The following is a 72,089-nucleotide window of genomic DNA, read 5'->3' on the forward strand; positions in this document are numbered from 1 at the left end:
AGTTGAATATGAGCCAGCAATGTGCCCTGGCAGCCAGGAGGGCCAATCGTGTCCTGGGGTGCATCAAGCACGGCATCGCTAGTAGGTCAAGGGAGGTGATTGTCCCGCTCTACTCTGCGCTGGTGCGGCCTCACCTCGAGTACTGTGTGCAGTTCTGGGCACCACAGTATAAAAAGGACATGAAACTGTTGGAAAGTGTCCAGAGGAGGGCTATGAAGATGGTGAAAGGCCTGGAGGGGAAGACGTACGAGGAACAGCTGAGGTCACTGGGCCTGTTCAGCCTGGAGAAGAGGAGGCTGAGGGGAGACCTCATCACAGTCTACAACTTCCTCGTAAGGGGGTGTCGAGAGGCAGGAGACCTTTTCTCCATTAACACTAGTGACAGGACCCGCGGGAACGGGGTTAAGCTGAGGCAGGGGAAATTTAGGCTGGACGTCAGGAGGGGGTTCTTCACAGAGAGGGTGGTTGCACACTGGAACAGGCTCCCCAGGGAAGTGGTCACTGCACCGAGCCTGTCTGAATTTAAGAAGAGATTGGACTGTGAACTTAGGCACATGGTCTGAACTTTTGGGTAGACCTGTGCGGTGTCAAGAGTTGGACTTGATGATCCTTAAGGGTCCCTTCCAACTCAGGATATTCTATGATTCTATGATTCTATGATTCTATGATTAAAACACTTTAAAGATTTTTTTTTTCCCCTTAAAGAATACAAAAATATTTTTACAAAGTTTTTAACATCTAGATTTCTTAATTAAAAAGTCATGGTTAACAGAAAGGTATAACTTGGCTAAGTATGTTACTCACTTCAATTCATTTTAGGAGGTTACAGTGATGAAGGTGTTGGTCTCTTCTTTCAGGTGACAAGTGACAGGACATGAGTAAATCATCTCAAGTTGTACCAGGGGAGGTTTAGTTGGGTATTAGGAATAATTTATTCATGGAGAGTGGTTGAGCATTGGAATAGGCTGCCCAGGGAGGTGGTTGAGTTGCCATCCCAGGAGGTATTTAAGAGATGTGTGGATGTGGCACTAAGGGACATGGTCCCTTAGTAATGGGACATGGTAGGTCAGGCTGAGTGTTGCACTTGATGGTCTGGAAGATCTTTTCCAACCTTGATTTTATGATTCTATGACAAAGAAAAAAAAAAAAAAAAATAAAAAAAAACTTTTGCCTTTTTTTAACTTAAGATACACTCTCAAAATTTTATTTCCCCTCTCCTGGTAGATACCTGTATGTGAAGTTTTAGGTAAGACCTTAGAAATTGAATACCAAATTTTCAGACCCAGTGAGTAGAAATATACTAAATAAATAATGTATTAGAAAATGCAGCTTATTTATCATGGGATTGTGAAGCAGGTTAATCTATAATATGAAAGATGGGTCTCTTGTCCAGTTCCAGTAAAGCCATACTAACAGTCCTCGCTTACAGTAACTGGTAAAGAGTAGGGTATAAATGGTTAGGCTACATCAGGATGATGTACGGTACAGCCATGCAGTGGCTTGTGGTATTGCAGTCTGTATCTCTGCTGCTTGCATTCTGACTTAAAAATTATGTTTAATATTAATATGACTTCCATAGGGAATAGAAATAAAATGCTCTAAGTAATGCAAATATATTTATGAACTCTTTTCCTTTCCAACGTGTCATATTAATAATTACCATATTTCTTTCATTTAATATTTAAAAGCCACACAGAAGTATGAATAGAATTTACAGCTATTAAAAATGACATTTAGCTTTACCTGAAAATAGTTGGGAGTGTTACTACATTGTTCTTTCTGTTGTAAAGAGAGAAATTGGAAACCTAGCAAGATGATTTCTTAACACTTTAACAGTGACTGAAAAGTCTTAAAAGGAGAAGTGGTCACAGACAGATGGGACAGTATTTACATTTCACATTAGCAACATAAAATCATACGTTTAATACATATCTGAGGTTTAGAATTTAAGTGTTGTTCTCATTAAGATAAAGGCACAGCATCGATGTCACACTTCATCTGTACCACCATGAACACCACTGACATGTAGTCCTGCTCTGCTTGGTCCTATGCTTGCCATTTGCTTTCAGAAGGATTAGCAAAAATGTAACAACCAGAGGACTTCAAGTTAACTTTAGTTCAACTTTATGAACTTGGTGGAAATCTATTTCCTTCTAAAAAAAATGGTAGGTTTGTGATGGATGGACAACACAGAGGAGGTGGGAAAAGCTGAGATGCCCTTGGTGTTTGACTGCTGTTGCAATAAGTTAGGTGAATGTGAAACCAAATTCTAAAATGAAAACAAAATGACCTGATGTTGTGAAAGCTTTGTTATAGAAAACACACTCATATATTTCACTTCAGAAAGTCTTTTAAACTCACTTGTGCCATAGAAATTCAAATTTAGATATGTCAGTATTAGGATCATATGCCAAGTGCATCCTGACAAACAGAAGCATGATATCTAAGAACAACAAAAAAAAAATGTTGGTGAAAAAAATAAATAAAGGAAATCACCGTAAAACATCTATAGGAATGTTTAATTTGGAACTGATCCTTAAAGGCAATTATAGTAATGACTGCTGTTAAATGCAGTGATGCTCATGTGTAATTTTGTTGTTATTGATGCCATTGTTCCTAATATTAACATTGATTGTATGAGTTTTTTGAAAGTGTTGAAGGGAATCAGAACTTTGTTTTGCAAGGTACTGACCAAGCATGTAGAGAATTTCCAACCTTGTGTAGCTGTTTTAACTATATAGATATGTATAGTTAAATATATTTTACATATTAAATATAAGTATATATAAAATTATGCATAATATATATATATTATATAATAAATATAAATATATATACGTATATAATATATAGGTTTATATTTTATACATATATATATAAAACAAACACAAAGCTTAATCTAATTGAATGTTTGTTATTGCATGTAATTTTTAGGACCTAGCTTTCACCTTTTACCTTTTTTTGAAGTGAACACAGAGTTCATTCACGTCTGTCTTCAGACCTATGGGGTGAAAAGTCTTGCAAAAACTGACGAGCTTACTGCTCATCAAGAGACCACTTCTTTTCTGTCCCCTGGAGTGTGAGACTGTGCTTAGAAGGTACCTACAGACATCCGTGTCACTTTGCTGGGATTGCTTGTATACTTAACTGATGGATGGAGTGAAATAAGAAAAATGCAGAAAGTAACTAGGAATATAGAGTAAGACTTCAGAAAGAACACCAGTTTGCAAGAATGTCACCATCTGTAAAAGGACAACAGTCAGCTTGGATGGGAGATTTCTCCCTCCTGCATTTCATGAAGTAGCAGCATGACCCTGCTTCTTCTTATGACCTTTTCCAGAAGTTAGCTTCTTCTTGTTTGGGGTATTGGATAGCTTGTTTCTGTTTGCTGTTTAGGAAATCCTATTTATTTATTACAGGTTGAAGAAAAAAGCAGTGACTACAAACCTAAGAGTAAATCATAATTCTGACAGTGAGCTTTCTTTGGAAAATAGCATATCATTTCATTTTTGAGTTGTTCCATCAAATAACATGGAAGATGGTAATACAAGGTGAAGTTTGTCACAGTACATCATCCTGGAGATTGACAAGAATCAAAAAGGAAAACAACAAAGCAAACTGAGTCCCTGAATTTATAAGGGGATCTGCATGGACAGAGAGATACTGATGTCAGAATACAAATAAATGGACAAAGGCAGAATTGATTCATTTGCAAGACGAGAACAAAGCATGCTGAAATGACATGAACCTAGGGAGCCAAATGTAAAAAGGAATGGTTACAGTGAGGTGTGAACTATTTCTACTGCTTGCACTGAAAACACTGAGTCCTTTGGAACTTACTTTATACAAATAACCTGCAAAAGAGGAAATAAATTCTAGTGATCTAGCTAATGCTATAAATATTCATATTCAGAATGAATTTCACAAGAGAGGGGGATAATACATTACAAAATATGAATATCAGTTTCATTTTTCCATGGTAATAATAGTTGAAAAATCCCATCATAAAAAAAGAGAATTGATCAATGCAAATCTTTGCATATTCTTGAGCAGAATTCTTTGGAGATGCACAGTCAATGAAGTAGCCCTTTATTTCTTTGTCTTTTAACTTCTTGTTGATTCCCGTTTTTTCAATGGGCATAGCAACATGCAGCTGTAGCAGATTTTTCACAGAAATAGCTGACTGTGAAGCAGACGCTTGGTGGGTGCCATATTCTCTGAGAGAGCTATTGTGCCTGGTAAGGCCATGTAGAAGCTGTTTATAGTGGTGAGAGGGTCCTAGTTTCTTATCTTACTTCTTTTTTTTAATCCATTTGTACTTTGGTTCTACACAGAGAATTATAGAATTGAAAACAAGTCTATTGCTTTAAGCTGGCAAGTCAGCCATTTCCTTTGAGTTGGATCTTGCACTGTGAGATAATTATCTGTATTTGATCTCTTCATGCCATACTGGCAACCTTTCTTTATTGTACACATTGATGGCTTGTTACTCTTGTTTACTGTCTTTTGCCAGCAATTATTTTGCTAGAGGACACTTCCTTCTACTCCATTATTGCCTATATGGGGGGATGTTGCCAGAAAATGCAAGGACACTGAACTGACTGCACCATCTTCATTCATATCTTTATGTGCTTTTTCAAAACGTGCAGTGGCTTCCTGAGCACTGATTTGCAGTAGATGAAAGAAAATCATATAGGCTGTTTTAATATGGGTTCACACAGGAATTTCTATTCTGAAGTTATTGCTGTTGTAATTTTTAACTGCAGCTTTTTTTTTTTTAAAAAAAAAACTAATCTGATATTTAAATAAGACTTCTTTCAATCTATAGTAGCTGTAGTAGTGTGGATTAGGACTGGACCCTTTTGCTTAGACCTCTCTCACAATTCCCCGCTGTTTTCATACCCAAATGTATTTTAATCAACAGGTTAGTAGATCAGCAATAGAGCTGCTGTTTGGTTACCTCCTGGCCATTTGTTCCTGTTCAGCTGCTGGGGCTCACAGCAAGCTCCAATGGGGTGCAAGTGCGTGGTGATGATGTGGTGGAGGGGACCCCAGTGCCTTCCTTACTCCCCACCTGCCTTAAAGCTCAGACCCTGACCCTCGCTCTTCACACCTTCCATCCCCTGATCCTCACCTGCTGACCTGGCTTCTCTATGTGACACCTACTGCAGGTGATGCCTGGGTTCCCAGCTGCCCTCCCCATCCCTACTCTGCTCTCCTCCTCCAGTGCTGCCTCCTTGCTAGGGAGAGTCCTGTGCAGTCAGCCAGACTCTAATGGTCAGCTCCTAGTGTGTCTTTTATTAAGCAGGCTTTTCCTTGAGTATTTATTATTATTATTATTATTATTATTATTATTATTATTACTTTTAGTAACACCCTGTTGACACATCCAGCATTTGAGGGGATGCTTTGTAGCCTCTGCTATGATTAGAGCTCTGTGATTACTTCTAGCTTTCATACAGCTGCCTTACTGGAGGCTTTAAAGTTAGACTAAAATGTTAGACACACACACTCATTTACTTATATATATAAATAAACCCTTGCTACTATATTTAACCTGTCCATATTAGCATAATTATTAATTTTGGTATTTTTAACTTAGATATCATAATAATTCCAGTATTATAATATAATGCATCTGTTAGATAGATTTGTAGGTTAACATTTGTAGTTATATGTACGTATACACAGATTCCTGCCACAGAGCTGGTTTATTGAGTTTCAATGGATCATACTATTTATGAGACTTTAAGGTGAATTTTGAGGAATGCCTCATTGCTTATCATTATTTGTCTAATAATTACATCTTTCCCACATTTTCTAGATCTAAGCAGAAATTCCTACTTGTTTCTTTTTTAAGACATTTGCTTGAGAAAAAGAATGTTGAAGACCATGAGTGGAATTGTCATAGTACCACAGAGCCAAATGTTCAGAGGTCTGTTCCTGCCATTTTCTGTCACAGGGACAGCAGAACAATCTGCAGGTTATTTATTTGTTTACTTTATGATGCTATAAATATTTTTAAACATTTATTAGTTTGTTATCTCATAAAACTTAAGTTTTGGTCATATTCACCTATAAGTATCCTTATAGGTAATTATAATAAACTTCCCATATTTATTTAACACCTTTTCTCCTAATGCAAAATACATTGACATGCAATGTTAATGATATATTTCACACTAATAAATGATATATCACCTGTCAATGATATATCACATTATTTATTACTGCTTGAATTTATTAATGTATTAACTGGGTAATTTGATTCAAAATCTAGTAGTGACTTATGGCATTTCAGAGTTAACACCTTTAAGTTCTTTTAAGAGTGTATCCATTTAATCATTTCTTTGCAATGTCTGGAGTGGAGAAAAACATCATCCCATTCTAGTCTGCTCTTTTGCAAAATCTTTGCATTTTGATTAAAGCTGAAATATGCTTCCTAACAAAATACCTGGACTCCTAGATTATTTGAAGTTGTAATGTGAAGAGGAAAAACAATTTTTTTAAAGTCAAATCATAATGAAGCAATGTGATCTGGCCACAAATTATATTTATTATTTCATAAAATAATATTAAATAAAATAAAATAGAAAAGACATTAAATATAAAAGTTCATCCAAAATGTGCTTTTCTAAGTGGCTTATACATTTTTTTCATTTATGTAGATTTAGACTTTCATTATGCTCTGTGGATCAGTGGCCGGGGCAGTTGCAGTCCCTTCCTGTGTGCCTTGGTGATTGAGGTGCAGCTGGCAGACTTATGAGGAGCTGATATCAGCAGACTCTAGAAACTGATTGTGCCAGCAAGGACCTCAGGGCAACATAGCTTTGGAAACTTGAATGCTATCAGCCTTGACAAGTAACATTCAGAGTTAAAACTATTAGGTTTTACTACCTGACAAATTCTGGCACATAGAGAGTGTAAGTGCTTTAAACATGGTTATGTGCAGGAAGATCTGCGTGTCTTTGGTGTGTTGTTCCTTATGGAAAGGGCCTAGACACCTCCATAATTTCAGAATACTTTTTGCGACTCATGATTTGGTGTGGATTCACTGGATTTTGGGACCTGAATGTATGTGTGCAGATGGTTCTGGAGGAAGGTGGTGACAAGCTTGAAAGCTGGTGCCAGGTTACATGGGAAATTCTGGTACAAATGCCATATGTACCCAGAAATTTGTGATTCAAGATGTGAATCTGTGATGTTTCATGTGGCATTCATAAGAGTGCTCCTTAGAAACAAACTGACCTTTCCTGAATGCCCTTCTGCTGTAATAAAACATCAGATCCATTGTGCACAACAAGGAGGCTGTCTGTTGGGTTTTATTTTTTTTATTATTATTTTTAAATAGATTTTCTCTTTAAAGCTGACTAAGATATGAAAAAAGGAAAAAAAAAAAAAAGGCATATTTTCCAGCTGCCCAAGGCCTACACACACACTGGTGACTTGCCTAAGAATAGAAGCAATCCGATAACTGAAAGAGATCAGATAATTATAGGATATACTCATAATATCGCATCCTCCTTTATTTCTTTCTTTCCCCAACAATATTTATTCTCTTCCAGATGTTCACACAGAATATGGTTATGCTTAAATCTGGTTGTGCGCTGGGCTAATCTCTTGTCTGTAGATTTTTATGATACATGGCACTGAGACAGAATTACCAGATGTGCATGTATCAGAGAACACAAATTAATATGTAATCTCTTTGATTAGAGTGTGGGGACAAGGGTTACCCAATAGTTCCATACTGCAGCTGGGTAGGAGCAAGTCTGGAAAACTGAAAGCTGCAGAACTTAAGTGAAAGAAAAAATATCATTGCTGGAGCATTGCAATAAACTTCAGTGTGCTTCTTGCACTGTCAAGACAGTTCAAGGCTGTCTGAATTTTGTGAAGAGGATAAATGAAAAGGTTAATTACTATGTCAAGAATTGTGATTTATATTGGGACATAAGACTGTGGAGTCATGCACTGTCCATCTGAAGAGCTATGCCTATTGGACATAGGGTTGCATGATAAATAATGCACAATTTGACTTAGGGAGAAAAACAAAAAAAGCAATGAGAGACTTACAGTACAGGTCATATGGAGTGCCAAACACCCTAATCATAGGGTTAACACAGTCAGAGGAATAAGCGTAACAATAAATAAAGTATAAATGAGAGGTTGCCCCTTTGGCCCAGAGCCGACCAGTAAGCTTTGAGCTGCTGGAAATATGGACATACATTTTTCCACTTTTAAGGACCGTGTCTTTTAACATTTTATCCAAGGCAGTTCTTGTCTGGACAGAGGAGTCTGCATATATTTTGGCTGTCATGGTAGAGGCGAAAATCCTGTAATGATGCATTCAGTGTAATTAAGAACCACAGATTCTTTCTGCAGAGCATGCTAATAAATGTGTTGTTACATATAGGATTATAAATAAAAGATGTGATTTGAGATTTAATCCTATAGCAATATTGATAACTCTTACCTGTGTAACAGTCACTGCAATGATGATCTTATTTCAAAGCAGAACACAATTTTTGCTCTGTGGCAGGGCACTGTGAAACTTTTTTCTTATTTTGAGTAATTAATAAAATATTACAGATGTAGAAATCCTAATTCTCAGGCTGTTTGCAGTTTAAACCAGGAAAGTGAACTCAGATAACCAACTGAATGTGGCACAGACAGTTGATTTCATATGTTAGAGGTCCTACAGTGTTAAAACAATTCAGAGAATGCATTAATGCTCCAGTCACATGGCCCTTTTGCACAGAAGTAATTCTATCTGTTTTTGATGCTGCATAAAGGCTAGATTTATTTATTCATTTTTCAACTGACAATGTATTCTGATCTTTGAATGCTGGACTTCAGCATGTGATAGTGGACTGAAAATTATTTTCAAACTGAAGAGGTCAAAATGCTTATGTGTATTATGATACTAGCTGCAAACCACAGATTTAAAAAAAAAAAAAGCTTTTGTCTTGGAATGAGTTGGTGTATTTTGCAAAGGAAGAACATTATACAATAACTGCTCATTTCAGAAGTAATTAACCTTCTTATGCCATTTGCATTATTAATATACTAGAATTATCATAATGTCCTAATGTATCTGAATTTCTATTAATGTTTTCTCTGCTAAATAAATAAAAGTGAATCAAGTAAAGAGATGACATTTGTTTTAATTGTTCATCAGGATTCTTTTTTTCCCCCCTCATTCAAAGCCCTGATAGTTTGTTAAATAGAAACTCTTAAATGGATGGCATTTCATGATAGGTTTTGAACCTAATTATATCAAATGTCATAGCATTATTTACTTAAAAGGCTTTTCAAGATTACTGAACAAAGGAAAACATGTGTTTTCCTTTTAAAATGTTTACATTTATCTGGTCTTTTAATTTCTGTTCAGCATGTTCACAAATGGCTTTGAACCAGCTTACTTCTAGAATGCTTGAAAGTGTGTCCTTTAAAGATGGTTAGTCTTGTAACTCTGTTTAGCTTCTTTGACAAAAAGATCTCCTAGACCTGAGTATCATTATACTTATTTTGAAAACTTTGGTATGGCTTGCAAGTCTTGATGAGAATGAATGTCACAAAAGAAGTGATGACCACAGTAGTATACGGAATTCAACAGGTTTGTCTTTAATTAGAAGACTTCAGCTGAACAGAAAAATCTAGACTTTATGTAAAGCATGTACACTGTGGAGGCAAGAAACACATTCTCAGTATATTAGTATGTTCATTGACTATAAGCTGGGACTTCTACAGCTTTGTGGAGTGTAGAGGGTGGGAGAAGACCCTAAGGATTTCTGAGCATCTAGAAATAGGAAGACTGCTGCATCAACAAAATTGTGTGACAGAAGCGAGTAGAAGTAGATCTGATTCAATTGTCTTTTGTTCCAAAGTATTTGAATTACTTTCTCAAGAATTGAGGTGTTCAACTATGATTTAAGAAAAACTGAAAAAATTAGAGAAATTATGACTCATTTTTTTAATCCATTTTCCAGAGTTTTTAACTGAAAACAGGAAGTATTTTGTTATCAGAAGCTAAAATTAATGATTGGAAAACTACTGAAAATACAATGCCAAAATTGTTTTAACAACAACAACAACAAAAAGCAAGCAATAATGATGTAAATTAATTTTTCTGTAGAAAATAACAATGGATTAGTGATATAATCACTGTCCTTTGAAGACAATGATAAAGACTTCACCTAGCTCTACTGGTACTACCTAATGTGTAATTTCCTATGAATCCCTGGGGTTTTCACAGGAGGTAAGCAAAGAGAATTCAGGTGTTTTTAATCATTCTATAATGTCTGGCTCTGAATTTCCCTCTGGAAAAGCTCAATTAACTCTAAAGCATAGAAGCACTGCTTTTAACTTTTTTTTTTTTTTTTCTTTTTCTTTTTCTTTTTCTTTTTTTATGTGGGTTTCTTGTACCATTATAGAAGCATTTTAATGCATGACCTGACTTCTCTTCTGGACACCATGTCATTTAATGAACCCTGGAAAATATGTCTGACTTAAACAAAAACCCCAACAAATTGTGAGACTTCCCTCTTCAGATCTATTAGACTATTAGAGTTCAATCCAGCTCATTTTTTATTTATTGTTTTATCCCCAGAGTGTCTTTGGAGAGCAAGTCACTAAATGATTTTTCTCAGATTCTTTGTCAAATTCACACATTAAAATTTGAGAAGCTTCACTGATTTATACTTAGTTAAGTCATCCTTTCAGAATGATATGTGTTATGCCACTGTAGACCAATGCAGTTGTGGTAAACTACAAACATTTAATGGTGACAGCTGGAGAAAATAATGCATTTTTTTCTTAATATTTTATGAGTCCTTGCTTGCTTTGAGATCTGAATATTTGCTTTATTTCTCAAACTAGAGATTGTAAAAAGCATGTTTAAGATCCTATTTTTCAGCATTTTTATTTTATGCAGAATATTTGACTTGCTAGTGAGAAATACAACTTGGACAGGCTCACAGCTGTAGGGAACCTAACAGAGAAATGGACGTGGAGGTGCATGTGTAACTTTTAGTTTTAACATTAATGATAAGAAGTAAGTCAAATAGAATTCAGATGTCCAAATCTGGTACATTGCTGAAAGTATTTTAACTGTAGTAGGTGTATGCATCAGAACATTTTATTTTTAAAATTCTGAGTATTTCCATTTTTAGTTGCCATGCTGCATAAAAGTTATTTTTTCTACAATTCTCTAGTCCTTCAAGTTTTGAGCAAATGTTACACCCCAAAAGATTTGAACAAGAAAAAATGATGTTCTTTGTTGCCAGGTTTGAGTGCTGGGAAAATGATGCCAGGATTCTTAAATAACCTCAGCTACCCTTTGCCTTTCAGCCCTAAACACTTGCGTACAAAAATGTTGAACTTTTTACCAGGGGAAAGGTTCTCTTTCCAGCTCTGTCTCATGACTCTGCTGTGATTGGGTGATAATAGGGCTGGCATATTTCTAAAATACAATTCAAAGCTACATATGTTGACAGCCATCATAACAATCATTGGTTTGTTCCTGGTTAGGAACAAACAAATTGTTGGGGGCTGAGGGAGATGTTATTTGAACTCTTGTTAATTATTGGTTAAAGGGTTCTGCAAAGATCAGTGACTCTTTCCCTGCTTTTCTTCCCAAACTTCTCCAGTAATCTTTTAATTTCATACCTTTACCCTTTTACAGATCACACCAGAACCAAATGTCTGCTCTATACTTAGAACAGCTGTTTTTATAGTATTTTTATCTCAGATATAACAAGATGACTGTTATCTTCTAAAACAATTATTAATTAGCCTGCATGTGTTGCAAGTAACCTACAGATCTGTTCTTCAATATACTGCTAGCTTTACAGGCAGACTTTAGAGTGTCCAGAGTTAAAGATAATTTATATATCATGGTAGTCTGAATGGATGTAAATTGAGTTTAGCCACTTACCGCTGCATTCTGTAGGTTAATATTGAGAGAACGTAGAGAAATAATGGCACTTTACACTTCCCCCTACTCTTCCTGAAGAAGAAATAATATCTGTAGGGAGAAAGAAGTGGTTGGGGTACCCTAAGGCCTGCTGATCTCAAAGGATATACCAAACATTTATTAAAGGATGCATGCTTTGCTAATTCATGAAGATGACCAGGGACCACTAAAAGGCACACTTAACTATGCATTGTTCCTGCTGCCTTGACCTCTTACCTGCAATTCTGGATCTAGCTTCGAGCTGCCTGTGACAATATGTCCAACCTTTTGTAGGGCTAGCTTTACGGTTTAAAGATGTCAACAGAGAAATATAGAGAGGCAGGAAATATATCTCTTTGTGAACAGGCCAGTAGTCAATATATCTGACTGATACACTTGTGACCATGGCATAATTCTGCAGAACATTTGATCTTGGGTTTGTTAGACCTCCAATGGAGAGAGCCAAAGGAAAAGAACTTGCAGGCTTTTTTTGCCTCCTGTGTTTGTGCCCTTTCTCCTTCAAAGCAGACTGGCAACTGGAGAAGAACATGAAGAACCTGAGATTTTTATTTTATATTTCTCCAGTCACGACTGCAATGGCAAATGCTTGCACTTAAATATTATTTTATATATTTTGATGGCAGCTATCTTAAGAACAAAAGACTAAAATATCAGATTGAAAGAGAGAACTGAAGAACTGTGTCCTAAACTTTAAAAGCACCCCAATTCTTTAGATTGCCTGAAAACATTTTAGACCCTTCCAACGCCATTCATAAATCCTGACATCTCCACTTATCTATAAAGTAAATGAAACTGCTTCTTAACTTACTATATCACATCATTTTCTTTCCCTGAAATCCAATTATTTTCAGATTAACAATGAGCAAAGTAACTGTGTAATATCTGAAGCATTACAAATATTTCTAAATAACAGTTTTCTAAGGGTTGTAGATAACAATGTTATTTCTGACTTAGCAGACCAGAGATGGGAGTTCTAAAAATTCATATCAGAATACTTTTAGATCAACATTTTTAATTCTGAACCTTATCTGCAGATAGTCTGTCTTTCAGAATCAGGACTTTTGAGAATTTTCGTAAAAGGGGTAACATGAATGATGACTAAAAGAAACGTTACAGAATAAAGCCAAAAAAATTTTGTTTGGTTGAATTCTTTTTCAATAATAAATAAAGTGAAATCTCTGTAAATGAAAGACCTGAGGTAGTTTATTTTTGAAGAACTTGAATAGCAGGACACTTGGTTAACACATACCACTTTAGGATTTAAATTATCAGGGATGAAACAATGAGGATTGTTTTCACACTGGAGTTTATCATCACACCAGGAGTATGAAATGTATACTTTAAAGGTAAAAGCACCACTAACGAAAGGTTGATTAATTAGGGTGACTACAGTTGTCACTAAGGAACCTTGCTTTTTTTTTTTTCTTTTTTTTTTTTTTTCCTGTTGCATACAGATCTGTTCATTACTCCTCAGTTTTCTCCCTACTCTAAATGCCATCCTCTTCCATTTTCACACATCCAAATAAGTTTTGTCAGAGACTGTAGCAGGGCAAACACAAAATCGAACTTCAGTTGAATCCCGGGTTTTGTCCATGAAGACTCAAATGAAAAAGCATTGCTTTAGGAGCATTATAAGTGTCTTTTAGTCAAATTGAGAAAAAAGACATACATGTATTATCTATCAATCTAATAGTATTTAGCCTAATCTAATTTAGGAATGGATACAATGCTGAAGAAAGAAAGGACATCTCCATTGATTCTGAATCTCCAGGAAGCATTGATTTAGAAAAATATGTAATTTTCTGTCATCGGATTTGGGGACAAAGGTCTGAACCATTCTTTGTAAATCACTGTAGGTGTATTACTTTATGAATTGCAATTGTTTGCTTAAAAACAGATGGTGCTCTGAGATTTCCAGAAGGTGTAACATGAATCTAAAATATTTATTTTCCTTGTACAGATAAACTAGGCTAGTATATCTGAAAGGCACTCTTTCTATTCCAGTTTCAAGACTGAGAACATCACATATTTTCTATGGGTTTTTGCAGGCTTACTGTTCAGTGACAGAGATGTTCTTGCTTCTCATCCTCAAAATAAAGATAATGAGGGTAGAAAACTGTAGAAGGATGATTCCTTTCTTTCACCCCCTGGCAGATCCATATATTTCAAGATATCTGCTTACTGAGACATGAAGATACCCCTCAGAATATGCAGAAAGGTTTGACAGTCTGTTTTTCCTAAGCAGAGCAGCAGAATAAAGAAAATGGCTAATTAAATGTAGATTTCTTGACCAGACCTCTCATCCCTTTTTGTCTTCAGGGAATGCCTGTAGAATTGGTAGATTTATCATGTTTATGCTGCAGGACTATGGAACCAGCATTTTCCTGTCAATAGCAATAAGTCAGTAACCTTGTCTGCCAGCTACTGTAGCAAAGCTGTACCAAAGGGGAAAGGACATGGGAAGTGTACTCTCCAGAGTCCGAATCACTCATATTATTTGTGTTGTTCTTGACCATCCTCAGGAGTCTTATTTCAGTCCCTAAAGAGGTGGGTTGGGATAACAAACAACCTCTCCTCCCCAGATAAAGCTTCTGGTCTACGAATAATGCGATTTAAAATATCAGGGAAAAAGAGGTTGGTTCTTTATTCACTTCATTTTTTGCATTATGGACATGAGCTGCATTTGGGAACATAGCTTTGAATTTATGGTAGTGAAATTAAAACTGTCATGTTTTAAATGTGTGCAGATCTCTGAGCTGATGGATTGCTAACATATTTGCATATAATGAATATGAGATTACATAGATAATGCTAAGTATTTCTAGTTCTACGCTGATAGTTCTTCCCACTCTATCCTTCAATTTTCTTGTCTCTCTTCCTATGGAGAGTAAAAACACCGTTCCCTTTATTTATTTATTTATTTATTTGTAGTGGTGTTTGTTTGACTGTTTATTTATTTTTTTTTTTAAATCAGACAAACAACAACAAACCCTCACAATTCCATGTGATGGTTCAGAATAAAGGGAACATTAACTTTTAAATATTACTCTTAAGTTATTTTCTGTTTTCCTCAAAGGGAAGAATGAAATTCTACTCCAGTGCTGTATAACATTTTCTACCTTGTATGCAATGGGAGAAGAAATGGCCCAGAAATCATCAAACTTTTTCTTTGGCAGTCTATTAAGCTTCATTTCCTGTTTGAAATCTTAGCTAATTGTATAATTATTTAAAAAAAAAAAAAAAAAAAAAACAACTAAATTTTGACTACCATATGCTAAAGAAGCTTGCTTTCTTTCATGCTTTTAATATCGCATGGTGATATAAGTTATGCTTTTGTATGAAAAAAAATGGCTAAACCTTGATCTTGCTTGCCAGTGCAGTGTATTTTAGGCCTGCCAGGAGGTATTTTGATTGCTTTGAACAAATATGAAGAATTCAAACTACGGTTTTCCTATTTGCTTGTGGTCCTCATTTTCTGGTCTGTTACTTTTTTGGTGATGTTCAGCAGCATCCCACAGGTGAGAACAGCACTGGTGTTTCTCAGCAATGTTTCTGTTGGTTTAGTGCTGCTCTGTAACTTCCTTCCATACACTGACAAAAAATTGTCAGGTCAACTTCAAAGATGAGTCAGACTGATTTTGTGATCTATAAATCAGGGACAGATTTTTACCACCTTAGGAATTTCTGTCTGGAAAGCTGTTTGGATGGACGGCTCTTCAGCAGAAGACTGACATAGCGCACACGTCACAAGGAGAAAAGAGCTGACTCCTCACAATGTATCTTTCTGCTAAACGATCTTTTGCTAAAGTGAACTATACACAAGAGAATTGTTTCAATTTCTGTCCACATTAGAATTTCTTTGCATAAGTTACTTGCAATTGTAATGAGGATGTCTGGTTATCTTAGCTCTCATACCATAGCTCTCTGTTACCCCATTACATTCTTCCACTGATTCCAAATGGTGCTTGTTGTAAGCCCTCAAGTGTTAAACATGTTTCTGACATGTAACATAGCTGCCCTCAAGAGCTGAGACAGTCTGAGCTTTTCAGTATCTCAAATGATCAGAGACTTTATTTTTTGCAGAGATATTTAATAAGAACGGTGTTGAAAATCACTCATCCTTAGTGATTTTCAACAGCATTTTACTGACAGTGTATAAACAGATACGACACAGGCTCAAACCATTTTGAAAATACTTGTGGTCTGAATGTTTGAGCTCAGAGCGGATCAGTGATGAGATACTTTAGAAAGGAGGGGCAAACAAACATGCTACACATTTGTGTTCTTCCCCTAGCTATTGATCATATGGATTTCTCTAGTGGGCACTAAAACACATTTTCTGCTGACTCATAACTGCTGTCACACAACATCAACTAACCAAACCTAGCAAGCAGCTATTGTATGGAGGTGGGGGCACAAATACATTTGTACCAGTTCTGTCAGAGGAATTCCTTACTAATATAGCACTGCACTTATTTTTTCAGACTAGCTAGACTGCCACAGCATGGAAGGAATAGAGGTCAAGGTGCTTCTCTTCTCTTTTTTTTTTTTTTTTTTTGGCTACCATTCTTTTTCTTTTATTTTTGCTTTCTTCTTCTATCCTTTTGTCTCACCACAGATCAATATGGAATGAGATTGGCTTGCTGGACAGCAAGCTGGTACCTGATAAAAACAAATTGGATGAGATTGGATAGCAAAAAATGGAATGAAATCTTACATGGAGAAAATAGTTTAAGGATATTAACCATGTTGTTAGACCTAAAAAAAAAAATAAATAAAATAAAATAAAAAAATAATGAAAAAGTCTTCGTGGCTTTCAGTATCCAGCAAGTTACTCAGTAAAATATAGAGGATTATTTTTAAAAACAAATACTATAGAAAAAATATTATTTTGCTTTTGCATTATATAAAAGTATACAATCGTTAGTGGTGGAAGAGCATTTACTGCATTCAGTTTCTACATTAATAGAGTTGTCATATTCATGTCATAAATAAAACACCCACCTACTCAGCCTTAAATACCCTCAGGCCCACTTTTCAGTGACTGATGACATGTGCTGTATCTGCGTGACTACACTAAAGTGAGGTTTATTGTGTGTCATAATAATGCATATCAAAGATGTATATCATGAAAGGATAAAGGGATCTCTGATGTGTATCATTCTCTGCAGTATTCCCAAGCCTGAGGGATTAGTTGAAGTAAACTGTTCAGGATCTACACCGTTAGTGGATGAGTTAGTGAAAAGACAGCACAAATGAGAGCATCCAATATGAAATAGAGAAAAATGATTCAGGGCTATACTGACTTGCAAAATGAACAGTGCCAGTTTGCAGTTATAAGTTCTTTCCTTTATGGAATTTCTTTCTTCCCTGATAACAAATTTTCTGAGTGACAGACTCATGCTTGCATAGCAAAAAAGCTAACATTTGTATTGCCCAGTTTGACCTCCACTCTATCACTGGCCATTTATGTTTCTCCTAACCATTTTGATAACTTCTTTAAACATATTTTCTTCATCTTGCCTCAAACCTATATTATTTGTTTAAATAAATTAACTGTGGAGACAGGGGAATGAAAAAATGACCATCACAGCTGGTGTTCTTTAACGTGCTTGGAAACAACTACTGAATGAAGCAAGCTGCTGAGCTGAACGTCCTGCCAAATAACCCCAAACACTAGTAGGTGAGCTGGGTCCTCAGCAGAAGATAAGCATTAAAATGTTGATGTATTATTCACACCTCCAGAATATTCCAAATCTGAAAATTTGTAGTTAGCCTCTTCTCACAGAATTCCTGTCTTATGAGCTAGATGTGATTTAAACATTTTAGAGGCAATTTATCCATCACTTATGGTGATTTAAGCAGAATTCTTTACAGCTCTCCCACAGCTTTCTAAAATATATAAACAGTGTTTAATCCATGAGGCCATTTGTAAAGAAAAAATCATTTATGTTCAATAAACAAAAAATCACGTATTATTTATAAATAAGTCATCCTAATTTCATAGAACAATGACAGTAAAATCAGAACAACGTGCTCCTATTTACAATGGAATTTTTATAAAACCTTTTCTTGCTAAGTCATATTTGATGGGATTTTTAGCTGTTTCACCAGAACTTGTAGAATGCAGGCTGCTCAGAATAGCGAGTGACTTCCTCCTAATTCAATAAGCTGTTCAACCATAGAGCATTGACAACTGCCTTTGTGAAATCCACTATGAATTGACTTGTGAAAGTCAATTAGAATTCAGTGTTTGGGTAGAGATTCTTATGCACACAACATGCAGATGCCAAGCCAGTCAGATTCTCTCAACACAGATGTGTGTAGATTTATTTTACCTGAAATTTGTTTATTTACCCTATTGTGGAGTGAAATCCTTCCATTGTCCTTCAGTGTTAGAGGTGGTTTATTCAGCCCTCTGCTGCTGTTTTTCATCAGCAAGCTGAATTCCTGCCTATAGATAATTGTATCACAATGTGCAGTAAATCCATAGTGGCAGAAGTAGTCTAGACCCAGCTCAGTACTTCTATTTTCCTTCTTACAGAGCAATGAGGAATTGATTCCTCCACCCCTCGTTACCACCAGTCCTTCAAAGTCAGATATTGCCAATCTATGTCAAACTGGCTGGAGGCTTTTAGAGGCACACAATGATCACAACACAGCTGCCACAGATTTCGTCAATGCAAACAGAGTGTATAAGGATTTTTGTTGTACGATAAATAGTTTAACTATCACAGACAGTGCAGTGCACAAATAAATAAATAAATGAGGTGACAATCTAGATGGTCTTAGATAAGAGAAAAAAATGGATTGCATCATTAGCTATTACAAGACAAGAAAATTTAAAATAAGCAAATGATAACATAAATTGATTCCAAGCATTTCTTTTCAGGATATGTGCTTGACAAGCTGTGAGACTGTATGTTTTCAGGCTATTCAAGCCTTGTTTAATTCTCTAGACTGCTCTGTAGCATGCTGCTGTGTTTCCCTGTTCCTTCTGTTTCTTCGATCCCATTTTTCCCTTCAGCATGGCAGATGTAATTGTTTGTAGCATGCTTTGAAGTCACTACCGTCACAAACCTTGTTTCTTTTGCTTTTGCACTTTGGAAACAGAAATGTGGCCCTTTCCACCATTATTACCAAACAAAAACTGTTTCTGACGTGTCCCTGACCGCTTGGTGCCAGGGAGCAGCAGGGGCAGCCTCCCAGCCAGGGCCATGCTACCATCTGGCCAGCAGGCACCTCTGCAGCAGACAGGCCCTGGTCTGGATCATATTGCCTGGTCTGCTAACTAGTGACTGGAAGAAGACTCCTTCCTGGGCCATAGTAGTACTTCTGAAAGTGTACTGCAGCCAAATGTTTCCTAAATGTAGGGTTTAATACCTTCACTAATATACTAATGATATTTTTGGAAAATCCTTCTTTTTCTGGTGCCCCCACCTCCTTTTGAGTCTGACTCAGAATGCAGTTATAAATGCTGGATTATATATTTTAATTAGATCTCAATAATTGATATCTAGCCACAGAAATATGAATTGTGTTCTCTTGATACAGAGCCTGATTTTGTATAGCCTCCATTACAGTGCAGATGCTTTTCATTTCTACTGTGTTGATAATCTTGTCAATACCTCTCTTAATTTGCTCTGACGCTCTTCACAGAGAAAAGCTTTCCTTGTGTCTTTGATTTACCTCTACAAACTGTCGTACATGACTTCAGGTGGCTGAATTTGCCCTATTTCTCCCTTTATTTTCTCAGAAGCAAACTTCAACGTTACAAGCGTTTAACACATCAAAACAAAACAAAACAAAACCATAAGTTTTCCATGTAACAGAAGTATGAGTAAACAATGTTGCTGCCCATCCTGCTCTCCTTTTACAGAATCACTTTTTACAATGCTTGAGGCTAGAGCGGACCTCTGGAGAGAGCTGGCCCAACCCCTGCTGTATCAGGGCCACCCAAAACAGGGGTGCTCAGGACCATGTTCAAACAGCTTTGGAAGATCTCCAAGGAGAAGAGTGTACAACCTCTGAGCATGCTGTGCTGGGGCTGTCACCTGCACAACAAAGGATTGCAGCCTTACTTGTCAGTATTACAAACAGATGAGCACATTTCTGGCCAGTATGTTGTTGCTCTCTGGGCAGTAATATTATGCTTTAACTAACAAAAAAAAAAAAAAAAAAAAAAGAGCATTTATTCACATAGCTACACAAAAGTGTTGGTTTATTACTTTCACAATGGAAATCACAAAACCTAATACAGACAGTGAAGAAACCTGGGCATATGTACCATGTATGTGTCTGATTGTGTCTCTGCTGTCTTGTAGCCACCACCACTGCCAATACAATTCAAAAGATAAATTGTAAGGTGCTAGATAATAACATTAATCTAGCTCATCAAATATCTTCATATGGAATTGGGTTTCCTTTTTTTTTTTTTTTTTCTTTTTAAATCTTCCCCAGGTGTGTAGGAACCACATATCATTTTTATAGATAAAAATCTTTTGGGGAGGAAGCTGTCCAGAGGCAGAATTTCAGTTATATACTCTAGTGCACATTCATATTTGTTAGGTGCTTAAGTGCAGCTCTGTGCCTTGTGGTAAAAAATGTCATTATTTTGAATGTATGGTGCAGAAGCAGAGCTGGTGCAAAGGAAGCATTTTTACCTTCTGCAAATGTTCCTGTGTGGCAAATCTACAGTCTCAAGGTCACAGCCTCATTCAGTGGGTTGAGAAGGAGTCTGGCTACTGATCCTGGACAAGCAGGACTAGATTTTAAGAAGCTTTTTGCTATGCTCACGGTTATCTCAGAGGTGGAAAAGTAGGCTGGCTTGCAGAAAAGGAATAAGATGGTAATTTTCTCCTCTTTTATTTGTCAGAAAAACCAAACAAACAAACAAAAAAGCAAACCAAAACAACAAAGAACTACCACCACAACTCATAGACTAAAGGAATTTAAGAAGAAAACTCTATTTCTAGAAATTGCTTCTTCAGTCATGTGCTGTGCCCTGGGGCAGAGCAGGACCTGATTAGGAGTGTGGGGTGCTAGCTGGACGTGACAAAAGGCAATGAGGGACATCTGGGGCTGGCCAGTCCTGGGGGTGTGAGTTGCATCTTATTAACAGGCTTTCTGAGGAGTGTGTAGTTGTCAGCTCTTCTAATCTGTTAAGTGAAGGTTGTAAGAGGCATGGATATTAGTGTTAGTTGTTTTCCTTCTGGAGAAGGGAGAGAAGTGCAAGAGAGAACTGCAAGCTGTCCTTACCTGGGAGGCAATGCACTTCCATGCCTGTTTCAGGCACTGGCTGTACAACCTGGGGCCACTCTAGTGCTGGTGTGGCTGGAATAACTGCAGTGCAGCATTAGCAGCCACAGGAAAACAGAGTTGTACTTGCTGCTGCCCTTTGCTGTGTATGGAAAGTAGCAGGTAGGAGTACCAGTGATCTGTCGTGTTTGAATTTATTAGTGTTTAAGGTTATACTAAGTAGTGGGCATGTGCTGAGATGCAAATTGTAATTGTTCTTCTTCCCAAAAATATGTATAAATGCCATTAACCTGTGCCCTGTGTATTTTTTCTAGCTTCCTAATTTACTGCAGTGGTTTTACAGGGTCTTTTTATTATTACAATGCCTAAGTGTAGGGGGAGAAGTTATATCTTGTTCTTTGGTAATGAAACCACTCTCTGTAGTCTGGTGACAACTGAATCAGCTTCTCTTCTTATATAGGAATATATTTTTGGTTTGATGGCTTCCACCCCCCCCCCCCCCCCTTTTTTTTTTTGGCAAGCTTTTCTCAGGTGCTTCTTTTAGTAGGAAAGGAACATGCAGCCGAAAGTGTAAAACTCAGAATAGATGTGACCTTTAATCAATATTTCCTTCTTCCTATTTCCTAATTTTTTTTTTCCTGGATGCTGCATGGTGCCACTTTCTTGACACTCTGGCTGTCTTGAATGCTGCTGGCTAGGAAGGCAGCTCCTGATATGTCTGCAGCTCTCTCTTCAGGTGGGGAGTGCTGGAGAGTGCTGGGTCTGGGGATGGAGACCTGGAAGCTGTTCCAGGAAATGAATCTTATTGGATTTATGAGAAGTGAGATGAAGGCATGCAAGTCAGGATGGTGAACTTGAACGTGCAAGTCCATGTCATTTTCCCTCATCAGTTTACAAAGATTATAATCCCCTCTTATCTGTCTTTGAGTCCTTTATCCTTGCCACACTTCTTTGGCATATTTCCTATTGTCATCTTCCAATTTTTCTTCCTGACTTCTATGTTCATAGTCTTTCTGTAACTAAATACCTCTTCTACTAGTTTAAAATCATTTAGAAAACCTTCAATATTTCTCTTCCCATTGTTCTTCTGCACTTCTGAACTGAAACATTCTCCGGGCTGTCAGGAGCCCACACCTGCCTTGGATAGGGAGATGCCCACCTGTTAATTAACACCTGTTAATTAACATCAGCATCTCACTTGGTGCAGGTTGTTGATGCCTGTGGAGGTGGGAAGTCCTCTGGTTGCCTGGCTAAGGGCTTGGGGATGTGAAACTTGGAGGTGCTGTGGTGAGAGAATAGGGAGGGAGGGAGCATGAGTCTTCCAGGTGGGGGTGGGTATTTAACTGGTCTAGATGCTGATGGAAACACCAAGAGCACCTGCTTCTGAAGTGCTTTACACATTTGCCAAGTAACTGCCACCACCTGAAGGTGTCCTAACATCTGAAACATCTAGTCCTTAGCTGCTGGTGTGCATGTTCAGGACACCTTTCAACCACAAGCTTTCACCTTCCTGAGTTGCATTTGAGGTTCTAATGCTACAGAAAACAGGACTTGTCCCAACTAAAACTCATTCCTTTTGATTTTTCTTTTTCTTTGATTACAAACCGAGTTATTTAACAAAAAACCTGAATAGTCCAACTGTAATGTTAAAGCCTGCAAAAGCTTGAATTTAAAAAATGTATGGTGTCTCAGGATGAAATGTGTTCCTTTGAGAGTGTACCTCTGACGGAGGGTTTACATGCCTCTTCTGTTGGAAAATGTTGCATTTAGGACAGTAACTACGTAGTCTTGTTAGTTACGCGTGCAGGTTTCATAAAAGATGTGATCAGGTGTGTTTAATGCAGTCTCCCCATATTCTGTTTAGAAACTTTTAGAAACAAAAATATCCAAGAGCAATTACCGTTCTCATGACCACAAGTAAGTATATTGCTGCTGGTTAAGAACAGAAACCTAAGAATGTAGCCCTGCTTAATATGTCTTATGATCTGTAAAAGAAATCGTGCTTTGCTTTTCAGATGGCTAACTTGTCTCTGTACTTGGTGTTAAAAGACACTTTCAGGAACATTTCTCTGCTGCTTCTCCACCCCTCTTCCCTTTAAAGGGACAGACATGGAGCATCTATTTTGCTAGAAACATTCTCCCTTGCATTTTTGAATCTATAGCTAATACTGTATTGTTCTAGAATTAGGCTTACAAAAAATTTGTATTCCTTCTCATTTTATACTTTAAACTTTATGTTGGGGAGGGTGGGAAGGGTCTGGTAAGGTTTATTTCTTGTAGACCTCTTAAATTTGCTGCCCTCTGTATTTGAGCCTGCAAAATCCTAAATCACAGTAATGGGATACCTGGAATGGGCAATGGTGGAGAAGAAAAAAAAAATACAGCTGATAGAGGTAGTATCTGCTATTTCTAGTTCCTGACAGCCCAGGAGTTTTCTTTTCCTTATTACCCAAGGACCATTCTCATTGTTTCTTTCTTTTCTACTTGCAGCTATCAGTTCTGTGATGACTTAGAAACAAAAATATAAAGTAATGATATCCAGGCTGGATGGACATTACTAAAATTAGATAGCAATTTGACAGGAAACTCATTTGCATGATTGCCCTTCTCTGCAGTAGAAGATTGTAGTAGTATGATTGCAGTCATTTCTGTTGGTCAGTGTTAGCATTAATGTTACTACCTATGGGGCACACCAGGCTTTAAGCAAAGTTTTCTCTGGAACTCAGAGATATAGAAGAATAGTCTCCATGATATTTTGCTAGCAGTTTCACATGCTATTGGTGGTATGCAACACAACCAGATTTCATATTTTTTTTAGCTTGTGGTGCTATCTTCAGAGTTTGTTAGTTGAGAGCTGCCTCTGTAGAAAGCTAACTTTGATTACTTCCCATTTAATCCTTCCTGTAAAATAAAAATCAACTTCCTATTCTCTTCCAGTTAATTGCTTAAATACTTGCATTTCTATCTCTGATCTGAAGATTCAGTGTCAAGTGATACTAAATAGACCTTAGCTCTTTTAATTCTGTAGTCAAGATACCTAAATGGTACGAAAGCTACATAGAAAAGAGCGTGTGTTTGGGTGGTGCTGTCTAGAACAAAGACAGTGTTCGTCTCTATAGACAATACAGCTAAAATTGATCACGGTATTCACCCTCCCTGTCATTAAGCCAGCTGAACTAAATCTCTGTTCAGGAGGGATACTGCTCATAGGCTGATAAGGTGACAGTGCATGTGTTTCTTTGGCTTTATCTAGAAACTCTTAGTGAGCTCTGTGTTTGAGCTAGAATTTGTGACATCTTCCAAGCTTTTTTCTTTTTTCTTTTTTCTTTCCTATTAAAAAAAAATTAATTGCTCAACTCCCTGAAATATTTACTTTTCATCATTGTGGAAGATACTGGGGGATACACTCTTCATCCCTTAGGTAATATTTGCTTTATTATTGCACTGTAGTGAGATAGGGTCACTCTGTGTTACAAGTAATAACAGAATATAAATTAAGGCAACAATAAATGCAAGAGCAGAAGATAAAAAATAAACTTGGGAATTAATCCAGTAATCGATGGGAATTTTATATATTTATAAAATGCTTGCGACTATGCTTAAATGTACCTTTATTCTGATCAACCAAGAAAGTGTTTTCAAATATTAAGCATATATAATAAGCATTAAGCATATATAATAAGCATATATAATTAAGCATTTACCTGGGATGAAAAAAAAAAAAAAAAAATTTCATGCTTTCAGTGATAAGGTTGAAAAAAATAAACTTGATTTGTGTTGTTAACCTGAATGGACTACTAACTATATCTTGCAGTGGCCATGAGATGGTTAACTAGAATGCAATAAAAGCATAAATGGTGGTCCAAACTAGGTGTTTCTGCCTAGTTCTTTAGTTTTCTTTCCAAACCATTCCATGTCCTCTGTAAATCTCTGGATCATCTTCATGGATATATCTGAATGACTGATCATAGGAAATGTGTCATGAGCTATCACAACTTAGAAACTTGGGGTTATGAACTGAAAACTCAAGATAACTCAAGTAGACTATGGTGAGTGTTCAGCATGGTCTCTGGCAAACTCCAGTCACTGAAAGACAGCTCTTGAAACCCAATACTGCCTCTCAAAGGCACGTTGCAGGAGAATGAGGAGCTGGCCCTGGCTCCAACAAGCTTGTTTCCTGGGTGTTGTATTTGGTAGTTATTTTCTTCTGGTCTTAGTAGTAACCAGGCCACTGACTTCTAATTGGTTTTGTTTTGTTGTTGTTTGAATGTATGGCCAGTTGTGCTGACAGATGGCTGCGACCACACTGTAGTACCCTTAGTTCCTGCCAAGCTCAGCTTTATGGGAGCCTGAGCCATACATGAATGCTGCTGTGTGTTGAAAGAAGTATTAAGATGAAAGGAAAATGATTTCAGATGAAAGCCTGATATATCATGATATACAAGTGTTTAATATAGTACTCTGAAGTCAAATATAACATCATCATTTAAGTATGTGCAAGGGAGCATATTCTACTTCTGCAGTATAAAAGCTTTGGGATTAAATTGATTTGAATAAATTAAAGGCAAATGCAGTCTGGGGTGATGTTATCATATTGAAATGTCTAGTATGTATTCTGCAGCAGATACTGTGTTGATGTTGACTGATAATTCTAGTAAAAATTCCTAGATATAAGCACTTCTGGGAATCTTGGTTACATCTGGTAATCAGGGAAATGGTGTGTTTAAATATAAGTAAAACTGTTAACAACAGATTAGAATAATTTGCTATAGAAACTTTTTTCACTAAACTGGTAAAGCAGATTGTTTAATCTTATAATTTAACAGCAATAGAAATCTGGAAAAGGGGAGATTGGAACCCATTTTTTAAAATGGCTTACTTTGTAGCAGAATGCATCATTTTAGGGGCGTGATGTTAAATCTGCATCTAAAAGTCTGAATTTTCTCAGTAGCTTGTTCAGTTTATAATTTCCAAACTAAAACTTCTTCATAAAACACTGAATTGAACCTTTAAATGAGTTGCATCCCTAAATTCTTATCTGGAATGTTTCCTGTTTCCTTAGCAGAGGAAGGAGAGGGGAATGACTTTTGTATCTTTCTGAACATTGATTGCTTCCCTGATAACTAGCTGGATTGTTACAGATGACCATAGTAGCTATCTGAAAAGCAGAACTAGAAAGCCAAAAATATAAATCTTCTAACAACATTATTGTTACCATCTCAAAGGAAGATAGAATACTCCAGTTAAAACACTGATACTGTTTGCTTTTGAGTCAAACACTGAGATTAGTTGCTGTTATTCTTGTTCTGTAAATAGATTATATTTTCTTTACAATAGGTCAATGTTATTTGATAGCAGTTATTCCTTTCACTGTTTAACTTCATGTCTCCATTAGAGCTGACTGTATTCAGGAATCTCTCCCAAACTTTACTTGGTTTATTAAAGAGGTACTTTACACCTTTAGTCTAGATTCTCTCCTTTTACGGAATGGGATTGTCCTATTGACTTCAGTATATTGCTCTTTTTTGAAAGAGATCACTACATAGGGAATAAAATTAGTAGGAGGTGCTGGGGTGAATTTGAATCAGACTACATGTGGCATCTTATTAAGCATCTATTAATTACTGCGCTGGATGGAATTTGAAAGTGTAGAAACTACTAATGGGTTGCTCACATTGGTAGGTCTGAAATATTCTTACTTGCATTTGTCATCACGATGCTACAGGCAAAACTTCTTGTTTTAACCAGAGTTTGCATGCTTTATTTGACTTCATAACTTTCATAACGAAATCCAAAAACATGTATAGGAGCAGAGGTAGAAAACTTTTTCTGATAGGGCAGGCTCATCCTACTACATGTCTGACCTTCTTAGCTCTCTTTCCTTCCTAACTCTCTGTTAAGAGAGTTACACACTGCTAGGAGAAAGAAATAGAAAATCATCAGACTCCACCTCATCTTTACTATATTGTTCTAGTGTAAGGACTTGTGGCATATTGGCATCAGCTGTTAGTTTTTTAGGTTTAATTTGAAATAGCCATAACATAGGCAACCTCCATCAGAACCTTTGTCTTATGATTATTTCTTGTAAGTCTTATATAAACATATCAGGCCAAGAAAATTTGTGAAAATCCCTTACCTAAAATGTTTTTTTTATTTTTTCCCCCTCCCTAGCTTTAACCAATGGAGTGTCAATTGAGCTGAGAAGAATATAAAGGATCTGCTCTTTCATGTACGGTAAGAGAAGAGATCCCTCTCTAGAATAAATACACATCTGAACAGTGGCACATTGAGGTCTGTTTTCTGTCACTGACAATGTCAAGGGTGTGAGTTTCTCATTTTATCTTCAGTAAGACTTATGAAGAGTTATGTCCTTTGGGGGAGTTACATTTGGTGAATACGTTTTAGCTAAATGACAGACTTTGAAATTGGGCTCATAAGGCTTAAGTTGTCAAGCCTGTGCTCTTTGATTTGTTGTGTGTTCTTTTTGTTTTCCTGATCTTTCTTTAGTTAAGCTATTTATCTTTATAAATATGGGTTTTCAATTTGTTTAACTATATATCTGGACCATGAACATACTAGTAATGTCTACAACAGTGGTTGAAGCTTTAATCTGATTTATAAATCAAAAAATCAGCTACCTCTAATCTTTTCCATGTTTTCTTCTGGAATGTGAATTACATTGATTGAAAAAGTTTTCACTAGAGATGAAAACTAATGTATTGCTGAACAATGGCAGATTATTAAAAGCATTAATTAGTGCTTTATTAGAAACAGCTACAAATTTCAAAAGGCCAGATGGCACAGTTATAGTTTGAGAGAGTGACTGCTTGCTTGTAGCTTCTACTCAGTTGGCACTTTTTGCTGTTTGGTGCATTCAGAGTAGAATGAATGGTACCACCAACAGAAGCTATTTGGCAGTAAGTCTAAAACATAATACTATTTTAAAATAACTCAGAAGTAAATAGTCTCTTATCCTTGTCACAGTGGTTTTTTTCCTGCAAGCTGGAAAACCATAAACAACTTGAGGTAAGTGAAGCGAGTTTGGTTGTGAATGTAAATCTTACAGATGGCTCAGGAGTTGATCCTGTACAAATCAGGACACTGAGATCATTGATGAATTACTCTACTCCTCTTCTGACTTCTTCATAATAGATCTCAAATGAAATGTTAATGAATTACTAATTTTGGAAACTAGTACATTCTGACCTCTTCCTTCTTATCTCCTTCAGTATTGCCCTCATACAAAGACAGCTGACTACAATCTGTTGGCTGTGTTTATTAATAATGACTTCTTGCTCTGTGCTGTTGTATTTCTCAATGTTGTCAAGTCTGGAAAAAGCTTTCAGTTGCTTATATGCCACTTCAGATTGTTTTCACGGACTCAGAAGCCTTGCTTATGCTGGGTTATCCTTTGGCTTTACCAGGTTCAGATCAATGTTGGCTAGGAATATATGTATAGAGAGAGAGAGGAGAGAGAGATTGCAAGTTTCAGACACTAATTTCTATCTAAGTTTAATTTCTCTTTTTAAAATACTTTCTTCCATGTTGTCAGCTAATTAGTATATCATGGTGGTTTGTTTTGTAAACTGAAGAAAGTGTTTCTCATCATATTCTCTCTATGCCTGGCAGACCATATTTATTTCAGATGTATCCAGTGATACCTTCATTTTTTTCTATATCTGAGAGTTGGTCTCATTCTGCGTAAGATAATACCTAGCATATGAATAGAGGATGTAAAGAATTATAGTAGGAATTAAATTATCAAACCTCTATGTACCAAGATAAGAAATAATTAACCCAAATTTTCAAAAATACATCACTTCTTAACAGAAATAATATTTCTTAAAACAATATTTGGCGTCCTAAACACATTGATATGCGCTGAAACAGGCAAGTGTGGGAAAATGGGCTCTTAAAATCAGTCCTGAGTTCAAAAAAAAAAAAAAAAAAGTAGTCTTTAGGAAGGCAAATAATTAAGGGTTATGCTACCATACCAACTTCACTTAGTGTTATAGCAAGTTGGGTTTTGGCATATGCCTCAATAAATAAATTTATTACTGGAATAATTCACTGCACAAAATAGTCCCCTAATATGAAGTGTTACTAATGCTTTCCCAGGTACACTTATTGCCCGCTGCTAGTCAATGTCATTAATTGAACAGCAGCTCCCTTCTGCTGTTGTCTGAGTCCATTGTTACTAATTTCACTAACACAGTATTTCTGGCCAAAACATCTAAGTAACAATTCTCTAAGATTGTTTAATCATCATTTAAGCCTGGAAAGCTGACATTACACCAACTGGTATATGCAGGTATTTAGGGCTGTGTAGTTACAACATAGGCCTCCTTCACACAGCTAAGCAAAGCTGTTTCTAGGCCATCTAAATGAAGCTCCTGAAAAGTTTGTCTGGCAGGGGATTATGTGTTTTTATTTAATGTCTGTGACTGGGCAGGAGAATGGAACAGACATTTTGCAGCCACATAGAGATGGGTGGTCTGTTTCAGAAGGGCTTCTCTTATATCAAACTGGATACTGCTCCTGTTTTTCCCAAACTCTCAGGAAGGCAAGTGATGCATCTCCAACATGACATTTTTACATTTAGATGTAAAAGGTCATTTATCTCTCTTCTCTCAGTAAGTGAAAATTTATTCACATGTCAAATCTTTCATGTCAGGGAGAATCCAGATTGTGGACTCAAAAGCTTTTCATGTCATGTTTCTAATTAGGTCTGTGACTCAGTCTCATGAATAATATATCAAGCTGCATATTAACAGCTAATCCAGCTAAATCATCAATTTATAGTAAACCTCGACTGCAGCAACTTTATTAAAAAGTCAGAGGCTGCAATGTTGTTCCAACAGCTGTTGAAACTTCCTTAGTGTCTGTGTAAACTTACAAAGCAAGTGATTAGTTTCATGTTGCAGTATTTGGGAGTGAGTGAATTTGATTAAAATCATAACAGATTTCTAAAAAGGGCTCTTAGGCACAAATTATTTTCATTTGTGATCTTGGGAAGAAGCAAATTGTACAGGTTCAGATGCAAGTGCTGTGTATGGTTAGAATAGATTGTGGTTTTATTTGTAAGAAACTAGTTTGGTTTATACCCGTGAGTGCTGCAACTAAAAGGTACCTGCTAATGCATGATTACAAGAGCTTTAATTGGAAATGAAATCACTTGTCACTTGACCTCACTGACTCGGGCCTCAGTTATGCAGCATAGTTTGAAGGATTGTCCCAGCTCTCTTATTAATATGCTGGGTGGGACTGTTGGGTACGTAGCTGGTATTTTGTTTGTGATCATGCTGACAGTTATTGTCAAACAGCTTCACTCAGTCATTTGGTGTTCATCACCAATTAGTCATTTGACAGCTATAATTTTTCAGTGCTCTGGATCACTATTGTAACTGTAAATTATCTTTGCAAGTGTCTTTAAAATGTCTCCATTTCCCCACTGTTTGTTTTCTGTCACCTAGGTCATGATGGGTTGCTGGCTCTGGCACGTGCATTCTTCCTACTTTTGTTTTATAGACAGAATGATGTATTCCTGCTACTCTTTCATTTCTGCCTTTTTCCTGCTGCTCTCATCCCTTCTCCAAAGAGCTGGGTTTACAGGAGGAGGCTTTACTTAGTGGCTACTCTGTATTTGTGTGTCAGAGCAGGGAGAGAACAATGGAACTTAACAGTTGCTGTTCTATGCCTGGTTTTTCAGTCTTTCCAACTGTTATTACATTCCCGCATCTGTTGACTTTCACACGGTCAGAGAGCCTTTGAAAATGATACAGCTTAGCTGTAGCTTCTGTCAGACTGCATCAGAATAATCAGCTTGAAAAAGACAGGTACCGTGTGCTCAACTCTTCATGCATGTACATTCTCTCTGCTGCATACATGTTTCTTCAGAGGTTGTGATCCACTCTATTGTAAAATACTGCACTGGAGATCTGTGAGAACACTTGTGACGTATCCTTAAAACATGAGGATTTTAATTTTAGTATATGGTCATGATAGTTCTACTAAATCTAGACAGGTTACCAGATGTGATCTGATTGTGCCTGGGCACATTTGTTAATGAGTGTCTTGTATGGGAATGTGAGGTGTTAAAATAAGTTTGCTTTTGATAGAGGGATAGAGGGAAACCTGGCTTCCAGATAGGATCTGATAGCAAACATATAGCCAATATACGCTGAACTAATAAGTTTTGAAGCAAGTAACATGAGAATGATCTGTTACCAAAAATTAGTGGAAAACTGTGATCAACATTTCCAGGATGACTTATCATAGAATATCCCGAGTTGGAAGGGACCCATAAGGATCATCGAATCCAACTCCTGGCACTGCACAGGTCTACCCAAAATTTTAGACCATGTGACTAAGTGCACAGTCCAAATGCTTCTTAAATTCAGACAGGCTTGGTGCAGTGACTACTTCCCTGGGGAGCCTGTTCCAGTGTGCAACCACCCTCTCGGTGAAGAACCTCTTCATGATGTCCAGCCTAAACCTTCTCTGCCTCAGCTTGACAGCATTTCCTTGGGTCCTATCACTGGTCACTAAAGAGAATAGATTGGTGCCTGCCCCTCCACTCCCCCTCCCGAGGAAGATGTAGACTGTGATGAGGTCTCCCCTCAGCCTCCTCTTCTCTAGGCTGAACAGTCCAAGTGACCTCAGCCACTCTTTTTACATCTTCCCCTCTAGGCCCTTCACCATCTTCATCCCCCTCCTCTGGACACCCTCCAACAGTTTTACATCCTTTTTGTACTGTGGTGCCCAGAACTGCACACAGTACTCGAGGTAAGGCCACACCAGCGCAGAGTAGAGCGGGAAAATCACTTCCCTCAACCGACTAGTGATGCCATGCTTGATGCACCCCAGGGTACGGTTGGCCCTCCTGGCTGCCAGGGCACACTGCTGGCTCATATTCAGCTTGCTGCCAACCACAGCCCCCAGATCCCTCTCTGCGGGGCTGCTCTCCAGCGTCTTGTCACCCAGTCTGTACAGATAGCCGGGGTTGCCCTGTCCCAGGTGCAGGATCCGGCACTTGCTCTTGTTAAACTTAATGTGGTTGGTGATTGCCCAGCTCTCCAATCTGTCCAGATCTCTCTGAAAGGCCTTTCCACCCTCAGACAAGTCTACAGCTTCTCCAAGTTTGGTGTTGGCAAATTTGCTCAAAATACCTTCTTGTCCTACATCCAAATCATTTATAAAAACATTGAAGAGGACTGGCCCTAAATTGGAGCCTTGAGGGACCCCACTCGTGACCATCCGCCAGCCTGATGTTGTCCCATTTACCACAACCCTTTGAGCCCTACCTGTCAGCCAATTGCTCACCTATCCGATGATGTTTTTGTTTAGTTGTATGCTGGACGTTTTGTCCAGTAGGGTCCTATTGAAACCATGTCAAAAGCTTTGCTGAAGTCCAAAAGGATCACATAAGTTTCAGATTGTTTCCCTCAATCGACTAGATCGGTGATCTTTTCGTAAAAGGAAATCAAATTTGTTAGGCAGGACCTACACCTCATAGATCTTTATTAACTTGCTTTTTGAAATGCACAGAAAACTGAAACTATGCTCTTATGTGAAAGTAGAGAATGTGACGTCCATGTTATGAGTTGTTGCATATCAAAATGTCTATGGTATGTAAAAACTTCTGTAGTTGTACTCAGCTGTGCAAGACCATGATAGTAAGCTGATAACAAAAAGGAGACAAAAAAAAAAGAGTAATTAAAACGGGGGGGAAAGAGATACATTTTTCCCTGCCTGTGTGCACACCTGTATGGACTTGGTACAACTTTTAAAATTTGCCTATAATAAGCTTCAAGTGCTAGACCTTAGGCAGATAAAGATATTCATATATATTTTATATATATAATAAAGATATTCATTTCATATAGATGATACTTGTGATGAACTTGTGGAGTTCATCCTTTAACTCTTCAGCAGGTATAAATTTCTCCAGTGGAAGTTTTGCATGATTAGGGACTGTTTCTTGAGCCTTTTTATGTACTAATAAGAAAAACATACATATTGTTAGCTTGCTGTGCTCTTAAACAAATGGGTGAATCAAGTTCATAGAGCTTAGAAAGATAAATTGCACTTCCAAGGTTGCCAGCAATTCTGCATAAACAGCTGGTGATTTAGTTGATCAATAGCAAAGAAAAGTATATCTGTGCTTGACTCCTATAAGAGGAACACGATACACTGTCATATCTGCTATTTAAATCAAAGACTGTGACAGTTGATTTTTTTCTATATCAATTGTGTCTTAACTGCATCATGTTATGAACTACATAGAATTAGCAAATACATTAGATAAGCATGGTACTGAGCGTGAAGGCTAACATCAGTTTATTTTGAAGCAGTGTTGATGACAACAAGTAAGTACTTTGCCTGGCACGCTTTTATAAAGTGACTCTGAATATACAGACTGAGAACTCCAATCTCATTCCATCTTATGTAATTTCAGTTGTGATGTATTTTGCCTACATCTTGCTGATTTCTGTCTGCTTTTGTAAGCTGAGTTGATGTTTTACTTTGCTTTTACTTAGCAATCTATTTTCTTTCCACCTTTTTGATATATCTGGGCTGGGCTTTATGTTCTCATTCTTTTTCTGGAAGCTGTTTTAGTCTGTTCACTTAGAGTGGCTGATTTAAAACAATTGAAAGATTAGGATAGTGGACAACAGAGATGAATTGAAGTAGTTCATCTTTGTCAGAATAATCCTGTCTCTCACAGCTGTCCCTTCTGCTTTAAAAGTAAATAAATAAATAGAAACAGGGCAGAAAGCTAAACTTCAGATACATAGAAAAAATGAGAAGAGGCAAAACGAGTAAGTATCTTAATGGTGGAGAAGAGAGTACACTTTGGATGGAGGTAAGAACATGAAACACCCAATATTACATAGGGATCTGTAACAGATCATCAATTCACTCTGAACCGTTAGCATAGCAAGAGAAAATTCTTAGGAATATATTTCTCAGGGGTAGATACCGAACCTTTTTTTTTTTTTTTAAACTGAAGAAAATGAGAGAGAAGCGTATCTTCTCCCAAGAAAAATAACTAAAAATATTTTTGGAGGAAGAAGGTGCACATGAGAAAAATCTTTATTGCAGCTCAAGTGTTTTCCTGCTAAATGAAAATTTAAAAAAAAAAAATCTAAACTCAGCTTGTGAATTACTAAAATTGTAAGTAGTTGAATGCAAGTAAACTGCCTTTTGGGAAAACAGTGATGCTAATATTTGAAAGGAGGAAAGAGAATACAGAGTATGATTAAGAGATTGACACGAGTGTTAGTAGCTACTAGGTAATGTATTTCAAAGAAGTATTGAGCTAGCTGTGATCAAAGTCACTTGTACATGCAAAATTTCCAGCTAAAAAGCTATAGGAGGATATGGGTCTGATGTAGCCTGGAAGTCTTAGAAGCTATTCGTTATCTGAAAATAGCAGAATAGCCACCATTGATCACACTTCAGCAAAAGCAGAGGGAATCAAGGTCATAACAAAGTACATTTGCTTGATCCACCAAAATCCTGAGACTGGAAGAAATGATTGGTAACATAAAAGCAGAGGCTGTTGTTAACTTGCTCCATAAAGATGGAAGGCCTGCAAGCTTCTAAGAATAGGAAAACTCATCACCTTACTCACTTGGAAATTTTCAGGGGATTTATATGAGGTACTTTCCTGGCCCTGAGCAGACATGGTGTTTCCCTGCTTTCCCCTCCTCAGAGCTCACTTTTACCATCTGCTCTGTGCTGAAGCTTCCAGTCTGTTATGTTGAAGCAGTCTCCAACTGGTCTCCCAGTCTAGCAGAAGCACATAATTTGGGGTTTTTGGTAGGGAAAGGACACAGAGATGGTTCAGATGCATATGTAGAGTGAATAAGAACAGTGACTCCTCTGGTCTGTCTGACAACCACTCTGGGAGAGGAAAGCAAGCAAGTGATGGAGGTCAGGTGTTGGAGCAGGCTTGTGGGGTGTTATCCCTTGTCCAGCTTATGTAGTGTTACAGTTGCAGACATAATTGGATCACAGGTACTCTGAACTTCAGAAGCAGGCATTCAGCTGACTTTTGTGTGTATAGAGATTTTTCCATGAAGATGTGCTGTGGGGCACATTCAGCTGTGCCAGACTCTGCCCCCAACCTGTCACTGCAATCAGCATCATGCAGGGGAAGGACCCCCACCTATGACAGAGGTGGACTTTCTGAGGGAGAGAGAACTTTGAAATTTAAGGAATAAATTACAAGTAATTGAGAATGTTTGTTAAATGCAGCTGACATCATAGCACAATATAGCTGTTTTGAACATTAAAGACTTGAAACTTCTTTATTTTCCTTACAAAAATTCTTAACTCCCTACCTTTTCTATCATATGACGGACACTGTAAAGCCCTTTGTTGCAGAGGCTACCTATAATACATTGCTTAGTGGTTACGTCTTAGCTAAAAACCATCAATTATAATGCTTTCTTTTGCTACTGGTGCACAGTTTTACTATGCAAGACTGGCAAGTCTGCAACATATGGCATGGCTATATTGTCCTATAAAGAAGGAAATAACTGTGTATGACTTATTTGGATGGTGAAGTCAGAAAAGAGAGTCCCAAGAGTTACTCTTCTAAAACTAAAAGCCAAGGTGTTTGATGTGATGTCAAGGGCTGTTGAAATATGTAATTCATTCCATCTGCTGCCTTTGGTGCATGAGAACAACACATCAGTGCCAGCTGCATATGCCTAAAACAGAGAGAGGAGAAACCTTGGCAATCATTCTGTTTACTGTGATATGTGTAGAGTGCCAGTGAGCCACAATTTCTCTTTTATTTTTAGCCTGTGTGTCCTGGTTTTCCTGACAGGCCAATCTTAGAGGGATGCATGCTGCATGCACCCAAGCTTAGGAGGCTTTCCTTGTACTGCTGATGTTGGGGTTCTGAAAATTCACACCCATTCACCAACTTTCTCTTGCCATCTGTCCAGGAATTCAGCAGCTCTGGCTTTCTTATTCTAGGCTTAGCATTACAAATTTCATATTGCTTCTGTTGTTCTTCACATGGTCCATCCAAGCTGATCAGCTACCAGTTATTCAGAAAGTGTAGTTAACAGTGAGTTTAGTGACCTGAACAAATATTTACAAAAGAGTTGCTTTTTAAGAATAAATATCTTCTCATATGACGTTCTTAAGTAAAGTACAATGCTTACAAGCATAGTTATCTTATCAACAGGCCCTGGGAGATAATTTTTCTTTAAACCTCAGCCTTTGTAGTCAAGGATTAATAGTTTCTTTCAGTCTCTGTCCTTCAGGAGCTGGCCCCTCTTCTCCTTGCCTGTCCTCCAAGTGGAGGATAATATCCCTGGGATATTATATCAAAAAAAAAAAAAAAAAAAAAAAAAAAAAGAATATATCCAGAAAATTATGAAATAATTCTTGTCATTAAGTAATTCCCCAGTTCTAGGGAGGCTTGTCCTGGGTAGCTTTAGGTCTTTGTGAGGTGTTACAGTGGTCCAAGAAGAGTCAAATGGAAGTGGAACTTGTTTTTTCCCTTGAGTATTTTATTCATATAAGCAGTAATACTTAGATGAGCATTTTTAGGTATGAAACTTCCAAGATATTGTGTAATAGAAGGAAGGGAAAAAAAAAAAAATCAATAAAGTCATCCTCTTTCAGCTAATTACTAAGGAAAGAGCAAACTAATCCCATAGTAAATCTACCTTCAACCTTTTCCTCTCTTCCTGTTATTCATGGAATGGTGGTGCATGGCAGCTATGTTGTCGGTAACATAGGAACACGGATTTGTACCTATAATGAAAGACCATGTTGATGAGAGGTCATAGAAAGAATTATGAAAAAATGTACCACAGGACTATGCCAAAAAAAAAAAAAAAAAAGTTCACAGGCAACAAGATGTTGGAGTGATAAAGCTGATGGGTCTTAAAGAAAAAAAAAAAAAAGTAAAAAAAAAAAAAAAAATCATTCAGCTGTGTACACACAAATCTATGGTTTTGCACTAGAGGAAAAAATAAGAATTAAGACCCTAAGTAACTTCTGTGGCTCTGTCACTGTATGCCAGTATATGTGTGCATGTAGTCTCAAATCAGCATGCCATTTAAAGAATTCAAGCTAGCTGCATCCTCAAGCAACTTTCTGAACTGAAGCCAAAATTAGCATGCTACATGAATCCAAATTGGGAGAGGGGCGTCTGATGGCACTTCATGGGCTATTGGGTGTTTTTATCCTGAAGCTTTGAACGCTGTTTTGGACTTTTGCCTCTAATTTAAGCTGCAACATGCATCCTATGTTGCTCAGCAGTAATTGACAAATATTTCTGCACTATGTGTTGCCAGTCTATCAATAAAGCCGGAAGCACATGTGTATGAAGTCTTAATCTTCCCCTATACCTCTTGTATGCTATTAAACACAGTTTATACATATCTCTGCAACTATATACACTAACACAGTGTTTGTATAAGTATAATGAGTTTCTGGTCCAAAAGCAGATTCCTTCTTGGAACAAATATTACTGTACATTTAACACTGTAAAGCTGATATGCAGTGATTTCTGCCACTATGACTCTGCATGAAGTGTATTTGAAGAGAAGTAAAGATAGGTTTATCTATTGCCAGCTAGGTGGGAAGTTGAATCACAGCAGGTGAACTTTATTTACATAAGTTGGAACTTAACCAGAACACCAAAGTTAATATCCTCTCCTTTGCAAATATGCTAGAGGTTCATTAAAACCTGAATGATCAGCAGATCTGCTGAATGCCACTTCTTCTGCAGTGATTCAAAGGCATATTTTTTCAAACACTTTTGCAGTGAGAAGTTCTATGACATTCAAACATGACAGTTAAAGTTGTTGCCTTTTAGTCAAAGGTTTGGGTTTTGTTTCTCAGAACGTGTTATTGTCAAGCACAGATTTGTTTCCTCTTGCTTGTTTCTCAGTGATGCTTCACATACCTTGAGTACCAGTTGATTAGCAGCAAGGTGAGACTACTGTTTATTAGGTCCTGGAGGCGGTTTAGACAGTGGAGAGCAGATATGATTGCACATAATTTCACTGCAGTCAATAAATGAGGTGACTAGTTACTAGTCCTGCAAGCGAGGTGCTCAGAACTTGAAATGTTTTAGCTTTAGGACTGCCATAACTCTCTTGGATATTACTCTTTTCTTTATTTAGAGTGACTATCAATTAAGTTTTTGATTTCACATGATGGATAAGAATAATATCTGGGTTTTTCAACTAATTTGGAATATTTGTGCTTTGTACATGCAGTTCTAATGAAGATTATACAGAACAGACACCGTTGTTCCATAGTACCAATGTGTTGATGATAATTTTATTATCCATTCAAATATTGAACATATTTAGGCTAATAAAGCTATTCAAGTCTTAAAAATGAAGAATTTTAACAGGAGAAATTAGGCTTTTTCAGAAAAGATCTCAAAGTTTCCCTTAAGGAAGACTCTGAAATGGAGAATCTTTCAAAGTTTCTTGTATGTGTTTTTTTTTTTTTTTTTTACTGATCTTCAATTTGAGGTGTGATTTCTGGAAGAGTAACTTTTCATCTCCTGGAAGAGAGAAGCTCACAAAAAAGTGGATAAGGAAGTATCACTTAACATTATTTTTTATTTATCTTTAATGAACAATGAAATACTATTTTGTGTGGGTGTCCTATGTTTGTAGTGTAGAACCAATTTTAATAGACTAGGAAACTATTACAAGTAAAAAGGTAAGGTGGTATAATAAGGAATAATACTGTTGGAGGCATAGGCACATTATATTCCTCTGTTCTCCCCACCCTCAAAAAGCTTGATTTTCCACAGGCAATATTTCTACAGAGTATAAGTAAAATAGATTAATATATCCTTTACTAATATATACATTTTAAACTACTTGATTCCAGAATATATGGGAAGATTTTGTAGGAGAAGGAAATCAGTTATATGCAGTGTTTTGAAGATATTACTGTAGCCAAATCACTTAGCAGCTTGAGTCCATTTATCTGGGAAAACGTCTTGTTTGTCTGACCAGATTAATATGTTACTCTTGTATTTGAGAGATTTGTTTTCATTAGTATAACTTGTATGTTGTTGACATAGCTTATGGCAGACTAATTTCATACTGTAGTAAAGGACTGGCTAGAGTTGAAAAATAACTCCTTGCCCCTTTGGCTTTGGGATTTATATGCTTATTAGAAGGCATTTTATGCACTAGACCTTAAGATTTTGTAGATTCTGAAGGGAAAACTTGATCCATTATTTCCTGTAAGTGTTTAGGTTTGCTTGGGTATTTTGTCAAATGTTAATTCTTCCCCCAAAAGTAAGTATCTGTTTTCAGAATGGGTGAAGAAAGTCCTGTATTCAAAATAAATAAATAAATAAAAATCTACTTTTCAAAAGAGGTGTGTTTTCGTTTTCTTCTGGAATAGGTTAATTAGTATCAAACTGCACTGAAATTATATTATATTTAAGGGATCATGAAGGATGCCTTTAATATTTATTTGTGGCCAACTTACAGAAAAGTCAAGAAAGCTAGTACTTAAAAGCATTGAATGAATATTTAGAATTCTGTGTGTGGGCAGAGCTTGATTTACCTGTGAAATTTGCTGTTGCTCTTAAAAACCAACCAAACAACAACAAAAAACACACGAGCCAAAAGCCACACACCTGATTGCTAAGGGTGCAAAGTGGAGATACCAAAATTGGCTTTAAAGGAGCAGTGGGAAACCTTAGTGGACTACTTGCCCTCTCCAGAAAGAAGGGAGAACTTATTTTCTGAAGTCACAAGTGAAAATGGTAGGTATTGCTATATGGTTTTAATACTAACTATGGCAAGTTTTGTGCTACAAGCACAAAGCTATCTGAGCACAGGTGATGCAACACAAATCACCAGAAAAGTGACCTACCAATTTGGTGATCACAAGAGGTTATGCTCTCAAAGTTAAGTATAAGCAAAAGACATAAATAACACCTGTTTTGAGGTGTTTTTTCTCCTCTGTGGGAACATATATTCCTTGAAAATAATGTTAGCTTTAGATTTTTTTTAGATTTTAGATTTTAGCTGTATATTTTTCTATTCACTATTTGGTGCAATGCTTACCAAATTATTTTTAGATTTTTAAAAATCTACACAAAATGTCAACCTATTCCAATATTTATCTAGCCTTACTCTTACTAGAACTATTTTTTTTCCAGAAATAGACTACAAACATAAGTCCCAGATATACTCTCTGAATCTATAAATTGCTCATTGTGAAGAAAATACATTTTTGTATAAAAATGATGGATTGGTGAAACATAATGGCTTGCTGCTGTTGTTATAGTTAAAATTTTATTTTAAATTACTGAATGTCATACTGTTTAAAGTTTGTACAGCTTCCATAGGGCTAGACAGATGAGAAAAGTGTACTTCTGCAACTGAAATGGGGCAGCTATAAAGAATTCTGATGTTACATAGCTCTCATATTTACTTTTAGTGTCTTTACTCTGAAATGGTGTGGAAACTGCAGAGTGCTTTCTCTTTGTTAGAATATTACACGGACATGACTTACATACACTTGAGCATCAACACTCTTTACAGTTAACTATTCACATATACAAGCAAAAAATAACTGAAGTGCAGATGCTATTTTGTTTTCCTCCTACAACGAAGACTCAAAAATGGGATTGAATATCATTATCATCTGCAATGACACATGTGATGGCACACTTGTTTTGAACAAGACATTGGAACGAGTGACTGAATTTGCAAGAGTGACAATTGTGACAATTGGTAATTTCAGAGGCATTTCCTCCATTATTTTCACAGGTAACTTAGACTTGCTTTCTTTTATTAAGAAATTAGATAGTTACTCAACTGAACTATGGTCTCTGCCTCTTCAAAAGGAATTATTTTTTAATGGCCAAAGAGATTTCACTGCCAGAAAAATGAGCAGGAAGCAACATTTCATGATGACTCCAAGATCTCTGATTTTATACTTGAAATGCATATTAGTAAAAGCTGAAACTATAACACCTCTTGAACAGTGAGAGGAAGGAATTTGTGTTATTCATATATCACATGATGGTTTAAGTAATTTTCTTCACAATCTGTGACTCCAACACAGCCTTGTACTGGTGATTATTGGAACCATCAGTAGGGAACTCTACACCTACTGCAGCCTTCTGTCAATGTCATTACTCTTATCAAACATTACCAATGAGCTTCAAATTGTTTTTATGTTGTTTCTAGGCAAATGTTTGATCTGAATAAGTCATAGAGTTAATGGACACCTTTCTGTAGTGTCTTAAGCTGGTGACAATTAGCGTATGTTCCTGGAGTACTCTTATACCATTATTGATTTTTTTTATTTATTTTTTTTTCTTTCAAATGGTGAGAAGCGTTACATTGACAAGTGTAGCATGTCAAAGAACAAACCAAGGTGTGTGCAGTGAAGAGGGAAGGTAACTCTCAATCATAAGTCTACAGATGTAAAACTTTGCTTCTGAACCTGAAAGCCACTATTCATTTTGGGTAATGTTTTTGTAGACCAATGGAGCAGAGACCAGACTTCACACTGTAATCCGACTTGAAAGCAACCTTTACACTAGAAGAGGTGAAAGGTGCGTTTGTATGAGCCATGCAATACAGTGTAGGAATACAGTACCTCACAGTAACTTCCAAGATCTGTTACTGTATAGCTTGGAGTGTGAATTGTTAAAACAAACTTCAGATTTCAGGCATGTTTCACCCCCAAATGCAGTTATCTCTAAGCAGGAGGGTCAAGGTTTAAATCAAAACTCATACTTCAGTCAGGAAGGACTCAAATCGTCATGAAACAAAATCTAAAGTCTTCAAGAATATAATTTAGTTATCTCAAAAATCTAGTTTTTGCCACTGTTGATAGCATGTGATGCACTTCTAATCATCCTTTCTTGGTTTTATTATCTCCTTTGTAAATGAAAGGAACAGCTCAGTTTGTTAGATCTACATGAGGGTAGGAGCACAGAAGTCAATCTTGCATCTCTTTTTGCTAGTAATTTTGGGGAATCAAAATGGTTAATTGCCTCAAGAAGTACTGAAACAATGAAATGGATTTAGCTCTTCTATCTGATTCCTGTAAGACTGAAAATCTATGGTAATAGTTTTAATTTAACATATAATGATATACTACTTAGACATTTTTTTCTCTGAATAGTTTGCATAGTTAAAGTAACACTACTTACAATTGTTTTGTACTCAAATCACAGAATCGTAAGAGTACTGATTCTTATATGTATGTGATACTTCTTGATATATATAATATATATATATATGTATATATATTTTTTTTAAGGCAGAAGTCAGACTGGAGGGAACAACATTGTAGCTGGATGCCCAAGGCAGCTGTAGTCTTGTCAGTTGGTATTAGGATGAAATGAAGTAATAGGAGAAGTAATATGGATTAATGATGTCTGTGGATTTATGGAAAATGCCCTGTCAAATAAGCTGGCTTCACTTACTGACAATTTAAATGTGGCAAATATTTCTAATTGTGAAAATGATCTGTTTTCATCTCGTGCTGCATAACATTTCTGATTGTGGAGGAAGAATTTACACCTTTATTTTATCCCTTATGTGCACCTGAGAAAGGATAAATGCTGGTTACAGCTCAAAACAACTGTTGTGAGATCTTATTTGAGGAAAGAATAATTGTGGAGATTTTTTGGTGCAAATTGGTACGATGTCCAGTATCACTCAATATCTAGCAATGATCTGAAAATAAAGTACAGGTGAGGGGGCTTATGTAGTTAACAAAAAGGTAAGTGAATGAACAGTTAAGTATAAATAAATTTGAAGAGCTAGGCAGGTTGTATGGTGCAGATTGTTCTGGCAAAATGGTTCCAATTCAAATAATTACTGTTAGTAAAACCCGGTGTGGGTTTAAAGATATTGTACCCCACGGTGTTGAATAAAGATGCTTTAGTCACTTACAGGCTGGAGAGGTGTCTGGGCTTCATGTCTAACAATTATCTTGATTTGAATATAACAGTTTTCTGATTCTCAAATAGGCAATCAAATATGAGTACAGATATAGAGGCAGATTACTTCTGTGACATTGATGAAATCTAAAATGAAGTTAACTGGGGTTTTAGCATATACACTTAAAAAGTAATGATCATTGTTAGGTGGGGAAAGCAGCTTCCTTCTGGAAGTTCTGGACAGAGCAAATATTCCTATAGAGAATGATATTAAAAAAAAAAAAAGTTAAGTGTCTAGTTATCTAATACAATCATATGTGTGTATATTGAATTTATATAATATATTGAAAATCACATGTAGTTTGCCAGTGTGTCCTTACAAGGAAAGCAACAGGTGAATTTTTGAAGGGGAGCATTTGTCAAGGGACAATGGCAGGAAATTGAAACTGCAACAAATGAATGATTGGACCTTTTTCATACATACAGAAGAATCTTTAGAACATACTGTCAGAAATAATTAGTTTAGGGTTTGTTTTTTTTTTTGGTTTTGTTGTCTTCATAAGAAGCTTTGGCACCCTGAGAAAGGTAATAAATATAATTAATTGAATCCAGTAAGGGAGAAGTAGCTGGTAAAAGTGAAGTCTGATTTGCAATATGCAACAAGATTACAGATTTCATTAACTAACAAATCATCTGACCTCAAATATCTTGAATTTCTGCAACTACTATCCTAGCTAAGATCCTATTAGCTCAACAAACATAATAACAATACAAAAAATCATTTCATTTATAAATATCTCCACTACATGCTTTTTCTTTTACCTTCAATATTAAATTGCTTAAAGTAGCACCATGTTGTTTGCATTTGCGTTTTGTGTCAGATACATAAGATGTGTGGAAACCAAAGAGAACTTTCATATGTCCGTACTGCATGCGTTCTTCTGCATGGCAGCAGAACTAAGGAAGAAAAAGCATTTTTAAAGGCTTAAGAGAAGCAAAAGCACAACTCTGTTGTGTTGAGCATTTGCTTTACATCTAGCAAGTAGTTTGATCTCCTCTCACATTACAAATTTGCCCTTTAGGTAATTTTGCAATTAAACTTAAAGATAATTACTACACTTCATGGTGCATCTTTAATGTATGTCCTCATAATATCGCACTTGTAATTCTATGGACAAACTATGCAAAGCAAGCTGTATGTGTCTTTGGAGGGTTGGGGAAAAATTAGGCATAATGAACAATGAAACTATCTGGGTTGGTGTCATGCTCATTTGGCTCTGTACTTTCCTCATTTCTGTTGAAGTGGAATATTTGGGAGTGGTTTCAGGGTAACTTGTGCATGTATATCAATTTGCTTCAGTGTATCATTCTTGCTGTTGTTTAGTACCTGGCTTTGTATTTCTTCTAGATTTCATTGTATAATCAGAGTCCTTCCCTTCTCTACAGGCTTTCACAAATAATTGAAGCAAACGTGATAGGGTTTTGGCAGACCATCTGTCATGTGTGGTATCGCATCCCCAACAAAGACTGAGCGGTCTCATGATAAACAAGTAGACAGATTAAGGACTTAATGTTCCTAAACCTTGGAAAAAACAACTTTTTCCTTTCTTTCCATTCCAACCACATTGATTGGATAATATAATCACTTTCTAGCATTTCAGTGTTGATGACAATTATGTCAGAAGTTCTGAGTAAAGAAAATAGATAATGAAAATCTCAAACTCATGATATTAGGCACTCATACTTAAGTCTTAGTAGCTTAGTGACTTAAGGTGAAGAGTGTTTGAAGTGAAACAGGGAATTCTTCAAAGTAAATAACTTCCGCAACTGTTTTTTGAGTTTCAGAACTTATTCAGTTATATGTAAAAGTAGGCATACTTTCCAATCAGTCTCATAAAAATATTGAATGCAAATATATTGAATGAAAATATTGATGAAAATGATACTCCAGGGGATATCATATATTTCAATTTGTCATTATAGTTAAACAAGGGTTTAAACCAATAATGTCAATGAACACTATTGAATCTATATATAGTGCTAAAACCAGAATGAAATGCTTGCATTTGTAAAAGAAAATTTAATGTATTTTTCAACTACTGTAAGCAGACTTGAGTTTATTTTGAACATAAAGTTGGGTTTACATCATTTACATTAACCTCATCTATCACCTGGGAATTATTGCATTACATCCAGGGCAGCTGACCCTAAACCTGATGGGATGATTGTTCACAGTAAGGATCTCTTATGTAGTTAAGTATCTCTTATGTATTTTATCACAACTTGTACCTGAACTGGCAATACAGCTTGAATCCACCTGTTCCCCTACTTACACTGAGAAACAGGCACAGAGCAGATTGTGCATCTGAGCTATGGGCTACTTTATCCTGCAACAGAGCTAGGAGATAAGTTTGAAATCTAAAGTCATCTTGGTATTCTTCATCCTGAGTTTGTTTGTACTTAAAGAAGAACTTCATCATGTTTCTCTACAGATTGCAAAATGGTCTCTGTAAGTCACTCAGCGCTCAAGGGTGACGAATGGGAAAAGGCCCACAGACTTTGACTAGGAGTCTCCCAATCCCCTAGTTCTGATCACTGCCTCTTTTGAAACGTGCTTCATGTATCAAGGAAAAGGATACCTGGAACTAGAGGGCATTACTGAATGGGTTCTGTGTTACACAGAAAGCAGTTTGATATGGCCTAAAACACAAACTTATTAACCAGCTGCAGACTAGTGAAGCTTGGAAAGTTTTGTTAGTTAAAGATAAAGGTCTACAGATATTGTCAATATCCTCTTTAAAAAGGATAGATCATACTCAGGAATGTTCCTGTAATTCAGATTGGAAGAGAAATCTTTCAAGTGCAACCTGCTGAGCATATTATCCACCGTCATTTTACATAAATGTTTGTGACTACAATTATTTTCCATCCTTGTAAAGCTGGGTTCTGCCCTACTTGTATTATTCTCGATATGTGCTGTTTTCTGTTTACTTCCTGTGAATGTTTCTCGAAGGTATTTGGAACATGCCTATCATCAAGGCATATGTGTGACTTCATACTTGGAATATGTTTGAAAGTCTGACTTCTTTTCCTCAATAGGAGTGCAACCATGCCATGCATTCCCTTTGGAAATAATGTCAGTGGCAGATAAGCTATTCTGTTAGTTTGAATATATTTTAAAAAAACATATGAAGTTTTAAAACTTCAGGTTACTTTCACTTTTTTATAAACCCTTGGTACTTGATCATTTTATAGCATTTGATGCAACCCTCAGTTGCATTTCTGCCACTTTGTATCTCCATCAGTGCGAAGCCATTCTTAAAATGGTCAGCATAGCCACCCAAGTCAGAATGATTCACTTTAACTCTTTCTGAGAAACTGCAAATGTACAGCAAAATTTTATTAGGTTGAAGCTTCTCTTAGCATCTCTAAAATCTTCTTCTTAAAGCCTTTTATTGGCTCCTCTGAATACTGCTCTGATATTGTTTAATATATTGGCCTGGGACAAGAACAGTCCCAAATTAGGGGAAGTTTGAAGCAATGTCTTTTTACTGGTACTTGGTGTTGCCAAGTAACATACTAATTTAAATCATTTTACCAACATAGAAAATGGGTGCCATAAGATTTCCTGCATTTCTTTCAAATACATCTGTGGAACTGATGTTTTTCACCTTAAATTCATTTTTTTTTTTTTTCTTTAAAACAATGCTATCTCTAAGATGTGCCCTAGACTTGAAAATCTAATATCATGCCTGTGTTTCCTCAGGGAATGGGTCAAAGCAACAACTGCAGGAAAGTCTCTTTAGACTTGCTAGAAAAGTATTCAGCAGTCACCTTCACTTTCCAATTAATTTCTTCTATTGATTATACTGTTTCAGTATAACACCACAAAGCATACTATTTTGTGCTCTTTTTTCAGGATACTCTTTTCATAGAAGCTCCTTATTTTCTCTCAAGTTTAGTGAACTACAGTATCCCTAACCCTTCTGAATACTTTTCAAACTTACACCTGGTTATTCTAGGAGAATTGCTCCCTTGTGTTCCATCATAATTCAAAGGACTTAAAAAAGAAAAAGAAAAAAAAAAAAAAAAAGTACCAAACAGGGTCATGTACTTATATAGAATGCTTGTATTGGTTTTAGATTTTTACATGTATATCTCAACTTGTGAGAAGCCAAGTGTTTTTTCCTTTTTCCTCTTGGGCCTGACAAACTCTCCTGCTTTTTGTAGTACCTATGTTCCTGGCTACTTTTTACAGGAACATGTCTATAATGAAATTCCGTATTTTCCTGTTATTTAGCATTATTTAGGATATGACTAAAGTTGTTTTTTATTGTATAAATTGTGCCCATCAGAATCTCCAGGCACATATACATAAATTAATACATAAAATTGACCTAGTTGGCAAATAAAGAACTTGCTAACCTTCTTTTTGCTTCTGCAGCCCAACCCCTCAGGCAAAAGCCTGAATAAATAGATAAGCCCTGCAGCATGCCCTGAAGGCTTGTAAGCTTGGACTCTGCCAGACTGTTGGGGTTAGGGAATTCGTGAGAGTACCTTGCCATTGGGCAACAGAACATACGCATTTAGGGCTGTTGGTGAGAGCAGATTAGCTGACATCAACTTTAGGAATAGGACAGACGGATGTAAGGATTCAGAGACTTGTAACTCCAAGCAGCACCTTGAAAGATGGTGGTTTACATGTAGTGTGATGCTGCTGTAGGATTTTTGTTGTTTCAAAAGAGATGATTATCAGTACACAGTATTTTTCAAACTTTTTCCACCTAGAAGACCAATATAGTATTTCAAGAATAAGTAATCAAGCCCAAATACAGAGAAGTGATTTTCTAATTTGCAAAAAAATTTTTTTTAATAATCTGCTTTATATTGTGTTTTTGATTCTGTTGGTATTAAAATTAAACAAAACAAAATCTTTATGCTTATTTCCCCAGGCTGGCTAGTGTATAGTGTTAAAACAGCAGAAGCAAAAAGAGCTCTTTATTTCTGTTACTTCTTAATAATTAACATGCAAGTTTGGTTTATTTTGGCTTGATATCTTTTTTTTTGGGGGGGTGCAAAGAGTGCAACTCATAAAAAGAATTATATAATTGTAATAGAAAAATACTTTCCCATGTATACCGTATGTTATCTATATTATAGAATTTTTTATTTTTATTTATTTATTTATTTATTTTTATGCAGGTTGTAGATCTTTAACAGAAGGGAAGGAAAGAGTTTGACATTGAAGGCCCATGCTCCACTGATTCTTTTAAGTAACTTTTTATTTGAGTAAGAAAAAGTATGGCAATATTATGGAACTAATGCTATTACTAATGTAAATGTACTCATCGCTCGTTAGTATAAACATGCTTTTAACAAAGTGAGGGGATAGCACTAATGTAAAGTGAAAATAAAGCAAGAAAAGTCAGTGAAAACTAATCCTTGATTGGGAACGTGACCTGCTGGACATGCCTGTAACATGGTAGAATGTCTCTCGTGCTTTTAAGGCTTATTGCAAAGGAAATCTTATAAACTTAACTTTATTAATTCTTTGCAGTTACTCTAGGGGTGTGTACAGTTTAGTATCCTTCAAATATGTATACATATACTAATTACAGTTAAATCTGCTGATGGAAAGTTGGGAAGAGAAGTGGTGACTTTGGAGTGGGAAGTGAAACACTTTATGTATAAACTGACTTGAGACTTTTTTTGAAAAGAGCATTGTGTGGGCTACTTTAAGGTATATGCTTGTGTCAAAAATCATGATATTGAAAAGTTGTAGTGAATAAACTATTCTTGCAGGTGAACCTGAAAGTAAAGACCTAGTAACTAGCCTGGTGAGTCTAGTAAGTACTGCAGTCTTTTAAACAACAGCATTTGTTATCCTCATTCATCTCATAGGGTCAGGATGGTGTCTTCTTCTACGGTAAGAGTTGCAATTTAAGTTCTCTCATAACATGTTTTAAAATAAAAGCAGAATATGAAGAGACTGTTACTTATTGTTACTTCACTTTGTATTTTCAGCACTTTTATTTGCTATGATTTTTTTGTTTATTTTTGTTTATTTTGATATTGTACCTGAAATCTTTGAAGTGCTTTGTATTCACCTGACCAAAGTTGTAGGAATCTCATTGACGTGACGTTTATAGGAATAAGTTCAATGTGGACATTTTAGTACCTTTTTTTTAGCTATTTTTATGCATAATATCTTGAAGGAAATGAGATCTAATTTGATTTTTCAGGGCTATTTTGATAAAAGAATTGGCTAATTTTAAATGGAGTGATTTGGATGGTGTTTTATATAAGTATAAAAAGACCTTCAAAGATGTCTTAAAGCATTCATTGTGATGAAGTGTGTAGGATATGGCTTAGATTTTTGAAATAAAATAGTTCTTTTTTCCATGTTTATTACTGTTGGACAAAAGCTGTTAAGTAAGCCAAGTTTGCCTTTTGCATATAATTGGTAGAATAGTATTTTTGATTACCAGAACGAAAACATGGTAGAACTGTGACACTGGCTTGCACTAAGGGACTTTGAGAGGCTGCAGTTCCAACAAGGCATTCACAAAAGGCCACTTATTCTGAAGTCCTAGGATGAAAGCAAAGGTGAATATCAGGATAGAGAAAGCACAAAGCACGTATCAGAGTTCAACTTTTTTTTTTTTTTTTTTTTAAAGATTAGGGGATCAGTAATCCATTGTTAGTAAAAAGAAAAGCTTTTAATGCTTCTGAACTGAGCAATAATCTTTTCTTAATCGGCATTAAATCTAATGTGAAGTGACATGTAGTGTCATAGAAGTAGTGGAGTATTATCTTGGTATTTACTTAGTATTTCTGAAGTTGAAAGACATAAAGAAATTGATCCCATTACCCAATGAAGTAAATAGTTTGATCTTTTGAGGTGACTTCTGCATAGGCCAATATCTAACATTCTGAGAAATAATAGGCTTTGGTTGCTTTATTAATTTATTTATTTTTTTTCCACAAATGAGGATAGAAGATTCATAAGATGTGGCTGAATCCTAATATAAGACTAAGGTCTCAGCTTGCACAGATGAGGAATAAGGAAACATTTTTTCCTGTGAATCCTGGAAGTTTGAAATTCTGGTGTGATCTATAGAATAGGCAATGAATTTGAAAATATAAGGAAGAGAGAAGTCTGACTCAAATTTATAATCTGTAGTTGTTATAAGCTGTTGATGAATTTAGCACAGAAATCAAATTTGGACAAAATAACCCCTAAACACACTATAGAATTACTTAATAAGCTAAGCAGCAGAATTATTAAGCATGCAGCAATCTTTGATCTTACCCCTAAATATGTATACCAAATGGTTGACCTAGTTATCTGTAACATGGAATTTTTTTTTCAATGGAAAACTGTCCTAAGTTTTTGGGAAACTTTGGATCAGTACTTCCTCTGGGTAGAATTATTCTACAATGCTCCGTTAAGCACCTGCTATTAAAAATATATAACAAAATATTGGTCAGTTCATCTTTTCTGATGATTAGTGACATCTTTAGTTTTATTTTGCGTTTTTCTTATTGTTTTTCTTACACGCTAGGAAAAAGCATCGTTCCTATGTTCATACATTGCATCCTTACACTGACTAACAGTTCTGTGTATGACACCATCACTTATAGCTTTTAAGGATAAGTTTAATACAGTAAAACAAGAAGATTAATGTTGTTTCTCAAAACTAGGCCAAATTTTTCTTCCAATGAAAAATATGAATGAAATAATTTTTCACTTATGAGAAATCTTCTAAAAATAAATTTCTTTATCTCTTCAGTGTTATTTGTTCTTTTCCTTTCATACAGAATTTTCTGCAGTTTTATTTTAATTAAGCAACAGATGTTGCTTAACTTACAGTGTAAAGAAAAAAAAAGTTTTCCAGCAATTTCTGAGAAGAATTTTCCTTTGAATACTGCCGATTTAGATGTTTGTTTTCATAAACAATTTTAGATATTAAAAAAAAATAAAAATATTTCAGACTACCAAGATGTAAAATTCCATGCTGTTTTTCATGTGGTAGGTGTATAAAGAATGAGATTGTCTCAGTGAGAATGGTGGGAGACATACTTTATTTTCCATTATACCAGAATTTAATCATTTCTATTTATATTTCAGTATTGTAAATACACTGGTAAACATAAAACCATAAACGTCTACTGAAGGAGTACCATATTCCAAAGGGTGAGAGAGAGCCAAGGGCTTAGGGTGCAGGAACAGGAGTTAAAGGAACTACCACTCATTCCTCACCCACCCACCCCTCCCCCCCCAAAAAAATATATATATATTGAAAAAAGCATTGTTTGATTTTATTTCAATTTTTTTTTTTTAGTTTTTCTGTAGGTTGCTTTATCCATGGTTATCCATCAATAGTCTAAATGTGTACAGCAGTGTGGAAGAGTTTTTACCCTAGTGGTAAAAAAAAAAAAAAAAAAATTGTCACTGAGAAATGTCGTGGGGAAAAAGTACATTTAGCTAGAATTCTAAAGACTAAATTTACCGTAAATGATTTGCAAACTTCCTTACCTGAAGTAAATCAGTTAAAAGGAAAGCGATTTTATCAACTTTATTTTTAATAAACTGTTAAACATAGTACACCGTTTGAAAGCTACAGACTTTTTCTTCCAGCGCAATTAGAAAGAGCAGTGTCAAAAATTGAAGATAAATTACTGAAAACATTACTGTACGTTTATGACTTTGCTCCTTTTCCTTTTACAACAATGCACTTTCTCATACTACATATTTCTAAAGTTCAGTTTAAAATGGGACATAATTTATTAAATCGTATTTTTTCATTTAAATGTGACCCATTAATCATAATTATTAAAAATAAATAAATAAATTGGGATTTCAGACATGAACACATTTAATGCATTCAGCTGGGATACTTCTCTCCTGGATGCTGGAAGCTACTAGGTGTGTGTGTGGGGGGGAGGGGGGGGGGGAATAAAAATTCCTGGGATAAGGCTTACCTGTGAAAGTTTCCCAAACATTTAGGTCTGCCTATTAATACAATTATTAATAATTTTATTATTTTTTCTCTCTTAACACAAAATATCTGTGTATATTTTTTGAAAGTAAAATACATGTATGTATTTAATACATGTATGTATGTAAAAATATGTACCTCTTTGGAAATTCCAAATATGTTAATATTTTGTGTGACTTTTTTTTTGTAAAGAGTTAGTCTTGGTTGGCCTCTCTGAGTGACCTGTTATGAACACATGTAGGAATAAGTTATATTAGTATAGGATTCAAAAGGCAACTCTGATTTGCACATCATAACTCAGTACAGTTTAATGATTTTATGGGTTGACTGTATGATTTTGTTTTCTGGAGGTTGAGTTTGTGTATCTCAAATAAGAGAAGTATGCTAGAAACCACCAAGTCATGCAAAGGACTCTAGTCTCCCATGGACTCCTGTCTCCTTTGTCTACTATTACCTTTGGAATCCATGAATCCACCATGAATCCATTTTGACTGTTTTCTCTCCTAAATATTTATTTTCTGGTACTGTCAGTTTTTATTGAAGCAAATGAAACTTATCTGAGATAATTCATTTGTTACTGTCTGTAAAATGTCTCAGTTTCTCTGCTGAAAGTGTCTACAGTGTGTTTCATTCAAATACAAACTGTGCATGCAAACATATATAGTTGTACTTATATTTTTACCCATAAATCAGCAGAGTTAGATGTAAAGCATTTGATAGCATTGAAGGATTTTTTTTTTTTTTCATTTATATTTAGCTTCCATTTCAAACCATATGTTTTTAATGACCTTACAAGTTTGGAACGGGTTCCATAATCTGGTTTTTATCTTCCAAGTATGAAAGTTTTCTATTGTCCTCAAAAATGGATGGCAATATTTAGTATCATGTTATGAAAAATGAGTAGTACATTTTGTTTCATATATTAATGCCTTTTGTACTTATCTGTCAAATAGAAGAATAATAATATGTAATAAAACTGAATATGTCTTCAGGTTCAGTTTCAAATATAACCCTTTCAGAACACATTTGGATTTGCTTTCATAAATAGCGTTGAACATGAGTATATCCACCTCCAACACACCAATATTTTGAAATATATTCAATATTTATTCTAATATTCAGGACTCAACATTCAGCATTCAGTATTCCAAAACAAAATACTAGCATGGTTTTACCCTGTGACTATTTTGAAAGCTTATGTTGTTTATATTTTCTCATTATCCTACAGAGGATTGTTTTTAAAATAAAATCTTTCCTTGAAAGCCTGCTGTCTGTTTTCAGATACTAGAGTGTTTTCTGCTTCGTATTCTTCAAATATGGATGCATAATACTTCAGTTACAGTAGTCCAGCAGTGCATTGAGCATGCCTATAGTTTTTCTGTTGGTTTCTTTGTGGAAGCTAGTTGTCATCTTCTGCAGGCCGCTCCTTACCTTCAGGGAATGTACTTGTGATGAAATAGGGAGGATGAAGACTAGCATCACTGTTACTGTCTATTATAGGTGATTTCTCTAAGCGTGAGATTATCAAGACCAGGTGGTGAGGAATATATTCTACTGGAACTTGAGGCAAATGATGCTCAATTTACTGAAGTTCAGGTCACTAACCCCGGTGAGAGGACCAAAATTTAATAGTAGGAGATCAGAAAGGGAAAACACGTCAAAGTAACACCTCATATACAGGGTAATTCTGCATTAAAAGGATGAATGAGCTTCTAGCAAGTCTTCTATCAGCTTTTGTTTCTGCCATCTCTTGCTCTTAAAATGAATCATTCCAGAAATTTCTAAAAAATGCATCTTCTTCAATTATGCATCTCTTTCCTAGTGTGTTTGTATTGTACTACTATATTTTGATTCTGTCAACAGCTACTTAATATTACCTGATTCTATATAATCTGTCTATATAATGATAATGTATGTAAATGAAGGAATAGATGTAATTCATTTTGTACTTGTTGTTACTGATGCATTGTATCAATTTAATGTCAGGCTATACAGTAATGCATCTAATAGGCTTTTCCAAATTTTGTAGAATGCTTTTCAAACAAAACTCAAAATCGGATCTGACAATCAAGGAGAAAATTCATTAATGCTGTGTTCCCCCCTACTGCTTCCTCTCCCTTCCACTTTTCCTCTCTTTCCTTCTGGGGGAACACGGGGGCCTCGGGAAAGCCACGTGCACCCCTTCCCCTCAGGTATGTGGGAAGCATCTTTATGATTGTTGTGTTTCCAAATTTCAATGACATTAAACAGCCTGGAGGGCAAGAGAATAAACAAACAGTCTGACTGCATTGAGAATCGAGTGTGTCCGTGAGAAAGTAATTTAGTTTATAGTGTGGAAGAAAAGTAACTGTACAATAATTATTTTACTATTTTTTTTATAATAACATTGTATGACTAACAGGACACAAGTAGAAGATGAGTGAGGGATTTTGTTTTAGTACTATGGATTGTCTCAACCTTGGTATAAATGTGAGAAGATTATCTCTTTATTAATAAGCCTGTTAGCAAAAGGTGAAGTATTCCTGGTGTTGCTCAATACAACATCCATTTTTTCTCTTAAGAAAACAACACTCCTTTTCCAAGCATCAAAATTAGAAGGACAAATCTACTTTTTTGGGTAATGATGCTCAAGTCTCTGACAAAGCAGCAGGAATAGTGTAGATGTGTTTTCCTTTTTTGGTAATGGCCAGGCAACTGCTTGGCTTGGGAGAAAGGTATTTTAACAAGAGTCAAACATTGTAATAAATTACACTTTGTAAGTAGATAGAAAAAAACTTTCTGAGAATTAGCCAATGTGTGTTCTAATTTGTTTTGAAAGACGTTTGCTATCAAAATGCAAAACTGAATACTCAGAATTTGTGGTTTCTTATATTTGACTATTTTCTATTTTTCAGTGCCAAAGACAAGGAAAGTAAGAAATACTGAGTTTGTGTAACTTGAAATTTACTTTAGAAATTTCCAATTTCCTTACGGTAAAATAGATTTTTTTTTTTACTCTCAAAATAAAAAGTTAATCTCTAACTAGAATGATTTTATTCTTCACCTGATAGAGCTGAATGTTACTGAATACCAAAGAAACTGGTAAACAGTGAAGTGGATTTATCATCTTCGTGTTGAAGAACTAATACAGGCAAGAATCACAAAATCATTCAGGCTGTAAAGGACCTTGGACATCTCTAGCCCAACCTCCTGTCCAAAGTAGGTCAACTATAAACTTAGCTTCCAATCCTCAGGGCTTTATCCTGTTGGGATTTTGAAAACCTCCATGCATGGTGACTGTGCAGTCTCTCTGGGCTGCTGTTTGCTGTTCTTTAACTTTCTCCTTGTTTCTATATGCCATCATAATGGTGTGTCAGCTTGCTATGCAGATTGTGTTTATCTTCCTCATTCTCCTTCATGAATTGTGAAATGAAAGCTGCTTTTAGATTTATTTATTTTTTACACATATATCAGCAGTTGAACAGTTCATTTTTGAAACAACAAACTACCCTATAATATATATATATATATGTATATATATACATATATATATATATATATATATATATATAAAGTGATATGATACTTTTTTTGATACCTTTTACGATACTTTAAGGAACTACTATGCAACTACTATGGAAGGGCCAGATAGATCTATCCATTTTCTAGATGAAATTGTTGTGATATCATACATAAATATGGTTAGCTACTCATCTGACTGAAGTCCATCCACTGCGATCCTAGAAAACTTGCGTATACTTCAGGAGGAGACAAAGCATCTGCTGCTTGTGAAGGTGTAGAGGATTCACGTAGGAAAGTCCCAGATTCAGTTCCATAAAAGTTTAGAGCTTAAAGAACAACATCGTATCTTTTTAGCATTTGAGATGAAACTCTGCATGAGTAGGTAATTTTAAATAAATTTTGCAGAGAGCAAAGGAGCTAGCTCACTTCTAAAGTAAAATTGATGAAGTGTGGTAACCAGAGTCTCTGTTGGATTAGATCATGGAAAAAAGTGTTAATACCTGCCATATGCCCCAATGAAGGGGGGGAATTTATTTCTTTATCTATTCAGACATTTATGCCCCCATGTAATTGTATGTTTCCTTCATGAGGTTTTAGTAAATGCTAGATAAACTTGGGGAAGGAAAAAAGCAACGTAAATATCCAAGTAGGTAGATCTGTTTCAGGCAGGGAGGAATGATAGGGTCGTTAGGATGAAGTGGAAAGTGGCTGTGATATTTTAGGTTGTAGCCTCGTTGTCAAGTGAGATGTAAATAATCACGCTGCCTTAGGCTGTATAGCTCCACTGTTTTGTGTGAATACACAGCATTAACTATGAGGCTTCATGCAAAGCATCAGGTCCATCAGCTTTTGCTGCCATTCTGCAGTGCTCACAGATGCTGAGGGAAGTGCTCAAGCAGCTCTACTGACTGTAATCCCTTATTCATGTGTGTGTCCTGAATCTGCTCGGTCCCATCTGCTGTCTCTAATGACAAAATGCTCTTGCTATTTGCTGTACCTGTTGACCCAGTTTGCCTGCATTATGAAGCTATGACCAAGCTTAAGGCTTCTCTTATGCATCATTAATATCGTTTATTTGTGCAGATCTTGTTTAGAGGCAGCAAATCTCTTGAAGTCCGAAGGAGGTAATGATGGAGTTTGTGTTTCAAGGTAGAGCTGGGTGACTATGCACAATTAGCTCTGTATGATAGTTGGCTTGTAAGACTCATTAATGGTGAGTCCAATTTTTAAGGACTCATTTGCTACCCTGCTTTCCAAGAAAGAATCGTGAGAAAATATAGGTCTTCTGGTGGTTGTTTAATATTAATTGGACCTACCTTGGCCATCTGTTTTGAGAAATTAAGAGTTGGTTTTAACTGTGCAAGATTTTTGCTGTATGAAATCCAAGTTGATGGAATACTGAGTTGGAGAAGGAATACTACATTTTCTCAAGCAGAAATACTTTCATGGTTATTCTATGTTTTAACGAACTGTTGCATGATTTTTTTTCTTCTAACTGAACCAACATTTTTAGACTGTCTAGTTTTCTTTTCTCACTGTCAAGGGCCTCTATTTGCATGTGCTAGGTGACTAATTAGCATTTATTACAAGCAACTGTTCTGGATAACATAATTTTGGGAGTTACGTGTTGATTTTTGATCTTTTAATTTTTGATTCCTATGTGACAATGTGTAAATAAGAGTAGGGAAAAAAATAAAAGCTTTACTATTAACAAATATTTAACAATCTATCTGTATAAAAATAATATATATATGCATATATATTTAACTAGTTTAAGGTCAAATTCTAATTAAATAAGAGTAGTGGAAAAATGTCTATAAAATCAAATACAAACAGAGAAGAAGTTCTGTATCAGTTGTAACTTCTCCCTTGCTTTTCAAATGATACACCTCATTATAGCTACAATTAAATTTTAGTGCAAACTGTCACAGGTGAAAATGCATTGTCATAACTAGTAATTTATGATACCAGGCCCTTTCAGTTATTTTTTATAGCTACAGTATGCCTCATCTACTGTTTCTACCGTCACTTGTGATGGATCTACACGTGCATTTAAATGACTGATAATACTCTTGATTATAAGACCCAATCACTTTGAGATTTTTTTGTTGTTATACATCATGAGCTTTGAAATAAATTGCCAATGCAGTTACTGTTCTGAAGACATGAATATTTAGTAATTGTCAGATTGTGATGATATAACATGAAAAGACAATCTCATGTTTGATAAAGTAAGAAAGAAAGCTAGATAGCTTTGGTTATGGGTTTTAAAGATTTGCATTGCTTAGTGGTATGTTTCAGGACAGAATGTTTTAATATAGTGTATCAGGACAAATGCATTTCTACTTCATGAGCCTTCCAAATTCCATGGGTAAAATGAGAATCATCAAAACACTCAATGGAGAGTAATAGAGGCAACAGCTGTATCTGTACTGCAAAAGAAGGAGGTATGTCTCTCCCAGCACATCTCAAAGCAGAATGAAAATGTGCTGCTTCTCCACTCCTTTACTTTGCTGTGCAAGTAAGCCTGGTCATGCTAGCATCAGGTTCTCTCCTCTGGATACTTAGAAAGCAGGGACTGCAGAAACATGCCCTGATATAGATATAGGTTAGCTGTCTGTAAGAGTAGTTGTCTGTAAGAATATTCTCATATCTCATCTTGATGGGTCACACCTTGATAAAAGTAAGGGAAGATGGGGCAGCCAGCTGGCTCACCATGTAATTAGGAAATGTCTCAGAACAGAAAACGGCATTTAATCTTTATTACATACTGTACTTCTCAAGTGAAATGTGGTTTTTATGTATTCCTGATCTCAATAGCTGCCTTGATCCAGAGCAGAGCAGTATTGAGGTGGTTTTATTCTGATCCTAAATCCACATATTTCTTCTTGTTTTATCAGAAACATTGGCAAATATAAAGCAACAGTCAAAATTAACATGCTTATGTCTGCAGTAGACAATGAGAAATGAACAGGGAAAGGAGATGTCTGTCCTTACACTACACTTTTAGCTTCCAATGCTTTTTGCATTCGTGACACATATTGGTTATTGCCTTCGTGAATGCAGAAGTGAAGTGAAAGTAAGATATATTCTCCCAAATATTTCTATCATAATGCTGAGATAAGGAAATACAATTGTATATGGGAAATAGTATAAAATAAGTTTTGACTGCGTAAGTGTAAGCGATGTTTTTAATACCTATCCTTCCCTTCTCTACCCTTCTACCTGTACTTTTTGCTATATGAGTCACTTGCTCTACAAGCTCCTAGCCAGTCCTCAGAATTCCCTTTACCTCTTCTTGGAGATTTTTTTTCAAATTAGCATAGAACTCAAGTTAGAGAGCTTGAACAACTGTGTAGCCTTTTACTTTATTTTTCTAGACGATATTTTGTCAGTAAGCAGGTGACTTCAATGACAGCTATGTTATGTGGATATGCAATTGGGCCCAAAGGAATGTGCCACAGGAGATAAATTTTTGTCATCTGTGAAGATATGTTGAGGTAAAATTAGCAAGTGAAGAAAAATATAAAATTATATATTTAGCCCAAAGAATGAAATTGAAAACATATAGAGATGCATACATTTCTGCAAAACTCTGGGGGGAAGGAAAATTTATAACCAAAGCTAACAACTGGTTTATAAAACCATCTGATTAAATGAAAGTCTATGAAGGCTGACCTATTTCAATTAAGATTTTTAAAAAATGGCTAGTGCCAATTTATCTTTTCCCCTGCAAGCACCTATATTTTGACCTAATGGTTTAAAATGAAGCAAAGGCTGTTTGTTCTAAATAATGCAAAATGAAGTATCAGTCTTGAATTATACCAATACTAAAGTGGGAGGTGTTCCAGAGGCTTCTGTCATGGCAAACCCATTTGATGTAAAACCGGGGGAGAATAAGTTAAGTAGTCCAGGTTATTACTGCTGTTGTCTTTTTAATATGTAGGAGGGATGATATTAATGGGAATCTAAATTAGGAAGAAGGATATGAAATTGAATCTATGATACAAAAAAGACATTATCGTGAGTACTGAGGTGTGCTTGAGCTGACTACAAGATAACGTAATCTTGGACCATTAAAAAGACAGGGAAGCAGAATGGAAGCTTTACGTCATTGCAGTTTTAAAATTAATTTTAATTTTCATGCAATTACTTAATGTGCCTGGATAAAATGTTGAAGTCTAACCTATAACCCTGGCCCACCCAGACAATATGACACTTTGGGCTAACTTTTTGAATTGCTTTGTCTGTAAGAATGAAAGGAAAAGTTTCAACTGTTGGTAGGTAAATTAAAAACATTAGTCCCACAGCATATGTATTAACATGCTGTATGCTGTGAGCTAATGTATTTAAGCTCATAAAATTGCTACAGGGGATGAGGTAAGACAAAAAGGCATGGTACCCTCTACATTATTGCATACAAAAGCTACAAAAATCTTAGAACCAATATTTTAAGTGTAATTCCTCATGATACAATTGAAAGTATCAAGAGCTTGAAAATGCTTCTGTACAGGAAGCTCCTAGATGGGACCGGTAGCATAAGATACCTGTGATACCACGTGGAATTAAGTGTGCTTTAAGTGGTATAACCATGAGAGCAGATGCGCATGCATTAAGCTATCAGTCTTATGTACAGCTGAAGTTTATTTTCAGGCTTGTAGGAAATCTTGATGGAATGTGTGACAAGTGGTCACCTTGACAGAGGTAGGATGCATTTGCATTTTACTTACAATAACTTCATGTGAATTTTTCTTTTGCATGTGAAATGAAAGTTAGTTTCATGATCTTATAGGATACCAAGTTGACAGCTCTGAAAACAAAAGCCTTTTGTTTACCAAGACTGCTTATTGCTTTCATTTCTAAACTGGAGAAGAACCCATTTGGGAGAAGCAGGTTCATTCTCCATAGCTTTTTTCTTCTGAGACTTGTTTGATTACGAATGCACCATGAATATGCCTTTCTGTCTTGCATATTGGGATAAATGGAGAGAGTTTAAACTCTAGTCTCATGGGTGCTTCCAAGTGCTTGTATTGTTCTAGGTTTGAATTATTGTTTTCAGACACAAAAGAAGCTCAACTGTTGTTTGAGTTGTTCTGCATTAGCCTGATGGAGTTTATAGTAATTTAGGAGTAAGTGTAGCTCTGCTCATAGCTCAAGAAATCATACCAGTAAATACATCAAATAGCCAGGAAAAAGGGACACTAGTGACTTTCACACAGAAAGAGAAGGGTTTGATGATAAGGTATCTGGATATTTTGCTTACTCCAGTGTGTTTGGAAACAAGGACTTATAGGAATGTATATTATGAGAATAAGCCAATATCAAATATCTTGAATTGCTGGCATGGAAAGATTAAAAGGCTATCAATGGAGTGAGCTTTTAATTGAATTTGGGCTGATTGTAAATTTTTCTGAAGGAGTTCCTAGCAGTCCAACAGTAGGAGCTACTACATGTACACCCTGGGTGCAACAATTAGATCTAAAAATGCTATCTTATATCGGTAAGGAGATCGTAAAATAGTCGCCAGAAGAGCTGTGTCATGATTTTGACCCTTCTCTTTGACACCTAAAAAGACTATGGATTTTTTTCAAGCAGGTGGCTCTGGCCTCTGTGTCTCCTACTTAATCTCTTAGAACATTTTACATTTGTTTCAGTACTAATAGTTGACCTCATTTGCATGCAGTACTGGAAAATAAAACAGAACTGAAGTGGTGGAACTGAAACTTTGCATGTTTTTGGGATGAAGTACTTGAGAAAATAGTCTCTGCCAAAATTTTCCTTGCAGCTAAAGTACTAATCTTTTTCAGAATGTGCTCTGTGGATTTGTGTGAGAGCAACTAATAAAATCTATAACCTATTCATGTTGATAACATGGAGCGGTATGTTTGTTCTCATCTTCTTATTAACTTGGGTGTTCAACCTTATAGCAATTAATAGCAAAGAAATAAGAGGTTTTGAACTACTAATACGCTTGTAGCCCAGTGTTTTCTTTAAGCCAATATACTGCCCTCTAGGGGAAAAAGCGCATTAAATAGTAGTGCAAGTCTCAAGCAAAGAAAATACGATTCATTTGAGGGGGTTAAAAAAAAAAAAAAAAAGACTGTTTCTCAAACTACAGCTGCCAAAATTTAATTTGAATAAGTAAAGATGCTATGAATGTACTCAGATTTTACAATTTTTACAATTTACAATATCTTTACAATTATGAATATAAAGTACCATTGAGATAAAGCAGAGGAAGTTGGGACTGAGTACAGGAACACTGATGTAAAGTAGAAAAAAATTCTTGCTGTATTTTTTTCAGAGAAATGACGTTCATGGTCTTTGAACAGAAACATTACAAATATTAGGCAAACTTTCTAATGGTGAAACATGGCATTCTTTCATTTTAATTCATGTTTTAACGCTTGGGACACTGCTTTAAAACTTCATTCCAATGTCCATTTACTCACTTTCCGATGCAAATTGTCAGGAACTTATAAAGTTTCACTTTATATTCCATAATTCTATTCACTTCTTAACAAACCTGCCCTGAATTTTGTGGCTTTCCTTTTTCCCTGACAGTCAGTCCCCAAAACATCAGGTGTATAGCCCAGTAGCACAGATATGAAGGCAAGATTCTCGTTATTCTTCACATCTTGTTCATCTAGGGAAACAAGGTGCATGTGCTTCCTTTGCACAGGATTATAATGCTGTGTTTCACTGGGTGAACAAAGCCCTCTAATGACCAGCCATTGTGTTGTACTTCCATTTCATAATGGAAAGAAGCGATTCCAATCCGACAACACAGAACCTATTAATATAAGAAAGTACAATGCTTTTCTTTGGAAAACAAACATAATCATTTTATTCCCTCCCACCTACTTCTGTCACAGATTTTTCTGCTGTGCTAATTAATATATTTTGTAAAACATTGTCTAACACCGAAAATCCAGAAGTCTGAAGGTACATTTAAACTTTTTGCAGGTGTTAACGACAAATATTCTCTCCCATTTTGGAATGTTTGTAGTCTCTCTAATTAGATCACATTTTTTCCCTGAGTTTTTGATTTCTTCTGAGGCTTCTGTTCTATGTACTTGAATATATTCTGCAGACCAATAAAATATCTATCACTGAGGGTTTGTGGAACTCCTGTTCTCAGAATGACTAGTCTAAATGGTACTCCTTGTCATCTTCTCTTAGCCTGAATGATGTCTAGTACTACTTCTGTATTATTTATTATCAAATAGATAAATAACAAGTGTATATATAGCTAACACATTAATAAAACCTCCATCTCCTAAAGACATGCAACTAATCCTGCAGCACAGTTTCATTTTTTATAGTGACCTCTGGCAGGTCTCTTCTCCTTTTTAGTTTATATTTCTCACTTTCTTTGAATTAAAGTATTTAATTTCAGAACAAATAAAAGTTAAATTGCTGTGATGTTCACAGCCAGTGTCTTTCCAGTCCATGCAATTGAAGTTGCTTGGGCAACTTCAATTTGCTGCACTGCAGTACATGGCCACGTACCAATTGTACCTGTAAAGCTGCCTTCCAGGTCCAAATAATTACCTTGGCAGCTTCCTCGTGGATGTATGGATAAGATAGGTGGGCCTAAACTTCTATGTGCATTTAGTGTTACTGGAGGGAAGCTATTGCCTATTTTAAATGGTTTGGGTAGCAAGACCGCAAGGCCTACACTGGAGCACACCTGCACTGCACAGTGCAGAGACAAAGAATCTCTCATAGATAAAAGTTAAACATCAACAAGCATCCTTTAAGTATTGCTTAAATATTAAGATCAGTCTTGCTTTACCCATCTCTCCTCCTTTCAGATGTAGACTGATTTATTCCTGGGTTTTGACTAGCAATTTAGAATTCATGCGGTTAATGCATAGCAGTCCCTATATTTTAATACTGCTTGATGTGCTAAACAAAGTCTATCCCTTAAGACCCTCCTCATCTTTGCTGGATGTTACATGCAGTACAGTACTACTTTTGTTCTAGGAGGCCCACAGAAATGCTGAGGCACCTCCACGCAGCTTGTTATGAGGTTCTGCACCTGCAGAAAAAATGTGCCATGTTTTTTTTCCTTTTCCTTTTATAAGGAAATTTTTTATTTCTCCTGTCTGAAAGCTCATCCCTGAAAGTGAATCTGTATGAGTCTATAAATAAGCACTAAAAATAAAGTTCCATGTTTATGAAAAGAATAAGAATAAGTTGCACAGATCAAAAGCTGTGTTCTTCATGACAAATTTCTTGACAAGCAGTAGGGACCATGTGCTTTTAGCAGAGGCTCCTAGTACATCTTGCACAGAAATTCAGGCAGCGTGTTGTTTCTTTGTTTAGGGTGTGGATTACTTCAAAGTACTTTCAGGTAGAGTTTATGGGATAATTCAGTCCAACTTGCTTTGTCAGTAGCCATTAAAAGATCTTTAGAGCTCATTTTAAACTTCATATGAAGGCTGTTTACCTCTTTTAGATTAGAAGGTTGATTTGTTACAGTCTCTTCTAACAATTTTATTGTTCATTTAGTTGGACTTTAAGTATGCAGTAGGGAGACTGTTTTTCTTTGCTTCTAAAGAATTACTACACAACAACCACAGAGGATTTGTAAACTGTATTGTAGGATCACAGTGATAACTATCATTTTGTTTAATAAATAAATAAATAAATATGGATTTTTCTTTACTTGAAACAGGCAAAAAAAAAAAAAAAAAAAAAAAGGTAGTTGTCAATATACCTGAGACAGAACAGAAACAGCAGCCATGGAATTACCTAAATTACCTAACTTTCTAAAAGCTCATTAATATGTTGCAACTTAATTTTTCTCAATAGGGAGAAGCAAAAAAAAACTGAATATGGCTCAAAGTCCATGAGTTCAAAGTACTCTAGCTGCTAGCTTGTTACTAGAGGAATCTTCTCCCTGTGTGATTACTGGCACTGAAATATTTTGTGCTCGGGTAACACCCAGCATGAAGCAGCAAATCTGACAATGAACTTTTCGTCAAGGAATTTGAATTAATTTGTAAAACATCTCCAAAGTCAGTTCGAGACGATATCTTGCCTCTTTATAATGATTTCACATGTCCAGCAGTGTCACTAAAGTCATATTATACTCCATCCCTGGACAGACTTAATGTTAAATGGGCAAGAAAATAATTGCAGTGGGTTACAGCATTCTAAATTTTTAGTTAGTGTTATGTGAGAAATGAAGTAACTAAAACTTCTCTAACAAAACATAGCCTTCTGAGCCAACTTTTAATGTAGTTTCAAAAACATATATTTCTTAAAGGAATGGGAGTAGGTCATCCTTATATAAATCTTCTGTGACTATAATTTTTTCTCTCAAAAAAAATCTGATTTCTTGCCAATTTGTGATTGAATTAAATATTAAAATTAATTTCAGCTAAGACGACCAAATTCTAGATATTTTGCTTGGCATGTCACTCCATACTTGTGCTAAGCATATAGGTCATCTTTCACCAAAGGAAGAAAGATTTTTTTTGGCTTCACACACAGTGATAGCCTAATTTAACATGTGGACAGCCAACCAGACTGCTTCAGCTGAAAGGCTGAGAAATACAATTATCTGTAAATTGTATGGGAGGTGATGAGTTCACAGGTGATTTAACCAGAACTGATAGTGATTTAGTGATCAGAAAGGAGAGGTGACTCAAGTGTTTTTAAAACAATTACAACAAAACAGACAACCTTAAAAAAAAAAAAATAATAAAAAAAAACACGTTTTTTGTTTAGAAATGAAAAACAAACAAGAATGAGAGACCCAGTGTAGTTATGTATAGGAAAAGAAAAGATGAAGAAGAAGAAGAAGAAAAAAAAGAAGAACAGGTGCAAATGGAGTACCTTAGATTTCCATATGAATGTGACTTCACAATCTTGAAAAAATGAGAGCTGCATTTAGGATTAAGTCTAGAAGAAGATTGATTGTTCTTTGCCAGACAAGATTGTGAGTTATTTGAGATATATGTGGGAAGTGTTGTTCAGTATTCATAAATGCGAGGTCAAGCAGTGGAGGGGAGAATTCCTGCATCGTATGGCTTAGATGATCTATAGTTAGGAAGCCTACCTGGGCATCTTGTTAGACAGCTCAGCAGAAACCACTGCTCAGGGCACAATTATGATTTGCAAGTCTAGAAATCACAATATAGTGACAATTAATTTACTAATGTGTCTTATGTAACCACATCTGGAACAGTAGCCAGTACCAATTGCTATATATGTACATAAAAATACAAATATAAAAGAATTAGAGGTAATCTGTAGGATAAGAATGGGAACCATCTCTCATAAGATGTTTAATGTGTTATATGGAAATTAAAATAAAAAAAAAAAAATATGGAAATAAGATGAATAGTGTAAAGAAGATAAATCAGGTGGTGTTCATATCTTTTTGCAAGAAAAAAGGGATGGATAGCCTTTTAAATGTGATAAATGCAAAACCATAAGTTTTTCATATTGGAAAAAAGAACACTTATTGAGGCCATGAAAATGTAATAAATGCTCTGTTTGGTCAGTGTTCATCATCTCACCCATCTTGTATGGTAATAAAATGCTGTCTGGGGAGAACATCGTCACCCGACTTGTTTTAGTTTCATGTATCCTCATAACTTTCACATCCAGAGATACTTGGGATGTTAGAGGACGCTATTGAGGTTTTCAGTATGTCTTAATGGATCTGTGATCACTGAATAATTTAAATTTATTTTGTAATATGATATGAGTTTACTTCTTAAATTGCCTCTCAATTTCTGTCAGGACACCACCAGCTGTGCAATATGGGCCTTCTTTACTTGCCCCAACTAATCTCCTATTTCCTTAAATAATTGTCTTCTACTCTACGTGTCGTGGGATCTGCTGAACAAAGTTCTGCCTCCACTGTTTTTTTTGTGAGTTCAGAAACCTTGAAGAGCTCCCCCTCAGCCTTTCAGTCCCCCTGTAAGGCAGTTGCTCCCTCCTCTGTGGCACGCTTTGCTGGCCCTTCTCTGTACCTTCTCCAGCACCGTCCACTGCAGCCTGGCAATACATCCTAGCAAAACAATGGTGCTGCCTAAGGCTCTCACTGGCCTTCCAGTAATGTCCAGCCCTTGTTTTGTGACCTTTCCAGCTGCTGCTGTCCAACGAGGGGATGTTTTTGCCAAACTGTGAGTAGTGATTCTGAGCTCTGTCTTCAGCTGGAAGACAGGCCCAACATTAGGTTATGGTGCACAACTACACGTTTATCTCCACTGAAGGTCTTTGTCAGTTTTGCCTGTCGTCTCATCTTTTTTTTTTTTTTTTTTTTTTTTTTTAAGTCTGTCTAAGACTGTATTAGTCTGTCTTAGATGAGGCATTTGACTCCAGAAAGACTTAGTTTTCTCTCCTAGTTCCCTTTTCTGGGTTATTTCTCTATTTTCCTGCTTTTGAACTTTTTCCAAGATCTTCCTCCTTTTTATTTTTATTTTTTTTTTTCATATTGTTTTGGTAATATCTAGGAAGTACAGGATTCTAAATATTTCCCCTCTCACCCCTTTATTAACTACAGTAAACCCTGAGCAGCATTCTTTAAAGAGCTGCTGCTGTTGTGCCTGTACATGAGGTACAGGCAGCTTAGTTGGGATTAGGCTCTTTCTTAGTCTATTCACTTCAGAGCTGTCTCCCTTGGGAAGCTTAGCCTCAGGCTTTTATGTCACTGATTCAGTACTACGTGATATAAGGGGAATTTTTCCCCCTACTGTTAATCCAGCTGTAATGATAGAGGAGCCTGTGCTGGTGTTTGCAGCAGTGCCTGGTCCCTTGGAGGTTCTGGAGTTCACTGGCTGCTGTTGTCTGCTTTGTACTTGAATCTTCCATACTTGTGCGCATTTGTCTATACAAAACCTCCAAAACTGGACCAACCGCATAGTCTGGGTGGCCCACAGTCTTCCTCCAGGTTATATCATTCAATCAGTCAGTTTCAGCTTCTTTTGTCATCATTTTGTTCCTGTAATTGTCTGTAGGAGGAATGTTTTACAATAATAAATCATAGAATCATAAAATGGCCTGGGTTGGAAGGGACCTCAAAGATCATCTAATTCCAACCCCCCTGCCATAGGCAGGGACAAATAATAAAATTATTTTCATTCCCATTATTTGTGCACAAACCATTACCCAAATAATTGTTATTTAAAGTATCTGGAAGTTATCTAGACTTACTCTGTGGTGTCTTCATGTTGAAGCAGAAATAAAAGGAGATTTTTGTTAAAGGCGTAAAAGGTAACAGTCTTTTATAAATGGATTTTTCTTATCTTTTCCACATACTACTGAATTATTTTTAAATATCTGTTTGATTAAAAGTCAGTCTTTGAGTGTGACGGATGTTCATGCAATACTACTGAAAAAGCTGTTGCTATTTATATGACGAGGCTGTGTGCAATGGCCATACTGTTCTCAAGTGCACTTTCTCAGAAGTATGGAGCTGAACTTTCTGCCAGTTACATCAGTGCAATTTAGAAACAACTGGAAAAAAAATCACTGTACATACTTCAGTTTTGCACTGGTGTAAGTGAAATGAAAAATCTCTCCCTGGAAGGCTTTGACATTCAAAATGAGCACTCAGTGAATATTGAGCTCATAATTAAATTCCTTGCTTGTATCAGAGGTTTGGATTTCAGTGTGTTCAGGCGATCTATCACCTGCTGATGTCAGAAGTGTATCCAAACAGAAAAAGGTTTTCACAGACCATTGAGGCAATAGCCCGGTCCCAAGCCTCTTGACAGAAATGTGGACACGTTCTTTTCTCATACTGCACAGTGCTTTAAAAAGAAAGAAGTAATAGTTGGATATTTCAAAATAAAAATAAAAATCCTTGAAGCAGTTTCTTGGGATAGCTAGGAATATTGAAGTTCTGATCCAGTCTGTACTGTTAAGCCTTACAAACCAGTAAAAGGAGTTTGTATATTGCTTCTCTTCCAAAATTTATAGGGAATTCTGAAAAATCTGAGCTTCTGCTCAAAGCTATTTTCAAAAGGACATTTTTAATTTTTTTATTTTTTTTTGTGGGGGAGGGTAATCTCAATTCAAGTCAACGCAGGTTATACTGGTCTCTGAGGAATATTTTCAAGTTAAACATTTAGTTTAAGCAGGTTATGACAGTTCTGCTGTATTGTACAGACACAATCAAACTGAAAGACAAACTATACTAGGGTTGCACACTGAATCCTGCTTTTTCTTTGCATATACATTCAATCGTGGTACTCCATGGGGATGTCTGTCTGTGGTCCTTGTTTTTCCTTGATAGCTTTTATAAATTTCTGAATTCCTTCAATTCCATTTATTTTTCCTTATCGCACTCTACAGGTCCCTTAAAGAAGGCTGTAGCGAGGTGGGGGTTGGTCTATTCTTCCAGAAAAACAGGATGAGGAGGAATGGGCTAAGGTTGCACCAGGGGAGGTTTAGGTTGGATATTAGGAAAAACTTCTTTACCAAAAGGGTTGTTAGGCATTGGAATGGGCTGCCCAGGGAAGTGGTGGAGTCACCATCCCTGGAGGTCTTTAAAAGACATTTAGATGTAGAGCTTAGTGATATGGTTTAGTGGAGGACTGTTAGTGTTAGATCAGAGGTTGGACTAGATGATCGTGGAGGTCTCTTCCAACTTATATGATTCCGCGATTCATGGCAAATACAGGAAAGAAAGGCACACCATCTTTTTGAAACTAGTCCTTCACCTTCCTAAAAGCTCACAGAGCTATTGATCATGGCACTTGAGCACAGAATTATGAAGCAATTATCTCAGTATTAGCCTCATTGAAAATCATGGGGTTTTCTTTTTATAAATGGTACTTTCAGTGTTTATGTAGCTGAGAGTGAAGTAAGAACTATAGAATTCATAGAGGTATTAGGTCAAGGATGGTCTTTCTTTTTTACCTTTTCCCACCCACAATGAGTTCCATAAATCTCAGAGAACCTTAAAGATTTTGAGGCCAAATTGCTTTGTTTGGAGCAAGGCCTTTGAAATCACTTGGACTGATTAAGTGAGAGTAATTTGCATCAATCTGCTCCTGCATATTTGAGTTATAACTATTTCTCTTGTTCTTTAATCTATGAAAATGTGATATGGTGCACAAAAAAAAAAAAAAAAAAAAGTATGTTTGATTAAGGTAACAGGTTTGGGTTTGAGACCATAAAAAAAATACAGATTTTCAACTTGCAACTTGCTTTTTCACATTTGCTCATATTCATATTCACTATTTAGATATGTTCTGCATGATTTCTTATCTGCTGTGACTTAGAGAATGGTTGCTTGATTCTGTGTATGCAGAACTGAGGCTGGTGCTTCATGTGAATGTGCTCAGGCTGAGGAATATGAACCCCAAGCTGACTGATGTTCCGTCCCTTTGCTGAACACAATACAAATCTGTGTTAAAAACTTTGACATATTTTTTTTTTCTAAATATTGAAAAGGAATTTTCATTTTGGACTGAGTCCTTAATGACAACAGGAAGAAGACAAGTCTGTCCACTGAGGACCAGGCTTGCTTGCAAGTTTAAAAAAGATAGAGTTTTTTTTCATAAAACACTGTCAATAGAAACGTGACTTTTAGAACAATAATTCTTGGGCTAGCTACCTTATTTTTTCCCTATCAAGATTAATATTTCGACTCATTATTTTAATCAATACTTCTTAGTAATGGAAAATAGGTTGTCATGGTAGTTACTCAGCAAATAATGCATCATTGCTATAGGTAGTCACTGAGCTATTCCTGTGACTGCCACTCAAATGGTAAATCTGATGGTGCCATTAACAAGACAACACAGAGTATGAGAATGAAACGATTCCTCTTTCCAATGGTATGCTCTGTGCATTCAGTGTTAAATGCCAAAGTTAAAATTGTCACTGTGTTTTAATACCATCTAACCAGAAGGTAGCATGTGAAAACGTTTCTCCTCAGGTGTGCTGCTTTAAGTGATATAAGGGTACTAGGTGACAGAATTTTACTTGTTATACTCTGAGTACAAAGAGCATAGAAAACAGTACGTACAATGCAATTTGGTATTTATAATGTATTTTTTTAAAAAAAGGCATCAATTTAATATATATATATATATATTATTTTTTTTTATTTTATTTTAAAAGTATTGGTTGAACTGGATATGCCCAAGACTTCCTCATTTTTTCACTGAATTTTCTCTCACTTGTTTACCATGAATTTTAGTTCTTCCTTGTGTTCCTCAAAGGAAAAGGTATATGGGTAGCCTCGGTGCTCAGTAATAACTTTTTTTTTTTTTTTTTTTTTTGCATTTGAAGTGACTATGGGTAATTCATTCCATTTGGTTATATCCTGAAACATAAATGCCTTTTTAAGGTCTGTAGAAAACAATTATAAAGCTGGTAACTTTGAACTATTGAACTGCATGCCCCAGTGCTGTTGGCAATGCTAAAAATGGGAATATTAGATTAAAATTTTTCAAGCAGAAAGTTCTAATAACTCAAGTAATAATATTCATTAACTTCTATTTACACCATTTTAATCGGAATCCACATTGTATGTTTGTTTTATTTTTATTTTTTCAGAAAACCATTAAAGCCTTAGCCAAATGCATATTTCACAGTATATGCTAATTCAGATTTGGTATAAATTATGGTTGAATTATCAAAGGTGGCACACTACTGCACAGTTTGAGGGTTTTCATTTGAATGGGGGGAGCATTAAGTGGTGGCTTATTCCTATAGTGAGTTAACAATTACAATGCTGTGCTCTGTAACAGCACAAAAACTGACCCAGCTCTATTAGTGCTGAGTTGAGCTTGTAAAAATGATGGTGTGATGAGGCATCTGAGCCTTTCTTGGGCTGCTTGAGGTTGTGTATGAGGAGACGGCTTGCCTTGCAATGAGATTTGGAGATATTTTCCCTAGCTGGATGGTCAAATGCTGACCGTGGTGCTCTGAAAGCAACATGAAGAAAAAGTGGTGTGTTTGTGTTGAGAGAGAGAACTGATAGGAGAAGCTATTCAAAATGACAGTTTGAGATTTATTTCATTAAGTTCTGCTAAACTCTGCTAAATCTTTCCAGTTGTTTGGTTCCGTGACCGATCTCCTTCCCATTCAATGCAAAATGCTCAAATCTGTCCTGGAATGAGTTAAAGCCTTTTTGACTGCCAAGGCTTTGGGCATGGTGCCTGGCAGGAAATTCTCTCTGCTCAGGAATTGATAACAGTGCAGGATTTGCAAAAGAGAAGACAAAAGACTTAAATGTTGCTTTCTTGGCGTCCTTTAAGAGAAAACAGCAGGAAAGAAGAACATTGCTGCAGATGTGAACAGAGATGAGAGTATCCAGGTTAAGCCTGCAGCTTCTTTATTAATGTAGGAGTGCAGAAGCTGATATGTATATATTGCATAGCTGCATGAAAAGAGTAAGTATCACGGTACTGAGATGTGATCTTATTAATTTTCCTTTCTTAATAGGTTTGTT

This window comes from Netta rufina (genome assembly GCF_964035555.1).
Source record: "Netta rufina genome assembly, chromosome: 6".
NCBI classification, from domain to species: domain Eukaryota; kingdom Metazoa; phylum Chordata; class Aves; order Anseriformes; family Anatidae; genus Netta; species Netta rufina.